The sequence below is a fragment of the Schistocerca piceifrons genome, chromosome 3 (assembly GCF_021461385.2).
Source record: "Schistocerca piceifrons isolate TAMUIC-IGC-003096 chromosome 3, iqSchPice1.1, whole genome shotgun sequence".
NCBI lineage: Eukaryota > Metazoa > Arthropoda > Insecta > Orthoptera > Acrididae > Schistocerca > Schistocerca piceifrons.
Genome location: NC_060140.1, coordinates 21,718,194 through 21,790,282, shown reverse-complemented (window position 1 = coordinate 21,790,282; position 72,089 = coordinate 21,718,194).

Sequence of the window (72,089 nt, the reverse complement as noted above, 5' to 3'; positions counted from 1 at the left end):
TACAGTTTAAACCGGCATACTGGACCACCTCGCCTCCCTATGTTATGTTATGTTATGGTAAGTTAACCGAAGACCTAGAAACGACGGAGAGGCTCCGTCCCCGCCGCAGCCGCAGTGGTCTGCAACCCCACGACGACTGCCGCAGTCCACTTCAGCCCTCCGCCACCCCACACCGAACCAAGGGTTATTGTGCGGTTCGGCCCCCGGTGGACTCCCGAGGGAACGTCTCACACCAGACGAGTGTAACCCCTATGTTTGCGTGGTAGAGTAATGGTGGTGTACGCGTATGTGGAGAACTTGTTTGCGCAGCAACCGCCGACATATTGAAGCTGAGGCGGAATAAGGGGAACCAGCCCGCATTTGCCGAGGCAGATGGAAAACCGCCTAAAAACCATCCGCCGGGCGGATTCGTGCCGGGGACCGGCGCTCCTTCCCGCCTGGAGAGCAGTGCGATAGACCGCACGGCCAACCTGGCGGGCGCCTCCCCATACGGGGCGAATACTCTACACGGAAATTACTTTTAACAGTAGTGCACGAACTGGTAACTTCCGGGGGTCAAACGCGGCCCGCAGACGCGTGCGTTCAGGGACCGACGGCATCACGTTAACCGGGAATCGCCGCATCAAGGACGCACGCGGCAGCCGGCAGTCGGTAGCCTCCCTGTTCCCGCAGGGTTCGGCTCGGGGAGGGAAGGGGAGGGACGGACGCCGGGCGCCGCTGCCGCCCCCGCCGCCCCGGCAGCCAATGGGGAGCTCCGGTGGGCGGCGGCGCGGCCAATGGGCGCGGCCGGACACGCCCCGCGGTGCTGCGGGCGCCGCCGCCGTCGCCGCCGCCCCCGCCGGCAGCCCTCGGCCCGCTTCATAGCAGTTGCCCGCCCGCCACGCCTGCCATGGACCCTGCACGGTGCTCTGCTGCCTACACCCACGAGAGGCGCGGACACACTCCAGGCGGACTCTGACGCGGCGTCACATGTAAGTCGTACTTTCGCAACCCACCAAAGTGTGTTCTGTTTAGCGCTACTTCCGACACCTTTGATGCCATCCTTCATCCCTTCCCGCTGCTGTGGCCTTCGGTCGGAGGCTCATTTGATGCAGCTGCCACGCTTGTCCGTCCTGTGCAAGCCTCTTCATCTGCGCATAAGGACCTCGACCTGCACCCACTCGACTTGTTTACTGTATTCGAGGCGTCCTTCCCCTCCACAATTTTTACTTCACACACTTGTATAATTCCTTGAAATCCTATCAACCGATCGTGCCACAAATTCTTCATTGCGCAATCTGATCTGGCAACATCCCATTAGTTCGATCTATATCTACATCTACATGGACACTCTGCAAATCAGATTTAAGTGCCTGGCAGAGGTTTCATCGAACCACCTTCACAATTCTCTGCTATTCCAATCTCGCATAGCGCGCGGAAAGAACAAACACCTATATCTTTCCGTACGAGCTCTGATTTCTCTTATTTTATCATGGTAATCGTTTCGCCCTGTGTAGGTCGGCGCCAACAAAATGTTTTCGCATTCGGAGGAGAAAATTGGTTACTGAAATTTCGTGAGATGGTTCCGCGGCAACGAGAAACGCCTTTGTTTCTTCTATAGCAAGAATTTCAAAAGTTTCTCTTCTCTTTTCGTTCCACCTACTTCTCGTCCACTTTTCTGTTTCATACAAGGATGTACTCGAGACAAAACCTCCAGAAGATAATTACTAAATTGGTATTAGAAGTTAAAAAATTTCGCCTTCGCAGAAATGCTTTTCTTGCTGTCGCTACTCTGCATTTTACATCTCCTCTACTTTGACGAACATCAGTTATCTTACCACCCACATAGCAAAACTCATCCACTTCTTTCGCTGTCTCATTTCCTGAGCTAATTCGCTTAGCACAGCCTGATTTAATCTGACCACTTTGCACTACCCGCGTTTTACTTTCGTTAACGTCCGTCCCAGGCATCATCGATTCCGTCCAGCTATTCCTCAACATTTCCTAGTGTTGTGTGACAGAATTACAATGTCATCAGCAAACCACAAAATTTTTGTTTATTTCCCCTGAACTTCAATTGTCCTTCCAAATTTCTCGTTCACACTTTGCTCAATGTACAGACTGAAAAATACTGGCGATGACCTACAGCCCATTTCTCACTCTCTTCTCAACTACACCATCCCTTTCACGTCCTTCATCTCTTACAGATGGGGTCTGGTTGCAAACAACCTATCACTCTTTGTATTTCATCCCTGATGAAATTTCAAAGAGTGTATGCAGTGCAGTGAACATTGTCAAAAGCTTTCTCTGAATCTACAGATGCTATAAAGCGTCCCTCTCTCTCTTGTGATAATTGGTTCATTACTACATAGCTACCACATTTGCATACACACTCCGCGAGCCTCCTGACAGCATGTGAATGAGGGTACTTCCATTATAGCCTTCCTTTCCTGTTCCATCAGTTAATAGCGCGTGAGATATGATTTATCTGCGTTTCCCGTCGCGGCCATTTCATGAAACCTTTCTGGACGGAAGTAATATTTTAGTATCTGTGCCTAGGCTTCCATTTCAGCAAAATCCTTTTACATATGTGACCGTCTCGTGACGTGATGAAACTTCCATCGTTTCGGCTACAATGCCACGCCGCCTTCATCAGACTGCCAGTTCATGAAGGCTGCCTACGGAAATAGTGTAAAATTTTATCGTACTCCCAGAACAATCTTACCAAAAAAAGTAGTGCGTTGACTGACTTCTTCGGAAACGAATGCTTTCATAATTTTAAGAACATGCATTTCGTACCGTCTGCTAATACTCTGTGGTGAGCGTCTCCGCGAAGTTCCTGCACGCATTAAACAAACCCTGTGATGAAATACGCCACTCGTCTCTAGATCTTAGATATCTCCTCTAATAGAAATACCTGATAAGGGATCCAGAATTATTACCAGTACCCAAGAATCAGCCGACCAAGTGTATTCTAACCAACCAACTTCATAGATGAAGTATTAGATTTCCTTACGATTTCCCCAATAAATCCCCATCTACCGTTTTATTATCGAAAGCTAGTTTTTTCTTGTCGTTCTAAGTATGACACTCTCGGCTATTTTTCTAGATTGACTGGTTCCCCAAATATTTTTTTTCCAGTCCTCCCTGAATTTCTCTCTTGAGCCAATCTTTTCACCACTTACAACACACTTCTTTGATTGCTCATCTACACCTACATGAACATGGCTACTCTGCAAATCACACTTAAGTGCCTGGCAGAGGGATCATCGAACTACCTCCACACCTATTATCTATTATTCCAATCTCTAACAGAGCGCGGAAATAATGAACGCGTACATCCTTCCGTGCGAGCTCTGATTTCCCTTACTTTGTTATGATGATCATTTCTCCGTACGTAGGTCAGCGTCAACAAAATATTTTCGCGTTCGGAGGAGAAAGTTGGTGACTGGAATTTCCTGAAAGATCCCGTCGCACCGAAAAACGCCTGTTTTAACGTTGTCCATTCCAAATCCGGTATCATGTCCGAAGCACTCTTCCCGATAGAACAAAACGTGCTGCCCTTCTTTGAATTTTATCGATATACTCCGTCAGTACTATCTGGTAAGGGTCCCACACCGCGCAGCAGTACTCCAAAAGAGGAAGCAAAAGCATAATGTAGGCAGTCTCTTTAGTAGATCTGTCACATCTCCTAAGTGTTTCGCCAATAAAACGCATTCTCTGGTTCGCCTTCCCTGAGCATTTTCTGTGTTCATTCGAATTTAACTTGTTCGTAATTTTAATTCCTAGGTATTTAGTTGAATTTACGGGCTTTGGATTTGACTGATTTATTGTATAACTGAAGTTCGATGAATTCCTTTTAGCACTCATGTGGATGACACGACACTTTTCATTATTTAGGGTTAATTGCCAATTTGCGCACCATACAGATATCTTATCTAAATCATTTTGCACTACTTTTGGTCTTCTGACGACTTTACTAGACGGTAAATGACAACACGATGTGCAATACATGAGCGCTGCTGAGATTGTCCTTAAATCGTCCGTGTATATCAGCAACAGCAGAGGGCCTATAACACTGACTTGGGGAGCGCCAGAAATCACTTCTGTTTTACTCGATGACTTTCCGTCAATTCCTGTGAACAACAACCTCTGTGACAGGAAATCAGAAGAGCCAGTTGCGTAACTGAGATGATATTCCATAAGCACCGAATCTGATTACAAGGCACTTGTGAGGTAAGGTGCGAAAAACCTTTTGGAAATCTAGAAATACAGAATCAATTTGAAATCCCTTGTCGATAGCACTGAACCCTTCGTGTGAGTGGAGTTAGTCAAAGGTCCCGAGTTCGAGTAGCGGTCCGGCACACAGTTTTGATCTGCCAGGAAGTTTCATATCAGCTCACACACCGCTGCAGAGTGAAAATCTCATTCTGGAGTTAGTTTTGTTTCGCAAGAACGATGTTTTCTAAATCCGTGTTGACTATGTATCAATAGACAGTTCTCTTCGAGGTAACTGTTTATGTACAAACACAATATGTGTTCCAAAATCCTGCTGCATATCGACATTAATGACATGGGCCTATAATTTAGTGGAATACTCCTATTGCCTCTTTTGAATACCGGTGTGACCTGTGCAACTTGCCAATCTTTGGGTATGGATCGGTTGTATACGACTGTTAAGTATGGGGCTATTGCTTCAGCGTACTCTGAAAGGAAGCGAATTGGTATATAATCTGGACAGAAAGACTTGCTTCTATTGAGTGATTTAAACTGCTTCACTGCTCCGAGAACACCGACTTCTAAGTTACTCAAGTTGGCAGCTGTTCTTGATTCCAATTCTGGAATATTTACTTCGTCTTCGTTTGTGAAGGAGTTTGAGAAGACTGTACTTACTAACTCTGCATCGATAGTATTTCCATTGCTATCGCGCAGAGAAGGCATTGATTGTGTCCTGCCACTAGCATACTTAACATACGACCAGACTCTCTTTGGATTTTCTGCCAGGGTTCGAGACAAAGTTTCGTTGTGGAAAGTATTATAAGCATCTCGCATTGAAGTCCAAGCTAAATTTCGAGCTTCAGTAGAAGATCGCCTATCTTGCGGATTTTGCGTTCGTTTAAATGTGGCATGCTTTTTTCGTTGTTTCTGGAACAGTGCTATTTTTGTATGTATTGCAATCTCTGCCGCCCCTTACAGTTTTTACACACTACAGCTGCCTCTAGTAGCATGCAAGTCATTGCATGATAACACATCTGCTGTCACGCTGTTCCTTCTTCATGCCAGTGTTTTACGTATCTACGCTGAGTCTGTCGAGAACGTCCTCATTCCTTATCTTCCCACCTAATTTTAAACATCCTTGCATAGTAGCACATCTCAAACGGTTCGATTCTCTTCTTTCCCGGCTTCCCCACTATGCTGTGCTCCAAACGTACATTTTCAGAAATTTCTTAGCCAGATTAAGGACGACGGTAACGCTAGTGGACTTCTCTTCGCCAGGAATACCCCGCTCGCCTGTGCCAGCTTACTTCTTATGTCCCTCCTTTATTTGTACGTCTTGGGTGAATTTGCTTGTACGGCAACTAAATACCTTAATTTTGCGTACTTTATGATCTCCAAATTTGATGTCAAGTTTGTGACTAACCTCATTTCTTGTTATTCTTCATTACATCTTACAGTCGAACAGTTACGCACAATACGTCACACTTATTAACGTTGAGAGTCAACTGCAAGTCTTCCTCTTGCAATGAATCTGAGCCTGGTGCCTGATTTTCCTCCAACTAGTTCCATGTAACCATTCAACCAGTTACATCTACATCTACATGGATACTCTGCAAATCACATTTAAGTGCCTGGCAGAGGGTTCATCGAACCACCTTCAGAATTCTCTATTATTCCAATCTCGTATAGCGCGCGGAGAGAACGAACAACTATTTCATTTCGTACGAGATCTGATTTCTCTTATTTTATCATGGTGATCGTTTCGTCGTATGTACGTCGGTATCAACAAAATATTTTCGCATTCGGAGGAGAAAGTTGGTGAATGGAATTTTGTGAGAAGATTCCGCCGCAACGGAAAACGCCTTTGTTTTAATGATGTTCACCCCAAATGCTGTATCACATCAGTGACACTCTCTCCCTTATTTCGCGATAATACAAAACGTGCTGCCCTTCTTTGAATTTTTTCGATGTACTCCGTCAATACTTCTTGGTAAGGATCCCATACCGCGCAGCAGTATTCTAAGAGACAACGGACAAGCGTAGTGTAGGCAGTCTCCTTAGTAGATCTGTCACATTTTCTAAGTGTCTTGCCAATAAATCGCAGTCTTTGGTTGGCTTTCCCCACAGCATTTCCTATGTGTTCTTTCCAATTTAAGTTGTTCGTAATTGTAATTCCTAGGTATTTCGTTGAATTTACGGCCTTTAGATTTGACTGATTTGTCGTGTTGCCGAAGTTTAGCGGATACCTTTAAGCACTCATGTTGATGACGTCACACTTTTCGTTATTTAGGATCAATTGCCAAACCATATGCCACTACGAACGGTTACTGGTTCTGATTCCACGGATGTTACTGTTTCGAGTCATTTATCGCCAGTAATGAGATCGGCAATGAGTCTTTCCACCTAATCGTTCGCAATACGTTAGTTAAATTTATTTACACTAAGGACCATCCGCAGGTTGCTCCATGATTCGTGGCTCCTCTGCCGGTCTTGCTGCATTCTGCTGTACTCTTGTGGCGTTGCTGTCTGTGCACAGGTAACAGCATCGCCAGAGTACAGCCTCGCAGGCACTACGCCCTACCTCATTACGTGTTCTGTCAACAGCATACTCCTGTGTTCCTTTGTAATACTGCTGTAGTTTCAGCATTATAGTTTTCCCCACTACTCTTTTACGTTAACTGTTTGCAGACACGCTCTCAGCGACCTCCTTCGCGCTCTCCAGCGCTGGTGTTCCGCTCAGTTTCGACGCCGGACGTTGCAGCCTGAACAGATGAACACGAGCGTATAGTGTGAACTCTAGCCGACAGCGCCTCGTCGTAACTGGCGATACGTTCAGAAACACAGTGCTGGACACCTTAGCAGTAACGTGTCGCCTCTGTCAGTAAAATATCTGCATAGTGTCCTTCACGCACTTGCTACTGCCTTCTTGCTTAGTCGTTGAACAGTAGGACCCCAGCCCCGATTCTTTAAAGGACTGAACTCCGTTTTAAGAAACTCAAATTTTTCACGCTTTTCAGTGTTTATGGCGCGATATTACGTAAACTATATGTCGTTCAGTGATATTATTTTAGAGGAGAATTCAGTGGTATGTGTTTGAAACGTCCCCTTTGAAAAAATTATGACTTACTGTGCTGGTAAACCCCTTACGGTATTTGATTTTCAAACAGCTGAGCAAAACTGAACGTATTCAGACATTTCTTTCTTTACGTATTCTGATCATCACTAAACTGACGCAAAATAGTTTTCGCGCAACGCAATCTGACTTTCAATTATCCCTACAAAAGAATGGCTGTGACTTACAATAACCTCTACCTTTCATGAATCACTTACCTCACAAAAATCTTCGTTACTCGAACTACTGAAATACAGCGTGCGCCAATACTGCCAGCTAAATAAAAGATTCTAACTACTGAAGGCACTAACTACTGATAGGCATAGTCAGCAAATGAAAGATTTTGATAGAGAACAAACAATGTATTTCCCTTAATAGTGTTCACAAGTCATAATATATATATCAGTTCATGACATCCAGTCTTATAAATTTCGTTTTTCTAACGGACACACGTCCAGGTCGTCCGCTCTCAAACTCTGCCATCTCTCCCCACATCCACCACTGCTGGCGGCTCACCTCCAACTGCGCAACCCTACGCGCTGTTCACATCCAACTGCTCAACACTACAATAGCTAATATTCCAACAGTGCCAATCAGCCACAGACTGCACACAGCGCAGCTAGTAATTTTCATACAGAGCGGTACGTGACGTTACCAGCATAAAAACCTAAACAGCTCTCTTACATGTTGTCACCGTCTGAAAAAAGTATTGCAAAACAGAGCTGCTCGTAGTATCGAAGTAATAAATTAAAAGTCATACCTGCTGATCAAGTTTTACTGCACGAATATCTAAAAATGTACTAAGCGAAAAACTTTTTCCTTTTATTATTTTGGGTTTGGGGGAGGGGGAGGGGGTAACAGTGTGAATAATTTTCGGAAAGCTATAACCTATGACACTGTGCAAGGTTTGTTGCTAGTAACTAAGCGCTCTCATTCCCAAATACTGGAGGAAAAGAATCTGCACAGGCTGCGCACCGTGAGTTTCGCTGCAGCAGGACTAGTGCACAGTTTGAAGCTTCAATATTTGACTTATTCTGTTAAACCTTTAACTCAAGACCACACCTCTTAACGAGTATGACAGGATTTTAAAATCGGTCAGTAATTATACGAAATATTGAAAATCAAATGTTTGTTTCTCCTGGAAGCTATTAGATAGCCAACCTACAACTACGACTGTGCACCATGTATTGTTTCAGCCGTTTTGTGATGTGCAGGCGATAGGCAAAATAATATGAACAGTGGTAGTAATGGGATGATTCTGTTTGATGGTCAACAACGAACGTGAGGCACGTGTAACGCTGGACTGTGCGTATTCAGTACGGACTTAGCACGGGTGCAGGTTGTTTACGAGTAGTGCACACTTCGTATAAGCATTCAGAGGCCGAGGTCGACGTGAAATAAAAGACCTAACAGAGTTCCAGAGAGGGCAGATTGTGGGGGCCCGATTTGCTGGAACATCAGTAACCGAGACAGCCAACTTATGAATGTTCCAAGAGCAACTGTTTCGACAGTCATGACAGCCTACACAAAACATGGAAAGACATCATCGTGTAAACGTAATAATGGGCGCAAATCGAAACTAAATGACAGAGATCGTCGCACGCTAACGTGAATTGTGTCAAAACAACACAAAACTATGGCAGCTAAAATTACTGCAGAGCTCAACAGCCATCTTCGAGACCCCGTATCTATCGACATTGTCCACCGAGAACTCCATAAAGCGAATATTCATGGATGAACTGCTGTACTGAAACTATTAGTGACGACAACCAACGCAAAGAAGCGTAAAATGCGGTGTCAGGAGCATAAATCCTGGACAGCTGATCAGTGGAAACACGTCATATGGCCCACCGAGTCAATGTTTTCGTTATTTCCAACATCGGGCCGGGTTTACGTCTAGAGAACGCTAAAAGAAGCTTGCAATCCTGATTTCTTGATTCCTACAGTTAAGCATGGAGGTGGAAGTTTGATGGTGTGGGCAGCCATATCATGGTATTCTGCTGGTCCCATCATTACTCTCAAAGCCCGTGTTACAGCCAATGATTATGTGAACGTTTTAGGTGATCGGGTGCACCTCATGATTCAAATGTTGTTCCCGAACAATGATGCCATATTTCGGGACGATAGTGCACGCATTCATACAGCCAGGACAGAACAATCAGGAATGGGGAGCATGCAGCTGAACTGCAGCGTCTTCCCTGCCCAGCACAGTCCCCGGATTTGAACACTGTCGAACCCTTGTGGGGGCGGTATTGGAGGACAGACTCCGGAGCACATTTCCGCCTCCATCGTCACTACAGTAGTTAGAGGTTCTGATCGAAGAGTTGCGTAACATCCCACTGGAGACTATCAGTCATTATATGCCAGTATTCCACCAGAATCGCAACTATATTACGAGCAAATGGGGCTCCAACCCCCTATTAATAAACCATTCCCAAGTAAGTACAGGTTTTCACATTATTTTGCCTGTTCCATGTGGTCTATCAGACAGATTCCGGGTCCACACTTTCAGGAACGAATTTCTTAATTATAAGGAAATATGTAATATCAATGGCTATATCTGTACACGATTTATAATCTTTTCATAATTTGGAACACTTTATCTCACTTAAGATTACCGATGAGTTTCTATACGTTCACGGTTATTTTGTTTGAGGGAGGTATTTGCATCTATGCCTCTCATCTATTCTATAAAAGGAGTTTATCAGTTTTAGCAGCAGCTGCCGTCATGTGGGTATAAGAGTAGAACCCAGATGAACAGAGACTAAAGGCGCTGAAGCAAAAATTTTGTAAAGGCAGAAACGAGTTCATTGGTCCTCGAAGATGCCGTTATTAAAGACGGGTCGAAACTCGGCATCACTAGTTGTTCCTCTCTTTTCTTTTTTTCTTTTAATATCTATGTTATTCAGAGCGACAAGCTGCAAAACCGTCTTTTCCCCTCTTAACACGATATTATTTTCCTCTCTCTATCACGTTTGTCTTTTTCCAAGTTGTTACTTTGCGCTCTGAGGATCATTTGCGGGTCTCTCTTCTTCATGTTTATCCACTTCGGTATTTCGAACTTTATATGTCACTTTTCACTGTCGATAGATCCACAACTGTTTTGTGTTATCTTGAGGTCTCTTTACTGTCCTTCGCATTACTAAAGACATAATCGGAAACCCTTCTCTGACATCCCCTAGCTTCTTTGAAGCTTGCTTTTACGTTCCACGTCAAATATTGGAAACTGTAGTCCAGCTGTGGTAAAATGGAAATGAGCGTATGGCGTTGTTGGCCGTGAGGCCCCATGCAGGGGAGTTCGGCAGCCGTATTGCAAGTCCTTTTCAGTTGACGCCACTTCGGTGATGAAGGACACACACAACACCCAGTACCCTGCAGGGAATCGAACCCGTGCCCCCTGCATGATAGGCGGAAACGCAACCGCTACGCTACAGAGGCGGACGCCAAGCTGGGGTCTCTTTCATTGACACGGTATTATGTTGTTGTTGTTGTGGTCTTCAGTCCTGAGACTGGTTTGATGCAGCTCTCCATGCTACTCTATCCTGTGCAAGCTTTTTCATCTCCCAGTACCTACTGCAACCTACATCCTTCTGAATCTGCTTAGTGTATTCATCTCTTGGTCTCCCCCTACGATTTTTACCCTCCACGCTGCCCTCCAATACTAAATTGGTGATCCCTTGATGCCTCAGAACATGTCCTACCAACCGATCCCTTCTTCTGGTCAAGTTGTGCCACAAACTTCTCTTCTCCCCAATCCTATTCAATACTTCCTCATTAGTTATGTAATCTACCCATCTAATCTTCAGCATTCTTCTGTAGCACCACATTTCGAAAGCTTCTATTCTCTTCTTGTCCAAACTATTTATCGTCCATGTTTCACTTCCATACATGGCTACACTCCATACGAATACTTTCAGAACTGACTTCCTGACACTTAAATCAATACTGGATGTTAACAAATTTCTCTTCTTCAGAAACGCTTTCCTCGCCATTGCCAGCCTACATTTTATATCCTCTCTACTTCGACCATCATCAGTTATTTTGCTCCCCAAATAGCAAAACTCCTTTACTACTTTAAGTGCCTCATTTCCTAATCTAATTCCCTCAGCATTACCCGACTTAATTAGACTACATTCCATTATCCTTGTTTTGCTTTTGTTGATGTTCATCTTATATCTTCCTTTCAAGACACTGTCCATTCCATTCAACTGCTCTTCCAAGTCCTTTGCCGTCTCTGACAGAATTACAATGTCATCGGCGAACCTCAAAGTTTTTATTTCTTCTCCATGAATTTTAATACCTACTCCGAATTTTTCTTTTGTTTCCTTTACTGCTTGCTCAATATACAGATTGAACAACATCGGGGACAGGCTACAACCCTGTCTTACTCCCTTCCCAACCACTGCTTCCCTTTCATGTCCCTCGACTCTTATAACTGCCATCTGGTTTCTGTACAAATTGTAAATAGCCTTTCGCTTCCTGTATTTTACCCCTGCCACCTTTAGAATTTGAAAGAGAGTATTCCAGTCAACATTGTCAAAAGCTTTCCCTAAGTCTACAAATGCTAGAAACGTAGGTTTGCCTCTCCTTAATCTTTCTTCTAAGATAAGTCGTAAGGTCAGTATTGCCTCACGTGTTCCAGTGTTTCTACGGAATCCAAACTGATCTTCCCCGAGGTTGGCTTCTACTAGTTTTTCCATTCGTCTGTAAAGAATTCGTGTTAGTATTTTGCAGCTGTGACTTATTAAGCTGATAGTTCGGTAATTGTCACATCTGTCAACACCTGCTTTCTTTGGGATTGGAATTATTATATTCTTCTTGAAGTCTGAGGGTATTTCGCCTGTTTCATACATCTTGCTCACCAGATGGTAGAGTTTTGTCAGGACTGGCTCTCCCACGGCCGTCAGTAGTTCCAATGGAATATTGTCTACTCCGGGGGCCTTGTTTCGACTCAGGTCTTTCAGTGCTCTGTCAAACTCTTCTCCCATTTCATTTTCATCTACATCCTCTTCCATTTCCATAATATTGTCCTCAAGTACATTGCCCTTGTATAGACCCTCTATATACTCCTTCCACCTTTCTGCTTTCCCTTCTTTGCTTAGAACTGGGTTTCCATCTGAGCTCTTGATATTCATACAAGTCGTTCTCTTATCTCCAAAGGTCTCTCTAATTTTCCTGTAGGCGGTATCTATCTTACCCCTAGTGAGATAGGCCTCTACATCCTTACATTTGTCCTCTAGCCATCCCTGCTTAGCCATTTTGCACTTCCTGTCGATATCATTTTTGAGACGTTTGTATTCCTTTTTGCCTGTTTCACTTACCGCATTTTTATATTTTCTCCTTTCATCAATTAAATTCAAATCTAATTAAATGGCTGCTTTTGTTACTGTTCATCAACGTTTCTTGTTGCCATTTCAAATTAAAATAAAAATTCACGTCAGTTCGAGATTTTGAGTTTATTAGTGAAGCACATAAACAATTATTTCAGTTGTCGCTTAATATCTTGTCACCAGGTTGTTATTTCCATTAGAAAACTTTATTTAACCTCCTGGGTCGTTCTGAACAATATTTTTTTTCTTCAACAGAACTGAACGATATCTTCAACAAATCCTACTTGCCAGATCTAGGTAGACGGCTGTTCCTCTGTATAATTTTACGGGTCCTTTATTTCCATTCGTGAAAAGCTTTCGATACAGTCTTGCCTTATCGGCTGCTAATTAAAATACGTGCTACCGAAACACTACCCTATCACTTACTCCGCAGAACATCGTTCTTAATAGTGAGGCATCAACAGAACCGAGATTAGCTTTGAGCGCCTCGCTGTTCCCCCGGGACTGTTAATCTTAGAGTTATAAATCAGTGACCTGGTAGCTGATGTCAGTATTTCTCCGAACTTGTTTATTCGCCTCGAAGCTGCCCACAGAAAGTCAGAACGTCATAAAAGTGTTATAACTTGCAAGATTCTGACGTTATTTGCTTACAATAATGTCGATCTGTCACGACGATCAGTTGTACAACCTATCCGGAACGATGTATTTTGACACATCCACATAGGATTGATTCAGAGGATGGAAAATGACAGTCTTTGGAAGAATCTGAAGAAAGCACGATTCATTTATGAATGACGTCGGAAGTTTCTTACGTCTGGCTGACGAGTAGTGTCTGTCAGCCTGACACATTTATCAAGTTGGCTTAATGGAAGTGATGCAGAAATTTCAGGGAAAAGCTGTAAATTTCTTCAGGTATTTATTGTATCAGCACGAGAGCAACATAACTTCTCAGCAAACGCCAGCTGAAGATACAAACATCCGCTGTTTGCTGGGAAAAAGATTGCTTCTGAAACTACGACTTCCTCAGACGTCACAAGGAACATAGCACTGTCTCCCACATGCATGACCAGAGCGGTAATATTAGTGGGATATTGGCGTATACGAAGGTGTGGTAATTACCGTTCCTCATGAATATGGTAGGAGAGGGACAACATTATGTTGTTATATCTCTGCCACATATCGTAAGGTACCCAACAGTTCACTTTTTGATTTAATACTTTTCTGTTTATTAGTTCCACTGCATCTGTCTGGGCTCTCTTGCGGTCGTTTTGACTTGTTGGATCCATGGTACATTTTTTAATTTGAATATGAGATTTCAATCCGTATCCATCCTCAGTTTTTTCATGGCAGGAATTCTTCGCATAATGCTTCGTTCTTCCTACAGTATGTTTTTAAAAACCGCCTTTTCTGTTCAGAATTAAAGTTTCGCTTGATTACTGAGCTTCAGGTTTTGTCACCGTGTTGTTCTGTCTAATCTTTGAATGTACTGGCGTACACATCTTGTTGTCAATCTCATGCGTTCTTCCGTAGCATTCTGTAATCGATCTGTCTTTGTTTCGTCGTCGAATCCCGTTGGTTCTATGATCTCACCGACCTACATGGAGTACTTAACCCTCTTTCTTTGCCCGTACTTCGTGTTTAATTTCTGCAAGTTAAATATAGTGCAAATAAATTTGGTTTCTTCAGAGGAGATTTGTAGGTCAACTTTTCCAGTGCATTGTTTGAGGACTTCTATCTATTTGATTGTTATGATCACTGTTCGATAGTATCGCTAAATCGTCTGCGAGAAGCTAAGTCGTCTTTAGTCCGTCCAAGATGAACAGGCTTCCATAGAATTTGGATTCTAAATTCTTTTCTCCTTTCCCTAACGATTTTATCTCGAATGAGAGTGAGGAAGAGAGGTGACAGTCCATTCACTTGGCGAGCACTGGTTTTAAATGCAAAGTAGTGTGACATTTCCCCAATAAATTTTATTTTCGACTACATGTCCGTGTGTGTTTGCCTGATGCGGCATAGTCTCTGCCATCTAGGATGTCGAAACGAGACTGGCGATCAGTCGAAGTCGGCGAGAGTGGAGATGATTTGGGCTGTTTGGGATTGCCTTGTAGGTTGAAGGTTTGTTCTGCGCACGAGCGCCTGGTCGAAAGCCCGCTTGGTATCTCCGGTCTTATTTTCACATTATGCTAGTGTTCTTTGAAATAAACATGCAGAGAATATCTTGCATCTGAGTCTGTCCTGCCAACTCTCTTGTGGAGTGGGTGGGTGGTTGCATGCTTCCAATTTTCTGGCAGTTTTTCTGCTTTCTGAATATCCCTGGTGATATGTGTACGTTCTTCGAGTGTGTTCGCTCCTAAGTGCTTCAATAACTCCCCAGTGATGCCGTCTTCCCCAGACGTCCTGCTATTTTTCAGCCTAATTATATATGTGTAGATTTCATTTCTGGTGAAGGGTTGAGATTCTGGGTGTGTGCTAGCTCCGTACGGTTGTGACGATTCACTTTGCCTTTAATTAATAAGTGATTATATAATAGGACAGCTGTATTTTCCATGTCTTTGTAGTTACGCGCTACAGTCTGCCATGCACTGTAGTTTTGAACATCCGTCACCTCAAAAAAGGGGAAACCCATACCGAAGTTTCTTTTCGAAACAGCGGTACATCTAGTTTCTCTAAAATGATAAGTCCTTTGCAATACATTTTTTTCAAAATTTGACTGTTCGCGTAAGGCTACAAAAACATGAAAGTGATCTAAGGTAGCAGCCTATCTGCATTGAACATTATGATGGAGAAGAGGAGAAAAATTTTGGTTGAATGTCGCATCGACGTCTAGGTCATTAAAGACGGAGCACAGGTTCGGATTGAGCACGGGTGCCCCGCCGTGTCCGTTCGTAGGAACGGCGGAGCTCTCAATGCGACTCAAGTGCACAGTGGAAGTGACGAAGATAGAGTGTTCTTGTAAAGCGTAGTACTGTCCATATAAAACCTGAGTGACGCAGATTAATCGTTTATTATTCTCTTAAAGGTTCAACTAGAAGCGTCTTCAGTCTTATCTGCCGCAAAGACGGAGACTGAAAAGAGCGCTTTATTTCTGTGAGGTGCACGTCACGGTGTCCTTGGTGTAACGTAAGCTTGAGGTAAGCTGTTTCACACGATCTAACGAAAACGGCAGTATGGGATGTTTTAAGATGGGAGCATCCAATCCTCCTCTTACTGACGTGACGTGCGTTCTGGTGAAGATTTCGGTGATAGGACGGTGACTTCGGCACGTCTGATAATCTAGTTCGGCATCGAACAGTGTCACAGATTTTCTGGTAGGCTTCATGAAGCTGTTGTAGACATGTCAGCAGAATTATCACAATGTTTTCTGGAAGTTTTCGGGAACTGACAACTACGTGGCCTCTTTAGTCACTTGCCAATTGCGAAAAGTCACGTAAGTACTGTACTACACACCGCGCTTGAAAGCAGATTGCTCGTCGGTTATAATGTCGATCTTCATCGATATTAATAGACAAATGTTTCATTGTTTGCCCGCATCTCGTGGTCGTGCGGTAGCGTTCTCGCTTCCCACGCCCGGGTTCCCGGGTTCGATTCCCGGCCGGGTCAGGGATTTTCTCTGCCTCGTGATGGCTGGGTGTTGTGTGATGTCCTTAGGTTAGTTAGGTTTAAGTAGTTCTAAGTTCTAGAGGACTGATGACCATAGAAGTTAAGTCCCATAGTGCTCAAAGCCATTTGAACCATTTTTTTTTCATTGTTTGTCGCAGACATAATATTAGGTCTTCGAAACTAATCTAATTCTGCTGTTTTGGATATACTGCTATTGCCCCTCTGAAATTCCAAAAAGTCTTGAACAGAGAAAAAAATACTGCCAGAATCTCTGCGCTTGCTCTGATCTCTCTTTCGTTGTCCTTGCATTTGTCGAGAAATATAGAGGAAATAGTCCAGACACTAACTGCGATTTAGCTGTTGCCTAAGGGCATACTGGTGCGGCAGACTAGTGGCGGAAAGTGTTAAAATATGAGAGAGGGAGCCAGCAAGCGAAAGGCGGGCAGTAGGTCGCTAACAGCCAAAGTGTTTGCACCCAGTGGTACAGAACGCGTCATTTTAGCGTTTCCAGTGCCTTGTAGGTATGTTTATTTTATTTTATTTACCATTAGTTGTTGCAGTAAGGTACTTTCTGTTAACAACTTGATGTTACTTATATTCCACAGTTCCTTTGTATATGTTATTTATAGTATAACGTATTTTGGCAATGAGATACTACCACTCTAAGACGTCTTATCCAATTGGTCTAACTATGGGCTACACAAAAGGGTGTAATTATGGGCTAGCCCAAATTTACATTTTATTCTGCTACACACAACGCAAACGGTTGATTTATGATAGCTCTTGTTTCAGAATGCCTAAAAAACGCGACACTATAATCCAAAGAATAAAAGAAAGTGCTGGAATGAAGAGGAAATGGAAAAAGCTATTATAGCTGTCCGAGAAAAGTGAGTTGGTACGAGAGCAGCAAACATGTGTAATGTATCTCGCACGAAAGTCTAAACATTAAGTAAAAAGCCTGATATGACTCAAGTTGTAGCAGCTCGTAATAAACTACGGAGAAAATCCTATTTGGCTAAATGCCATCTTATCATGGGACAAAAATTCCAGCGATATACTGGAGCAGATCAGAGATGCATAACCAACTTTCAGTTGGAAATGGTCTATAAACACCTTTAAAGTCAAATGACGCTGACAGAGGCTAGCTAGATCCTTTTCCAATTCGACACAAAGACTGTTTGTCATTTCGCAACACTTGTGGAACATCGTTTGCAAGGGCACTGGGTTTCAACAAAGAAAATATCTAAGCCTCCTTTAATCTTGTGGGAGATACGACCAAAAACATCGCTGCAGAAAGAATATTCAACCTGGATGAAGCAGGTCCTTCAACTGTCCAGACCGAGATCCCATATGTCATTGGGAAAAGAGAAAGTAGCAAATAGCAGCTCTGACTTCGGCTGAGATAGGCTCTGCAGTGACAATTATTGTCTGCATGAGTGCAGCTGGGCGGTTTCTTTCTCCTACAGTCATTCTTCCACAAACATGACTCGCGTTCTAATGAAAGCATCTCCCCCGGGTTTGATAGGCAGGGCTTACCCATCTGTATGGGTGAAAAGTAATCTGTTCACAGAATTGCTCGCTCATTTGATTGTTAAAGTCGGCCCGAAAGAAGAGTCACCAGTTCTACTGATTTTAGGTGGTTATTCCACTAAGGAACAGAACATCGTTATCACTGATGTGACTAGAGGAAACCACGTGGCGATCGTCTCTCATCCTCGTCATTCCACCCGTAAGCCTCTGGATAAGACATTCATGGGCCCACTGAAAGCTTATTACAGTGACAAAGTTAGGCAGTGGACTCGATTCTCCTATCGTCCTGCCACACCATATCACATAACGGAGCTGTCTGAAAATGCACGACCCAAAGTCCAGACTGGGGAGATGATTCAAAGCTACTGGACTATTTCCTGTGAGTAAAGGCGTCTTTCTGATTCTAGTTCTCTAACTTACGAAATTGAAGCAGAGAAGAGAAGCAGTTCTACCTCATCAAAACCACCGAGATCACTCCTAACGTTGTTGCCTTACCATCATGTCTGACTTCCACCCCCACTGCTCCGCAGGTTCTTCCTGGAACGTCAAAGCAAGTGAGTCCTTTAGAGATTCCTCCAGTTTCTGGCACCAGGGTATTAGCGACAAATAGAGGCCGAAAGCCACGGCAGTGTCCTGGAAATATCTCTAGGCGAATATAGATATGATGGGGATGGATGCGAACTGTATTTTTTTGCGAGGGTCTCCCTTCTGAGGACTCGAGGGGAAAACTTTTGGTCAACTATTTTGAATGCAGTATGTGGGTACAAGTGGATGTGTAGGTGCTGAAGCCGACGTGTACATCTGCGACTATTACAATTAGGCACTTTAATTTCATAAAATATTCCATGCGTTTCACTGTATTTTGAACCATAAATGCTTATATTGTTCTAAATTCGTGCCATCTTTCGTGTGTATGTTTAGCTTTCCCACTGCTGGTAAGACTTTCGTAAAAGTAACGTCGATGCCTGAGATATTGGTGTTCTTTTCATAGTCATTTCATAGCATTTTCGAAGTAGCCCATCTTTGGGCCCTACCCAACTAAAAGAGAAATTTTCAGTCCTCACTAACTTCGTAAAATTTCGTTCGGTCTCAAGTTACGTCGCTGGCAGTGTTTTCTTCTTTTAAGATTCGAAAGACAGCCACAGAAATTAAAAGCAGCTTTGTTTGCGATCTCCTAACACAGCTGTGCCGTCGTTACTGTGGCCTCCAGTCCTAAGACCGGAATGAAACTTTCACTGTGCAGCGGAGTGTGCGCTGATATGAAACTCATCGGCAGATAAAAACTATGTGCCAGACTGAGACTCGAATTCGGGACCTTTTCTTTTCGCGGACAAGCGCTCTACCATCTGAGCTACCCAAGCGCGACTCACGACCCGTCCTTCCGCCAGTACCTCGTCTCCTACCTTCCAAACCTCACAGAATCTCCCCTGCTCCCCTGCGAAACTTGCAGAACTAGCACTCCTGGGAGAAAGGATATTGCGGAGACATGGCTTAGCCACAGCCTGGGGAATGTTTCCAGAATGAAATTTTCACTCTGCAGTTGGAAGGCAGAGCACTTGCCTGAGAAAGGTAAAGGTCTCGAGTTCGAGTCTCGATCTGGCACACAGTTTTAATCCGCCAGGAAGATTCAGTCCAAAGACTGGTCTGAGCTTCCACGCTAGTCTACCATGTGCAAGTAATTTAATCTCCAAGTAACTACTGTAACACACATCCACTTGAACACGCTTACTGTAGTCATTCCATGGACTCCCTTTGCAAATTTTTCTCACATCACTTCCTTCAACTACCAAACTGACAATTCGTTGATCAATCAGGATGTGTCCTATCAACCTATCCCTTTTTCGGTGAGGTCGTGCCATAAATTTCATTACTCCTCAATTATGCTCAGTACCTCTTCGTTATCTACCCGATCTACCCACTTGATCTTCTTCATTCTTCTGTACCAGCACATTTCAGAAGATTCTACTCTATTCTTGTCGGAACTCTTTATCGTCCACGTTTCACATCCATGCATGGCTAAAATCCATACAAATACTTTCTCCAATTTATATTATATGTTATGAAAGTTCTCTTTTTTTTAGAAATGACTTTCTCGCTACTGCTACTCTGCGGTTTATATCCTCTCTGCTTCCGCTATCAACAAAAATACAAAACACCTACAAAATAGCAATGCTACACACTTTCATTTCCTAATGTAAGCCATCGATCATCACCTAATCTGTTTCAACTACCTGCCATTTTACTTTCGTTGGTGTTCATCTCATAGGACCATTTCAGTCGTAGGCTCAGTATTGCCTCGTGTGATCCTGTATTTGCCCGGAACCCAAAATCGTCTTTCTTGGAGTCGTCTTCTACCAGCCTTTCCATTCATTTGTAAATAATATGTATCTGTGTTTTACACCCATGACTTATTAACTGTCGCGAGGAGTGGCCGCGTGGTTTCAGGTGCCATGTCACGGATTGCGCAGCCCCTCCCGCCGGAAGTCCGAGTCCTCCCTCGGCCATGGGTGCGTGTGTTGTTCTTAGCATAAGTTAGTTTACGTAGTGTGTCTAGGGACCGATGACCTCAGCAGTTTGGTCGCTTAGGAATTCACAGACATTTAAAATTAAACTGATGGTTCTGTAATATTCAGCGTCTGCCATTGTTGGAATTGGAGTTATTACACTTAAAGTAGTGAAGGGGTTTTGCTATTTGGGGAGCAAAATAACTGATGATGAAGATATAAAATGTAGACTGGCAATGGCAAGGAAAGCGTTTCTGAAGAAGAGAAATTTGTTAACATCGAGTATAGATTTAGTCTCAAGAAATCGTTTCTGAAAGTATTTGTATAGTGTGTAGCCATGTATGGAAGTGAAACATGGACGATAAGTAGTTTGGACCAGAAGAGAATAGAAGCTTTCGAAATGTGGTGCTACAGAAGAATGCTGAACATTATAGGGGTAGATCACATAACTAATGAGGAGGTATTGAATAGAATTGGAGAGAAGAGGAATTTGTGGCACAACTTTACCAGAAGAAGGTATCGTTCGGTAGGACATGTTCTGAGGCATCAAGAGATCACCAATTTAGTATTGGAGGGCCGTGTGGAGGGTAAAAATCGTAGAGGGGGACCAAGAGATGAATACACTAATCAGATTCAGAAGGATGTAGGCTGCAGTAGGTACTGGGAGATGAAGCAGCTTGCACAGGATAGAGTAGCTTGGAGAGCTGCATCAAACCAGTCTCAGGACTGAAGACCACAACAACAACAACAACAACATTCCTCTTGAAATTTGAGGGTATTTCACTTGTCTGATATATCTTGCATACCAGTTGGAACGGCTTTATCACTGACTGTCCTTCCAAGCATCTTAATAATCCTAAGAGGATGTCATCTACTTACGCCTTTCTTCTGCCACTTTCTTCTTTCTCATCTCTCATATCATATTTGTCTGCTTCCTATTTCCTTTCCATAACATTGTGTCTAAGTTCGTTTACTTCGTATTGCCCTTCTACGTATTCCTTCCACCTTTGAACCTTTCCTCCTTTGCTTAATAGTGACTTGTCATTCATGCAGTTATCGATATTTTTTTTGGAAAGATCTTTTTAATTTTCCTATAACTGCCATATCTCTTTTCCATGGTCATCCGTTTATCTACAGATTCACGTTTCTCTTCCAACGACTTCTGCTCAGCCATTTTGTATTTCGTGCCAATCTCATTTTTTAGACGGCTGTATTAGGTTTTGCGTGTTTCCCACATCAACTGCAGACCTGTTAGGCACTAAAACATGTACACCATACACCATACAGCGGCTTGTGAAGCATGTATGTAGATGCAGATTTAGATGGACTCTTGCACTTTCACAGAATGTCCGAAGAAATCATATAGCGTATTATAAAATGGTTCAAATGGCTCTGAGCACTATGCGGCTTAACATCTGAGGTCAGCAGTCCCCTCGAACTTAGAACTACTTAACCTAACTAACCTAAGGACATCACACACATCTATGCCCGAGGGAGGATTCGAACCTGCGACCGTAGCGGTCGCGCGGTTCCAGACTGAAGAGCCTAGAACCGCTCGTCCACAACGGTCGGCCTATCGAATTATAACGCTGCCGTTAGTTATCTCGTCCGGCTGACAAAGCCAGAGGTTTGCCATTAAACCTGTAAGAGAAACTGTGAGGCATGTGGCCAACGCAGAGTGTCGTTTAATAATTCTCGTTTAACGTGGTTGAAGTAGAGATGCAGCGATGAAGAGACTTGCACGTGATGCATTATGTTGCAAAGCTGCTTCAAACCTGTCTGCAGGCTGAAAAAATTCAGAGAGCTACTTTTTACTGCGTTTAGTTAATTTTGTTTGTAATGCTCCAAGTTTCGTAACAACTCTGTAGATAAGAGCATCAGCAAACTATGCGACAGTGGCGCTCACCCCACGCATTAACAATTTCTGTATTGAAAGTGTTGTCCGTAAGTCTAGAAGGGCGATGCGAGAAGGGAACCCTACGAAGAAAAATGTTAGACGACAAATCCAAACTTCTTGAAATACGGCTCCACAGTATCAATAAAGTCTTGAAATGACATAAGTTTACACTTTTGGCTGTAACAGTTTTTATTGCGGTTGTAAACAACACAAGTTCAGCCATCGTGTTACTCGTGTCGTTCACACGAGGGAGACACGGCCCTACAAGGACGTCGTTATCTTTAGCTGCCTCTGTCCTGTAATTAACATCGAACCCTATGTTTGAGAATGACACATAAGCCGGAACTGCAGCAACACAACAAAACCAGTTAGAGCCAAAAGAGTATAATGACGTGATTTAAAGAATTTACAGATTCATAGGTCTGACAATCAACCCTCAAATGGTGCTACTTTTTTTTTCTTTCTTTTACCTCTGAGAACGATTAGTTGCTGTAAAAACTGCCAAACTGCGCCACGGTTCGCAGCCACGTTAAACAGTAGGTCCTCCTGTCGCTAGCTGGGTAAGTCTTTCAAAGGCTGTGGAAAGCAAAACTCATACCACCTCCAACAGCGTGCGGTGTCCAAACCGACCGTCAGCTTTATCTGTACATTCACCGTCTGAGAAACAAAATGAAGTACCCAGATGACATGGTAGACGCATACACGGACACTCTATCGGCGGAGCCGCAGTTCTCGGTGACAAGTACAGCGGTCAGTGTAATTCGTTACCTTTTTGTTCGCCTTTAGCGTTGTTACCAGACGTGGTACGGTTTACGCGAAGTTCAAAAAAACTGTCGATCACCTCGAGAGGTGGCGGTATTCATCGAAACAAAAACGTAAGTCCGGGAAACATGGCTCCGGAAACGCATACCTCCCGAGATAAACTCGTGTTTATAGGAATGGCAGCGCGACGCTTGGTTGCCGATATTGGCACAGTCGTCGCATTGAAGCTGCGTCAGATGCGTCGGCAGGGCATTACGATGTCTTACTCACAGTACTCTGCCTAGCGTTAGGTGGTCTGCAGTCCGTTGTGTGGTCTGAATCCTGTTTTAGGGTACGTTAGTTTTCATCGTGTTTGGGTGTGGCTTATTGTACAGTACTGTAAACATGGGGTACGTATCGTGGTTTTCCACCTTCATCCAAACGCGGATTCATTTATGTGATTACTGTTATTGCGCTATTTGTGCGTACAAATGGTGTAGTACATTTATATTTTCTCTCTTCCCACTTGTTAGCAATGGAAGCCTAGTACTCGACAAGTGAAGTGGAGGATATGATATTCTGCTACGGTTTAGAAAATGTACGTAGCCTGCGAGCCTGTGCCATCTACGCTGAAAAATATCCACAGCACTGAGTGGCCTCTGATAAGATGTTCGGCAGACTCTACAGCGTCTGAGGGACACGGGTACCCTAGCGCCTCGGAAGATGACCGTGGGAGACCCCGCACACTCCGCACGCCTGACATGCGGAATCGTGGAAGAAACCCCTGGGACGAGTCTGCGACGATGATCAGCAGCAGAAGAGAGCGTGTCTCGCTCTCTCATGTGGGGGCGGTACTTGATGAACAGCCGCTGTACCCACATCAGCTGCAGCGCGTTCAGGCCCTAAGGGCACAGCGTCATCCCGGCGGACGGCGGCTCTGCAGAAGTGTGCGCAGATCCACTGTTCACATCCAACATTTTATTTATCGGTGAGGCAGGAGTCACATGAAACGGTATTATAAATTTCCACAGCCAGCGTGTATGGGCAGATGTAAATCCCCAAGCAGTGCGGGAAAGAGGGAATCAACACCAATTCTCAGTCGGCAGGCTGCCACAAAGCTTAATTGTGATGCATTATCTGGACTTTCTCACTACCTTGCTGCAGGCTGTGCCACTGCAGCAACGAATACAAATGTCGTTCATACGCGATGGCGCACCGGCACACTTTCGTCACAATGTGCGAGGGCATCTGACGCAGACATTTCAAGACCGCCGGATTGATCGGGGAGATGGGGGGAGGCCTGCTCGTTCTCCAGACCTCAATCCCCTAGACGTTTGGCGACGCTTGAACGAACTGGACTACGGCACGCCAACCAACAATGTGTGGACACAACAGGTTCGTGTCCTCAACGAGTGCCAGCAGGTACAACAACAACCGGATATACGAGGTTTGTTCAAAAATTTCCGGAACTTTCTCGTCACAATTTATCTACCCTTGCCTTTTACTTATTGTACATAGTCTCCTTCGAAATACTCTCCTCCACAATTGACACACCGGAAGCAGTCTTGTTACGCCTGTTGCTGGATCGAGCGAAGCGCCGTCTGCGAATTTCTTTTATCTCGTCTGTCGTTGAAAATCTTTGTCCTTTCAACGGGGTTCAACTCTGGAAATAAAAAAAAATGTCCGCAGGGACCAGGTCTGGAGATTTGTTCTCCAAAAGCTCTTTGCAGATTGTCAACGGAAGGTCTTTTTGGTATTGACCCACGAGCCACGGGAGGAACTTGGCGGCAACAGGACGCATTCCAAGATGCTGTGTCAGGATTTCATGACATGATCCAACTTAAATATTTCATTCTTCTGCAATCACTCGGACAGTAGGTCAATAGATTGGCACGCACAATTTCGCTGACGTCGATGGGCCTTCTGAACGAGGGTCATCTTCAACTTCCGCCCAGCCGTGTGAGGCATTCGTAACACGGAGTACGACTTAAGCACTCTTCGCCGTAGGCTTCCTGCGTTATGTGGTGTCTCTGTAAAAGTGTTCTCGAGTTTCGCACAAAATTTAATGCTGACGCGTTGCTCCTCTAACTCTGCCACCTCGAACTTCGCAAACTGTACGACGACACAATGTTCTACTGAATACAGCACTGCACAATGATTAACAGACAGACAACAATGAAACTTCCGGCAGTTACGCATTAAACACAGGCGTGTGCAGGGATGCCAACCCCATTTCGCTCCAACACATCATTGACGCTAAATTACGAATGTTCCGGAATTTTTATAACAGACCTCGTGCTTCAAAGGCTGCGTCATTCCTCACCCTAGAGGCCTGCATGGTCACCAATTGACATCGCGTTCAACACCTTCTGTAAACACGTGTTCGTCGGGGAAAGTATGCATTCCGGACCCATTTTTACTGGACTTATTTTTCTTGTTTCGATGAGTATTACCAACTCTCAAAGTACGAGTATTCGACCTTTTTTTTCTTTTTTTTGTTAGCACCTTGTGTAAAGTGCGTGAAGACATCAGATATTGAGCGATCACTGTCAATAATACGCAGATGCCTAGCACTTGGGTGAGGCAGCGTTATCTGCCCCTGACAAAGTTTTACGTCGGCCTCATACCGGGCCTCATTCGCCGGCTGATCGAGTACTACGTTGTCCAGAATCGTGGGGCATTCGGATATGACAGTGACCAAGACGTTAGGCTGCACGGGAAAGTGGACAGCAGGTACACTTGTAGACCGCACCAGGCGCACGGCATGCACTCCGCATCTGCGTCTGCCACTCGAGAAGCCGCGGTTCGCGCGGCTCCCCCCCCCCCCCCCCCCCCCCTCTCCCGTCAGAGGTTCGAGTCCTCCCTTGGGCATGGGTGTGTGTGTTGTCTTTAGCGTTAGTTAGATTAAATAGTGTGTGAGCCTTGGGACCGATGACTTCAGCATTTTGGTCCCACAGAACTTACCACAAATTTCCAATTTTTTTCCACTCGAGCACAAGCAGTGCACTCCACGCAACGGTCTGTGTAATCCGGAACCCGTGGTCGCAGACTAGCAGCAGCCGGGAGTTACCGTCCCGCGTGTAGCCTGCCATCAGCAGCAGGACATTAACGAGCCTTGGGAGTGGTGACCGGGAAGGACGGACTGGCGACGAATGGCGTCGTGTTGTGGCGTGCGATGAATAGCGGTTCTGCGCTGCTGTGGATGACCATCTTATGCGAGTATGACGTCTACCTGGGAAACGTCTCATTATTTGAATGTTTTGGAGAGACACAGCGGTATTACTTCCGAGATCACTGTTACGAACCATCAGGTACCGTATTTTACGGGCTGTAAGACGCTACGGACAAGAAGGTGTTACGGCGTAAACTCAAGTGCCGGCACGCCAGTCGACAACAATAGAGAAGAGATGGCTGTCAGAAGAGGCCAGCCAATAGCACGCTCACCGACCCCTTTCCAGGACGACAACGCGACAGCAGCGGCCACTATCTGAGGAGGACATAAGTGCCGCGGCCAACTGGTCGCGGCCCAGTTGTACAGTAGCTTCAAGACTAGTGACTTGTACAGAACACTGAAGTGTCAACTCTAATCACTTGCTTGTACTGTTTATCTAACACGGACTTAGTATTGTTTATACTGAAGAACATTGCTTATTTTGCACGTCGCCCTTTTCTTGCGACTAAGCTGGATTCAACAGAAGATGCACCGTAATTTTTAAGCAATTTTTATAAAATATGAAGATTTTAGTATTTTTATAATTACATGGCAAAGCCTGAGTAAAAAAAAAACAAGTTTATAAAAGCGAACTGGCCTTTAAAAATCCTTGAAAATCCTCATCTGAACTTTCTTCTTTTTCTTCTTCTTCTTCTTCTTCTTCCTCCTCCTCCTCCTCCTCCTCCTCCTCTTGGTCGTCATCGTTGTTCTCTTCATATATAATATGGTCTTCCCTACCATCGACAGCGTTACTGATGCCGCACTGCTTGAAAGAGTTAACAACAACGTCTTCACCCACTGCAGACCACGATTGTTTTATCCAATGACACACTTGTTCGATTGTAGATCGCCTTAAAGCTCCCTTCGGCGTGAATTCGTGTTGGGTTTCAGCTATCATCCATTTGTTCCTTTCCACTCTCATATACACTTCAAATGGTTTGTTTATCGAGACATCAAGAAGTCGCAATTGTCAATTAAGTCATTGCAGAATAACAGCAACTCTGTATTTCTCCGTCTCAGTTTCCCTTTAACTTAATTCTTCAAATGGGTACTAAACTGGTCTAGCAGCAGAAGAGGTTTTTCAATAAACCATCTTTCCTTCCCTCCCACACTCTGTTCATCCATAATTTCATACTAGCCTCATTAATCCAACCATTGTCGTGTACGTGAACACCACCACCTGACGGTGTTTCAGGTTTTGGCATTGTTTTGCGTTTGAAAATAATCATTAGATTAAGTTTAGTACAGTGGGCACAGTATCAAGGGACAACAGTGTAGTGTATTTTCTCATGTCCGCTTGGTTTTATAGTTACAATTTTAGCACCTTTCACGGCAACAGTTCTGTTACTCGGCACACGAAATCTCAGAAAAGTTTCGTCAATATCCGCTGTTTGGCTTACTTCCTCACTGGTTTCCCCTAGATGTGGAATAATAAAGCACTGGAAAGATAATAGTTTCTCTTCACACTATTCTGGAATTTTCTGAGATATTTTGGTTTTGATTCACATGTGAAGTCCATGACACTTCGTAAACCTGTAGCACCAACCAACTCCGCCCTTGGAGTCTGTTAATTTCCACTGTTGCGCTAACTTACGAGCGTGTGTTTGAAACATTTTTGTATTAATTGCAGTGCCATTCTGGCGGTGTCCTTGAATTCAGTTCAATACGTCATCTTCTAGCTTTGGTCATTTTGCATTTAGTCCTCTATATGCACGTTTAGTGTTACCCATATTTTTCAGTTCTTCGTTAGTAGTCCACCAGTCGCGAATGATTTTTTCTATTGGTGGAGCTGCTCTGTTTCCATGCTCTTCCCCACACCCTATTACTATCAATTTATAGCCTGCATCATAAAAATGGTTCAAATGGGTCTGAGCACTATGGGACTTAAACATCTGTGGTCATCAGTCCCTTAGAACTTAGAACTACCTAAACCTAACAAGGACATCACACACATCCATGCCCGAGGCAGGATTCGAACCTGCGACCGCAGCGGTCAGACGGTTCCAGACTGAAGCGCTGAAGCGCCTAGAGCCGCATGGCCACACCGGCCGGCCCTGCATTATATATATATATATATATATATATATATATATATATATATATATATATATATTACGATGTTGGGTACTAACAAGAATATTGTACTGTTACTAATAACACAGATCGCTTTGAGTTCAAGTTCTCTGGGACCGTAGACTGTAATAAGGCAACACAGGCTATACGTTGTTCTGGGCTTGATGGCGGAGCGGGGGGCAGACGGTAAGCCGGCCACTGTTGCCGAGCGGTTCTAGGCGCTTCAGTCTGGAACCGCGCAACCACTACGGTCGCAGGTTCGAATCCTGCCTCGGGCATGGATGTGTGTGATGTCCTTAGGTTAGTTAGGTTTAAGTAGTTCTAAGTCTAGGGGACTGATGACCTCAGATGTTAAGTCCCATAGTGCTCAGAGCCATTTGAACCATTTTTTTGGAGACGGTAAATGGAAATGCCGTGTGGCTAGGGACTCCCACCGGGTATACCGTTCACCTGGTGCAAGTCTTTCCAGTTGACGCCACATCGGCGACTTGCGTATCGGTGGGGATGAAACGCTGATGATAAGGACAACACAACACCCAGTCCCTGAGCGGAGAAGATCTCTGACCCAGCCGGGTATCGAACCCGGGCCGTTAGGTACGACATTCCGTCGCGCTGACCACTCAGCTACCAGGGGCGGACAGGGAGACGGTGTTAGCCAGCTCGTGAACCCCTGCAACTCGTGTTCGTCGCAGCGGTGCACTGCTGCTATCAGTTGAATCCACTGTAGCCAGACAGACATAGGTTTCCCGCTACATCGAATATATACCGATAGAGTTGGCGCAGTTGTTAGACACTGGACTCGCATTCGGGAGGACAACGGTTCAATCCCGCGTCCGGCCATCCTGATTTAGGTTTTCCGTGATTTCCCTAAATCGGTCCAGGCAAATGCCGGGATGGTTCCTTTGAAAGGGCACGGCCGGCTTCCTACCCCGTCCTTCCCTAATCCGATGAGACCGATGACCTCGCTGTCTGGTCTCCTTCCCCAAAAACAACAACAACATGGAATATATGGCCATTTTTAAGACTTGCGGGAATTTTAAATCAAACAATGGAGATTTTTGTAGTAATTTCGAGTATAAGACTCACCCGAATTTTGGGGATAATATTTCGAAGAAATAAGTGCGTCTTGTAGTCCGTAAACTACTGTTCGGCTTCAGGTCACGACTGGCTGTGGTTAAGGGAATCTGACAGCAGAAAGGGTGCGTCGCAGGCATCGGACGCCCTCACGAGTTACCTCTAATGCTACACTATCGTGGGGTCATTCTACAGGAGGACACACGTCACATGTGTGTATGGACAGTGTGCGTGATGCTGAGGTGCTCCAGTGCTCAGCCAGGTGCCCACCCCTGTCCCCAGTACAGTTCGTGGTGGGACCGGCCGAGGTGCCAGAGAGCAGTTGCAACATTGCGGGCCAGTCTGCCTGAGGAGAGGACGGCCTTCCCAAATGAATCAATGCGTACAGCCGGGCGTCGAGTGGTGCGACGTCGTACTGGTAGCCAGTCACACATGGCACAGCTCTTTCTAAATTTGACTCCACATTGTAGTTGCTGAAATAGCATCACTTACCTTCCCCGTCGCTTGATCTGTTACGCAGTAATACAGAAGACGCTACCGCCCTCGATTTGTAATTACTCGAACAAGCCTCATACTTGAAGAGACCTTCCTTATAACTAAATTTTTTTGGGCGCAGTATCCTACTCCTTTTAGAAATGTGCTGCTGTAACAAACATATCGTGCATGAAGAGAATCAGCACCTCAGTTTAGCACAAGTGATGCTCCCTAACACGTCTTCATTTCTCTCTCCATTCTTCTTCTTTTTCTTCTTCTTCTTGATTGGCTCTACAGTCCCTGAAGAACCTTGGCCTCCTATATCATCTGCCTCCATACTTCTCTGTCCATCGCCTTCCTTCTCCAGTTTCTTATTCCCATCGCCTTTAGATCTTCTTCGATATCGTCCAGCCACCTTTCCCTGGGTCTACCTCGTCTCCTTCTCCCGTCAGGTTTTCCCATGAAAACTTTCTTGACACTCCGAGTTTCTGGCTTTCTCTGTACATGTCGTCCCCACCTTATTCTTCCCTGCTTAATTTCAACAACAATATCCATCTGTCAAAAAAGTGTGTCTAGTTCTACATTTGTCCTTACTCTCCAGCCATCTTCCTCTCTCATAGCTCCAGAAATCCTTCTCAGTATTTTTCTTTCCCATCTCAATAACAAGTTCCCCTTCTTGAATGTCAATACCCAGCCTTCTGACCCATATATTACTATAGGTCTTAATACGGTCGTGTATATTTTGATATTTGTATTCCTGCTAACATTCCTGAAATTAAATGCATTCTGCAAGGCAAAATAGCAACGATTTCCACTTGCTATTCTTTCTTGAATTTCTACTGTTACTTTATTGCCCTCCATTATTACAGAACCTAAATATTTAAATGTTTTCACTTTCATATTCTTTCCCATTCATTACTATTGAATTCTTTTGTCCGTTTACATTGGGTTCCCCGATCAGCATATACTTTGTTCTGTTTATGTTTACTTCTAAACTTACTTCTCTTGCTGCTTCCTCTAACATATCGCAGTTCCCCTTTAGTGCTCTTACGTTCCTTGCCGTTAATGCTACGTCATCCGCATGTGCTACCACTAGAACTTGCCGATTAAGTATTGTTCCTCCTGGGTTTATTGGCATTTGCCGCGTCACCTGTTCTAAGACTAAACTACGTAGCATTGTAGAGATCACATCTCCCTGTACTAGCCCCCTCTGTACTTGGAATTCACCAGACAGTTCTTGCTCTATTCTTTGTTTACACACTGTTGATTTCATTGTTATTTCCGTGAAACTGACCAGTTTTAGTGGGATTCTAAATTCTTTCGTGGTCTGTATAATTTTCTTCCTGTGTAGGCTGTCGTACGCTTGCTTAAAGTCAATGTACAACTGATGTAGTTGCTTGTCATACTAATAAAACTTCTCTAGCACTTGTCTTAATAAAAATATCTGATCCATCGTGGATCTGTTCCTCCTAAATCCAGCCTGATAGTCCCCCAATATCTCTTCTATCATCCCTTCAAGTCTGGAGGCTAAAAGTTTACTAAATATCTTATATGTTATGTCCAAGAGAGAGATTCTATGATAATTACTACATTCTGACTTGTCGCTTTTTTTATATAACGGGCAGATAATTCCCATGTTACAATCCTTAGGCATTACCTCCTTTATCCATATTTCCTTTATCAATTCATGGACTGCGTCCCCCATTTTCTTTCCCCCATAATTTAATAATTCGGTCTCTATGACGTCTTCTCCTGCTGCTTTATTATTTTTAGGCTCTTGATAGCATTCTTCACTTCCTCTAGCTCTGGTACTACTTACTCTTCCCGATCCTCCACATCTGATTCCAATTCTGAGTTCTGTCCCTCTCATTCTCAGTCATGGTTCCTTCTTCTGTATCCTCCTCTTTCCCGTCAAGTAGTTCGGTAAAATACTTTTGCCACCTTTCTAGGACTTTGCTTTTATCTCCAATTAGATTCCCGTCCTTATAAAAAAACTGCTCGAAGTTGGAAACCTTTCTTCAGATCTCTTGTTCTTTCACGGAACCTTCTGATCTCTTTATTATTTCGTTCAGTTGCTCTATCTTTCTCCTTCCATGCTGCCTTTTCTTTACCCTAAAAAGCTTATCCGCTCTTTTCCTATTTTCTCTGTCTTCTACCTATATCTAATTCGTACTAAATAGTGGTCTGTGTCTCCATCTTCCCCTCTGCAGCTTCTAACTTCCGTAATATCTGATGCATGCCTTTTGTCTATGAGTAAGTGATCTAGTTGGTTTCTAGTGTTTCCATCTGGTGATACTCATGTACATTTCTTAATATCTTTCCTTAGATGATAGGTGCTTTTTATTATCATGTTCTTCCTACTGGCGAAGACTATCAGTCCGAGCCCATTATCATTACTGTCACTGTGTAGGCTTTTCTTTCCTATTATACTTCTATATACCTCTTCTTTCCATATTTTTGCATTTAGGTCTCCAAGTATTATTTCTACATGGTACCTTTCAATTTTACCAATTTCTTGTTCCAATTTCGCATAGAATATATCCTTTGCATCTTCATCTGCCTCCTCCGCAGGGGCGTAGACATTCACTATTATAACGTCAAAAAATTTTGCCCTTATCCTTAGAGAACACATTCTGTCACGTATTGCCGTAAAACCAATTACATTAGCCTTCATAGACCCATTTAGAAGGAAACCAGTGCCACAAAGGCCTGTATCTCGACCGCTATGCATCATTAAATGTTCCCCCGACGCTATCATTCCTTGCCCTTTCCATATCCATTAAACAGTGTTAACCTTCCGTCGGAGGTTTGAGTCCTCCCTCAGGCATGGGTGTGTGTGTTGTCCTTAGCGTATGTTAGTTCAGGTTAGATTAAGTAATGCGTAAGCTATGGACCGATGACCTCAGCAGTTTGGTCCCATAAGACCTTACCACAAATATCCAAATTTTTCCAAACAATGTTAAATCCGAATTCAGAAAATGGATAACGATGCTGCAGCCGATACATAATAGGAATATGGTGGTTCTTCGTTAAAATAAAGATGCTCAACCGTTTTTAGATGTACTAAGCAGCTTAATTTCATTAATAAACCTTTTTCTGGAATCTAATGGATTCCGTTTTGAGCCGATATTAATTTGAGTTGCGATCCATGAACTTGGTATTGCTGCGACATCATTCACACATACCACCGCGGGATGTTCACCTTATCTTGAACTGTGTGTACATGCGGACAGAAAGCGAGGAATCGCAATTTAATCAACGCTAAGCTATTCAGATATACATTGAAGAACCACAGAAACTGGGCCGGCCGCGGTGGTCTAGCGGTTCAGGCGCTCAGTCCGGAACCGCGGGACTGCTACGGTCGCAGGTTCGAATCCTGCCTCGGGCATGGGTGTGTGTGATGTCCTTAGGTTAGTTAGGTTTAAGTAGTTCTAAGTTCTAGGGGACTGAAGACCTCAGATGTTAAGTCCCATAGTGCTCAGAGCCATTTGAACAGAAACTGGTACACCTACCTAATATCGTGTAGGGCCCTAGCGAGCACGCAGAAGTGCCGCAACAGGACGTGCATGGACACGACTTATGCCTGAAGTAGTGCTCAAAGGAATCGACACCATGAATCCTACAGGGCTGTCCATAAATCCGTAAGAGTACCAGGTGGTGGACATACCGTCTAAACAGCCCGTTTCAAGGCATCACAGATACGCTCAATAGTGTTCATGTCTGGGCAGTTTCGTGGCCAGTGGAAGTGTTTAGAAGAGTGTGCCCGGAGCCACACTGTACCATTTCTGGAGGTATGGGGTGTCGCATTGTTCTGTTGGAATTGCCCAAGCCCGTCGGAATGCACAATGGACATGAATGCATGCAGGTGACCAGACAAGGCGCTTAGGTCTGTCAGAGTCATATCTAGACGTACCGGGGTCCGATATAACTCCAACTGCACACGCTCCACACCATTACAGAGCCTCCACCAGGTTGAACAGTCTCCTGCTGACATGAAGTGTCCATCGATTCATGAGGTTGTATCCATACCCGTACACATCCATTCATTCGGTACAATTTGAAACGATACTCTTTCGACCAGGTAACATGTTTCCAGTCGTGAAAAGTCCAATGTTGGAGTTCACGAGCCCAGGCGAAATGTAAAGGTTTGTGTCGTGCAGTCATCAAGAGTGGAGGAGTGGGCCTTCGGCTCCAAAAGGCCATATCGATGATGTTTCGTTGAATGGTACGCACGCTGACATTTGTTAATGGCCTAGCATTGAAATCTACAGCAATTTGCGGAGAGGTTGCACTTCTATTATCTGAAAGATTCTCTTCAGTCGATGTTGGTCCGATTCTTGCACGATCTTTTTCCGTGCGCAAAATTTGATGTTTTACCGGATTCCTGATATTCACGGTACACTCGTGAAATGGTCGTAGGGGAAAATCCCCACTCCATCGCTATCTCGGAGATGCTGTGACGCATCGCTCGTCGTATAACACTATGTTCAGACCCACTTAAACCTTGCATACATGCGACTGTAGCAGCAGGGACCGATCTAAGAATTGCGCCAGACACTTGTTGTCTTACAAAGGCGTTGGTGACCGCGGGAACGTATTCTGTCTGTTTACATATCTCTGTATTTGAATGCGCATGCCTATACCAGTTTCTTTGGCGCTTTAGTGTATATTGCAGTAGAAGTGTTGCATTGCCATATCTCTGAATTTGAATGAGCTTGGCTATACCAGTTTCTTTGGCGCTTTAGTGTATACTGCATGCCTTCCTGCAACACAGGCTGCCTGAATTCGCTTAACAAGGTTTCAAGTAAACAAGTCGTCTTTTTTCCGAAGGTCCCCATTAAGCTCGTCTTTAAAGTTTAGTATAGGCTATACCGATCTGCTACTATCCTAGAACTGGTCTCTCTATTCGGTCTAGATCTGACACCATGCGTATTTGGTAAAGATTGCAAACAGTATATCACTACTCTAGAATTGAGTTTATTAGCGCCTTGTATGCGCTTTTCTTTACTAATGCACTGCACTCTCTCAGAAATTCCAACAGTCTTCAGTTCCTCTTCCTTACGAAGGAATTTACGTGCCTGCAACATCATAACTTAGTGCAGGATCCTGTCTTAGTACAGGGTGCGCAAAATAAAACTTACCTGCAAAATAATGCATGCAGCCCGATGTGCGAAAGATGTATGGTGGGTCGCCTACCATAAGGAGTGTGGTGTCACCGCCAGACACCACACTTGCTATGTGGTAGCCTTTAAATCGACCGCGGTCCGTTAGTGTACGTCGGACCCGCGTGTCGCCAGTATCAGTGATTGCAGACCGAGCGCCGCCACACGGCAGGTCTAGTCTAGAGAGACTCCCTAGCACTCGCCCCAGTTGTACAGCCGACTTTGCTAGCGATGGTTCACTGTCTACATACGCTCTCATTTGCAGAGACGACAGTTTAGCATAGCCTTCACCTACGTCATTTGCTACGACCTAGCAAGGCGCCGTATTCAGTTACTATAATTACTATCTTCAAGAATGTGTTCTGAACAGATAATATTGTGAATCATGTACCGGCAAGAGCGACGTTCCTCATTAATGGATTAAAGTTAAGTACCAAACTAGTTACGTCCGCTTTCTGAATTCTCATTCCTTGTCATGTTCCTGACCTCACGTCAGTATAGTTCTTCCCTCCTCACGCCAGCCTGCGTGAGCTAAAACGCGTGCATTTCGGCCTCCAATCGTAACACGATGTTGGCTCTTCTGCTAACACACAAAAGAGCATGAATTTTTTTTCCAGGATAGTTTCATTTTGAGCATTGTGTCAATGTGTCCCCGTACTGACGGAATGAGCGTAGGTGAGCAGATGCAGGAATCCCGCATCACCGCTCTTGCAAAGTGCCTAGCAACTGGCTCGTCACAATACGCCAGTCACTACTCTTGATGAGCAGTGGTATAGTGTTGAAGCTGCATGGGCAGTTTACCTGTACACGCCATCCAAGCTCTGTTTGACTCTATGCCCAGGCGTATTAAGGCAGTTACTACGGCCAGAGGTGGTTGTTCTGGGTACTGATTTCTCAGGATCTATGCGCCCAAATTGCGTGAAAATGTATTCACATGTCAGTTCTACTATAATATATTTGTCCAATGAATACCCGTTTATCATCTGCATTTCTTCTTGGTGTAGCAATTTTAATGGCCAGTAGTGTACTAGCAGTGAAAATTTTTCGCCACTATGATTCGAAACGGCTTAGGTCCACCTACACAGATGTGCTACAGAGACTTCGGCTACGGAGGCGGGTGCGAACCTTTCGTAGTATCTAAATACTTAAACGATGTAACGGACTAAAAAAGTTTGCTACTTATCTCATAATCGGATACTACTGGATTCTTTTTCGCCTGGAGACGTTGACTACCCGTAATTGAAATACTGCTCAGCCTTTCAACTTCGAACGTAAAAGTTTTGATTAAACATCAGAAAAACGGCGTAAGAAGTAACTAAGATATACAGGGTGGTCAGACGTGATTTCTGGCGTTTCTGAAGGTAGTGTTATACGCTCTTGGCTGTTCCTTATCTATCTGAGCAGCCGTCTTAGGTTGTTTGGAGATGACGCCGTCCTTAATCGACTTATAAAGTCATCAGAAGATCAAAACAAGTTGCAAAACGATTTTGAAGGTGTTATAGTTTTACACCTCAGACATGATTTTATATGTATAAAAAATTTGCATGTGCTTCATTATTACAACTACGTGCGGCTCCCAGAATGCCTCTGATGATAACGGAGATACTTTACAGCATATTTCTCTGTGCTACGGCACTTTATAAACTACGGTTTCGCCTCACACCGGATTTTATGTCCGTATTTTACGTTTACAAATAGGGCAAACTTGTTCCTCTGTATCCCGGAAACGGATGAAGATATCAAGAAAATTGCCAAGGGTGTTCGATATGGCAAAAATTACAGCCATGTGCTGTGCTTAGCCGTCTTAGAATCCGCGGCCTGGTTTCGCTACCCAGAAACCACGTTTTTGGGGCAGTGTCTCCATAATGACTAAAGATTTTGAAAACGGGAAGACGGCAGTTATAGAGAAATGCTAGAGAATATACCCTTAAAATCTGAGCAATGTGATGCGGTTATTTATTGTGTACATTTCGCCCCTCCCCGAATTTTACATGCACGTTTTACGTGTTCAAATTGGGTAAGTTTGTATCTCTGAAACTGGTAAAGATATCAAGAAAATGTTCGAGGTTTTTCGAAATCTGAATCTTAGGAATGTATGGTGAAATTTTGAGCCATTTGCTGTTCGTTGTCGTCTTGGAATCCGCGACTCGGTTTTCATAGCCAAAAATCATGTTTTTCGGTTTTTCTTACGAACCGCCTACGAACTAAATGGTGCCTGCTGAAGCTCCGTGAGGTGCACCGTAGACGACATTAAATGGAAAAAGAACCAATCGATTTGGTCCATTTGCCTGAGCTGGGGAGGTGTGTAACATTCACACTTTGACACGTTTCTGTACGATAGTTACTGTACGAGGATCTTTCTGTTGGGTATATAAATGTTCGCTAGCCAAAGGGCTATCCAATACACTCGACCCTACCAACGCAACGTGTATGAGCATCGGAAAAATATCGTTTTTATGAGAGGCGTTTTGGAACTACTAAATAGCGCATGCGTAGTGATTGACAAGTACACTGATTGAAGATACGCATAACTAGTTTTATTATACAAGTATAGATCAACAGAATGATAATGAAGTTGGTCTGTGGCTGTTATTTTTTCTACTAGATGTACGGAAGTTACTTGGGTTAGGGGGTTACAGGATATTGTTCAGAAGCCATGCAAAATTTGTTTGTTTTCTAACTTAGTTGTGATAATTAGATTACAAATTAACAGACATTAACACAGAGCACAATAAGAAATAACATAAAAATAAATTAGAGTAGATCCACGTGGACTGTACAAATAGAGTTTTTCCGAGGCCTGATACTCGTGCGAATAATACTAACACACACCACGTGCGTTCGCCAGACTTGAGGTTCATATCCGTGTCCCATTCCTTTGATGCTGTTGATGAAGGGACATTTATTTCTGTTCTTGTTTTTGTTCTCTTTCTGAAATATAACGTCAACTTACAATTTATAGCTTCCAAATTCATGTATTTTTCCTTAAACTGCTGCAAGTAAATGAAAGATAACATTAAAGGGCAAACAAGAGAGCTGCACACAGCGCCACCTCCACGTGGAGCTGCTGCACAGGCAACGGTGCCCGCGTGGGGGCCGTCTCTACTGGCTAAGAGGTATGCTGGACCACTGCAGCCTGCCTCGAGTAATAAGATAGCGCGCCCTTGTAGTCGTAATGTCGTAGTGCAACATGGAAAAACTGCATCCGACACTACTGGCCACTAAAGTTGCTACACCAAGAAGAAATGCAGATGATAAACGGGTATTCATTGGACAAATATATTATAGTAGAACTGACATGTGATTGCATTTTCACGCAATTTGGGTGCATAGATCATGAGAAATCAGTACCCAGAACAACCACCTCTGGCCGTAATAACGGCCTTGATACGCCTCGGCATTGAGTCAAACAGAGCTTGATTGGCGTGTACAGGTACAGCTGCTCATGCAGCTTCAACACGATACCACAGTTCATCAAGAGTAGCGACTGGCGTATTCTGACGAGCCAGTTGCTCGGTCACCATTGACCAGACGTTTTCAGTTGGTGTGAGATCTGGAGAACGTGCTGTCCAGGGCAGCAGTCGAACATTTTTTGTATCCAGAAAGGCCCGTACAGGACTTGCAACATGCGGTCGTGCATTATCTTGCTGAAATGTAGGGTTTCACAGGGACCGAATCAAGGGTAGAGCCATGCGTCATAACACATCTGAAATGTAACGTCCACTGTTCAAAGTGCCATCAGTGCGAACCAGAGGTGACCGAGACGTGTATCCAATGACACCCCATACCACCAGGCCGGGTGATAAGCCAGTATGGCGATGACGAATACACGCTTCCAATGTGCGTTCAAATGGTTCAAATGGCTCTGAGCAATATGGGACTTAACTTCTTTGATCATCAGTCCCCTAGAACTTAGAACTAATTAAACCTAACTTATCAAAGGACATCACACACATCCATGCTCGAGGCAGGATTCGAACCTGCGACCGTAGCGGTCGCGCGGTTCCAGACTGTAGCGCCTAGAACTGCTTGGCCACTCCGGCCGGCAATGTGCGTTCACCGCGATGTCGCCAAACACGGATGCGACTATCATGATGCTGTAAACAGAACCTGGATTCATCCGAAAAAATGACGTTTTGCCATTAGTGCACCCAGGTTCGTCGTTGAGTACACCATCGCAGGCGCTCCTGTCTGTGATGCAGCGTCAAGGGTAACCGTAGCCATGGCCTCCGAGCTGATAGTCCATGCTACTGGAAACGTCGTCGAACTGTTCGTGCAGACGGTTGTTGTTTTGCAAACGTCCCCATCTGTTGACTCAGGGATCGAGACGTGGCTGCACGATCCGTTACAACCATGCGGATAAGATGCCTGTCATCTCGACTGCTAGTGATACGAGGCCGTTGGGATTTAGCTCTGCGTTCCGTATTACCCTCCTGAACCCACCGATTCCATATTCTTCTAACAGTCATTGGATCTCGACAAATGCGAGCAGCAATGTCGCGATACGATAAACCACAATCGCGATAGGCTACAATCCGACCTTTATCAAAGTCGGAAAAGCGATGTACGCATTTCTCCTCCTTACACGAGGCATCACAACAACGTTTCCCCAGGCAGCGCTGGTCAACTGCTGTTTGTGTACGACAAATCGGTTGGAAACTTCCCTCATGTCAGCACGTTGTAGGTGTCGCCACCGGCGCCAACCTTGTGTGAATGCTCTGAGAAGCTAATCATTTGCATATGACAACATCTTCTTCCCGTCGGTTAAATTTCACGTCTGTAGCACGTCATCTTCGTGGTGTAGCAATTTTAATGGCCAGCACTGTATTTGTTTTTCCCCACTGCATTGGATTTAAATTTCGAGCGCCTATACAGTTCCCGATGCTGGTAATAAGTGCGGCAGCAACATGAGACCGTACAGGGAGCGTCAGCAACGAATGAAGTATAGTCTTAGCTTCATTTAGAGTCACAAAAAGGAAGGATCATCTGTACACACTAATAGTGGAATCAATAACGCGTTGTTATAAGAGCATCTACATGTTGTAGAATCGTATCAAATATGGTGTGACTGTACTCCTCGGGAATAAAATTACACGTAGATTCAGCTTCAGTCCAGTACTCAGCTGTACTGGATGCAGGAGTCTAATCACCGCGCCACGAGCTTCGATCGTACGGTGTGGCGCCCGCTATCTGATCAGAAGTGTCCACAGAGCCCTCTGTGATACGGGACTGACCACTAGATGTCGCAATACGTGGACCCGCGGAGTACTGCGGAGTACTGAGCGGGCGTAGCCGGGAGCGCGATGGCAACGCGAGCAGCAGGGGGCCGGTCGCCGGTCGGAGGGGTCTGTCCATCGGTTACTCCACTTACGACGACTTCGGCACCGGCAGATGGACACTGGAGGGATGCGACAAAGACTGGCGCCGCGCAAAAATTGAAACCTTCACGGACGAAGAAAACTCGAACCCTCCACAGGGTAGCGTCCTCCACGACTAACCTGACGTGGAACAGGATAGGACAATACCTCTGGAATTCGACGAGAACATCGAATTGATGGACCGAGAACCACTGGAAAGAGACAACAGCGTCGCAGAAACGGATCATTTAATCCTAGTGCGACACAAACGGCACTATCGGAGGAACTCGGAAGAAGACGTGAAGCCTCAGAAATCACGAGCTGAGACCACTGAGACTACCAGTCGGTTCACACCTGTAACTCCCGAAGATGACAACGAGGGCGACTCCACCCAGGCACGAACCCCGAACTAGGAACGTCGGAACAACAAGTCGATGCTGCGTCTGACGAAGCAAAACAAAAACGTGTTCCACCAGTGACGATTTATTATAATGGCCAGTATGTGGCATTGAATAATGCTCTACAACAACAACTCTCCGGAACCCTGAAGGCCATCATCCAGAAGGACTGGATTAAATATCATTTCGAGTCCTCTGAGGATCAAACAAAGAAAGGCTCGCAAATTTTTTGAGACCTGCGACTTGCCACATTTCGCACACCAACCACCGGAGGGAATGGAACTTGAGTTGGTGATCAATTGAGTGCCCGCAAATGTCACAGAACTCCAGGAATCATTAAGTGAAAAAGGATTCTCCCACGCCATGGTACATCAGTACAAAAGGAGAGAGGGAGATCAAGTCACTGGTGACTTAGTTAGGCTGCCCACGTACTGTATCAGCCTTTCTAAGGCAAAAGACACCCGTAAAATATACGACATCCATTACCTTCTCTACACGAGGGTGCGCATTAAAGATTATCGGTCCAAGGATGGGCCGACACAGTGCAAAAACTGTCAACACTTTGGGCGTACGGCAAATTATTGCCGGATGCCACGCTGCTGCGTGAAGTTCACTGGAGACCATCGAACCAAGGCCGGCAGTCCACCTTCAAAGCAAAATGTGGTAACTGTCACAAAGACCAATGAGCCTCATGGCGCGGCTACGAAAAATACCAGGCACATCTGCGGACAGCAAGAGCGGACCAAGAAACCGACGGCGAAGATCGTTCAACAATCAACAATGGCAGCGACGACCAGGGAGATGGGCTGTCAGGCACCAGAACAACAGCCATCCGGACAGCCCCAAATATCAGCTGTCCTACAGAGACGACGGATTTCACGATCCTATGCAGACACACTGCCGCCTAGGAGAGACCAAGCTGCAATATCTGCTTCCACTACAGGCACCCCAGGCACCTTCATGCCAGCCGTATAACTTCAACAAAAACTGGCAGGAATCCTCACACTGGTGGAAGGAATGGATAACGGCCGCAGAACGAGACACTTCCGGCTCTGAATTTGGAATGTCATTGTAGCAAGACGTAAACAAACTGAACGAATTTGTTAGCCGGCACAGGTTGGACATAGTTCTGATCTCGGAAACGCACCTGACGGAGATTGCTAGTTTCAAATTACGCAACATGCACGGTTATAGAACGGACCGGTTGGACAATGAGGTGGCGGAACTGCACTCTTCGTCAAAAACACCATACGACATCAGGAGGAACTACCGCCCCTGGACTCACTGGAAGCCACAGCTGTTACAGTCTTCACGGCAATAGGAAACATTACTCTGGTGGCAGGGCATCTTAGTCCCAAGAAACAGTTTGTGGCCAGAGATATTCATGTTGTCCTCGACAGATTCAGTAAGGTCTTGCTGGGAGGAGACCTTAACTCCAAACGTGGGGCTTGGCATTCAAGGAGGACCAACCGAAAGGGACAGCCACTCTATGACATAGAGAACGACTTTCAAGTCACCATCTATGGGCCACGGGAGCCGACGTGCATCCCAGAGTTCGCCGTCCAGGGGCTAACATTCTCGATATAGCGATTTTAAAAAATATCGCAGCAAATCTACAGCTCAAGACCACTCAGCACCTGTCATCTCATATCTATCACTTCTCGGACTTCTCGAGGGTGGTGCCCTCCCAATACTTCTTCCAAGCTCCACCACTGTTAACTGGGATGTCTTTGCGACATATTTTAACAATAACGTCCGACCGACCCAAACAGTCTCTACAAATCCGGCAACTGACATCGCTGTGGCTGCTTTGACAGCTAAAATCCAACGGGCAACAAGGCGTACAGCAACTGATATCTTTCGTCACGAGGATCAATTTGAAACATTCCCTCCTCGTCTCGACGAAATCAAGCATCAAGCATCGCCGGAATAATCACAGAAAACAATGGCAGCGACACAGATATCCAGAAGATAGACGTCGGATGCATCTTTTGTGCCGGGAGCTACGCCGCCGTGCTGAAGAATGGCGGCAAGACCTATGGGAAAGAAAGGTGGACGAAATGTTCCTCCAGACTGAGGAAGAGTGGCAACTTGTCAGGGCACTACACCACCGAGACCACCAAAGACAGCAATACGCGGCCCCGTTGGCCTTATATACGACTCGATTGACAAAGCTGAATTGTATTCCCACGTATACAAACACCACCGACGGCTCCGCCCCCACCGGATGCAGAGGATTCAAGGGAAGAGGACCGTATCCGCAGCGAATCGACGACTTCCGCCAACTCCCCACACAACAGAGGCCTGTTCTTAGCAATCCCCCGAAGTTAGAAAACTGATTAGGAAGATTAGGAAGACGAACAACTCGGCGCCTCTGTGACAAACGCCGATCTTAAGCATTTTCCTGTAAAGGCTGTCGTTCTCTTAATTCGAATTATCAACGGCTGCTTACTCAACGGCTACTTCCCTGCAGACTGGAAGACGGTGAAGACGGTCCCTATTCACAAAAGAGGAAAAAATCAAACGTTGCCAGACAGCTACCGCCCGATTAGTCTGATGCTCACATTGGAACGGGTGCTGCTACACCGCCTCAAAGACTACCTGGATGAAAGTAACATCACCTCCCACGAACAGTTGGCTTCCAGCCACAGTTATCGGCGGAGCTTCAGCTGCTTATGATCACAGAATCCATACAACTCAACCTCAAAAGATGAAAGTCCACGGCTAGAGTTTTCCTAAATATCGAAAAGGAATACGACCCGGTGTGGCATGACAAGCTTACATGCAAACTAGTCGATCAAACCCGTCTGCCCGACTGTTACATCAAGCTGATTCATAGCTTCCTGCAGGGCAGGCGTCTGTTTGTACAAATAGATGGGAAGAAGTCATCACAGAAAACTGTCTCAGCCCGTATCCCGCAGGGAGCGGTGATATCGCGATGCCTGTTTAATTTGTATCTTAACGACATTACCACCGCTCAACACGCCACCGCCATTCTGTATGACGATGACACGGCCTTCCTAACGTCTGGAAGGAAAATCGAACAACCTGTCAACAGATTCAGCGACAACTTACCGTCAACGAACAGTGGGCAAAGAGCATTAAATCACCCTAAGCCCTACGAAAACTGCAGCATTACTGTTTACGAAGAAACGGCCGGAACTGAGAGTGCGATTTGCCATCAGTGGACAACCAATACCCTGGACTACGACGACGAAATACCTGGGAGTGATACTGGATAAAGGAATGACTTTTACCCCACACATATAAGACAGAAAACTGAATACTATGAAGGTGATCCGGGCACTCACGCCGTTTTTCACGAGTAGGAATCTTAACACATCAAAGAAATTAAAACTTTATAGAGCAACGATACAACCCTCCCTGCTGTACGGCTCGACGTCTTGGGGAACAATACGTGATTCTAATATACGCAGTTTGCAACCACTACAAAACACGCAGTTTGCAACTGCTACGAAACAGGTGATTGAAGTGGAGCCTAGGCATCCCAAGGTGGGCCAGGACGAGAAAAATACACGAGCTGACTGGAGAAAAACACGTGCTGAGAAGATAAAAGAGCAGGCTACTCGTCTTTTTCACAAATTAGACGAGTATCTGGGAAATGTCCCCCTACTTGCCAATGTAGGCCAGGCCCTATCACGATGCACAAATACAAGGTGCCTCGAGCCATTATTGCACACCCACAGCACTATCGAAGATGAAGCAATGTTCAGTTATTCGGTATCTTACATTTTATCTTACATATTATCACGAGAAAGAAAATTGGCGTTCTACGGATCGGAGAGTTGAATGTCAATCCCTTAATCGGGCAGGTAGGTTAGAAAATTTAAAAAGGGAAATGGATAGGTTAAAGTTAGATATAGTGGGAATTTGTGAAGTTCGGTAACAGGAGGAAGAAGACTTCTGGACAGGTAAATACAGGGTTATAAATACAAAATCAAATAGAGGTAATGCTGGAGTAGGTTTAATAATGAATAAAAAACTAGGAGTGCGGGTAAGCTACTACAAACAGCATAGTGAAATCACTATTGTGACCAATAGACACGAAGCCCACGCCCACTACAGTAGTACAAGTTTATATGACAACTAGCTCTGCAGATGATGAAGAAATTGATGAAATGTATGATGAGATAAAAGAAATTATTCAGGTAGTGAAGGGAGACGAAAATTTAATAGTCATGGGTGACTGGAATTCGATAGTAGGAAAAGGAAGAGAAGGAAACATAGTAGGTGAATATGGAATGGGGGTAAGATATGAAAGAGGAAGTCGCCTGGTAAAATTTTGCACAGAGCATAACTGAATCATAGCTAACACTTGGTTCAAGAATCATGAAAGAAGGTTGTATACATGGAAGAAGCCTGGATATACCAAAAGGTATCAGATAGATTATATAATGGTATGACAGAGATTTAGGAACCACGTTTTAAATTGTAAGACATTTCCAGGGGCAGATGTGGACTCTGACCACAGTCTATTGGTTATGAACTGTAGATTGAAACTGAAGAAAATTCAAAAAGGTGGTAATCTAAGTAGATGGGGCCTGGATAAACTGACAGAACCAGAGGTTGTACAGAGTTTCAGGGAGAGCATAAGGGAACAATTGACGGTAATGGGGGAAATAAATACAGTAGAAGAAGAATGGGTAGCTTTGAGGGATGAAATAGTGAAGGCAGCAGAGGATCAAGAAGGTAAAAAGACGAGGGCTAATAGAAATCCTTGGGTAACAAAAGAAATATTGAATGTAATTGCTGAAAGGAGGAAATATAAAAATGCAGTAAATGAAGCAGGCAAAAAGGAATACAAACGTCTCAAAAATGAGATTGACAGGAAGTGCAAAATGGCTAACAGGGATGGCTAGAGGACAAAAGTAAGGATATAGAGGCATAATTCACTATGGGTAAGATAGATACTGGCTACAGGAAAATCAGACATTTGGAGAAAAGAGTACCGCTTGTATGAATATCAAGAGCTCAAATGGAAACCCATTTCTAAGCAAAGAAGGGGAAGTAGATAGGTGGAAGGAGTATATAGAGGGTCTATACAATGGCGATGTACTAGAGGACAACATTATGGAAATGGATGATACTACGTGAAGATTTTGACAGAGCACTGAAAGACCTAAGACGATACAAGGCCCCCGGAGTAGACAACATTCCATTAGAACTACTGACAGCCTTGGGAGAGCTACTCCTGACAAAACTCTACCATCTGGTGTGCAAGATGTATGAGACAGGCGAAATACCCGCAGACTTGAAGAAGAATATAATAATTCCAATCCGAAAGAAACCAGGCGTTGACAGATGAGAAAATTACCGAACTATCAGTTTAATAAGTCACGGCTATAGATTACATGAAGTCTTTACAGACGAATGGAAAAACTGGTAGAAGCCGACCTCGGGGAAGATCAGTTTGGATTCCGTAGAAATATTGGAACACATGAGGCAATAATGACCCTACGACTTATCTCAGAAGAGAGATTAAGGGAAGGCAAACCTACGTATCTCGCATTTGTAGACTCAGAGAAAGCTTTTGACAATGTTGACTGGAATACCCTCTTTCAAATTCTGAAGGTGGCAGGGCTAATTGTAATTCTGTCAGAGACAGCACAGGACTTGAAGAGCAGTTGAATGGAATGGGCAGTGTCTTGAAAGGAGGGTATAAGATGAACGTCAACAAAAGAAAAACGAGGATAATAGAATGTAGTCGAATTAAGTCGGCTGATGATTAGGAAATGAGGCACTTAAAGTAATAAATGAGTTTTGCTATTTGGGGAGCAAAATAACTGATGATGGTCGAAGTAGAGAGGATATAAAATGTAGACTGGCTATGGCAAGGAAAGCGTTTCTGAAGAAGGGAAATTTGTTAACATCGAGTATAGACTTAAGTGTCAGGAAGTCGTTTCTGAAAGTATTTGTATGGAGTGTAGCCATGTATGGAAGTGAAACATGGACGATAAATAGTTTGGACAAGAAGAGAATAGAAGCTTTCGAAACGTGTTGCTACAGAAGAATGCTGATGATTAGATGGGTAGATCACATAACTAATAAGGAGGAATTGAAGAGAATTGGAGAGAAAAGAAATTTGTGGCTCAACTTGACTAGAAGAAGTTATCGGTTAGTAGGACATGTTCTGAGGCATCAAAGGATCAACAATTTAGTATTGGAGGGCAGCTTTGGTGGTAAAAATCGTAGAGGGAGACCAAGAGATGAATACACTAAGCAGATTCAGAAGGATGAAGGTTACAGTACTTACTGGAAGATGAAGAAGCTTGCACAGGATAGGGTAGCATGGAGAGCTGCATCAAACCAGTCTTTGGACTGAAGACCACAACAACAAACAACATGTAAATAGCTGTCAATCACTCGTACGACTACCTAACCAACACCCTCAAAGGACTCAGGACCCACAGATTACCCAAGTCCCTTTGCAAACGAATATAGAATAAAGCAAACTATTACTCGCAACTTGCCACCGCAGAAGAAAAAATAGCCAAAGTCATTCGCTCTTTGGACACAACATGCCACAAAAAAAGAAAAAAAAGGGGTTTGACAGGAGACATCAGTGAGTTCGAGCGTGGACCAGTCATCGGATACCACCTGAGTCTGATATCCATCACGGATTTTGCAGTCGTTGTAAAGCTGCCCACGTCGACTGTTCGCGATTGATTGTGATATGGAAACGAGAAGGAACAACCGTAGCTAAACGAAGACAAGGGAGACCTCTTGTACCGATGGACAAGGACTGTCGTTCATTTCCGAAGGTTGTCGTAAAAAATCGCATGAAATCAGCGGATGGAATCATCCGTGAGCTCCAAATTACTACCGGCAGTCCAACTACACAGTGACAGTGCGTAGGGAGTAATAAAGAAAGGGATACCACGGGCGATCAGTTCCTCACACGCCTACCTTTCTGCAACAGTGATAAGAGACGCTTTACTTTGATGTAAAGAGCAACGCAACTGGACAGTGGGTGACTGCAGACGATTGATTTGGAGTCATGAATCACGCTGTACCCTGTGACAACCCAATGGGGGGGGGGGGCTTGGGTTTAACGAATGCCATCACGTGTAGTGCCAACAGAGGAGTGTGGAGGATGTATTCCTATGGTGACGAGGAGTCTTCAGCGGTCCCCTTACGCTCCCGGGAAGACGCTGAATACGGAAGGATGCGAGCTTATTACACAGCACAGTGTACTGCCTACAGTAGAGGAACATTTCGAAGACGATGATCGATTGAATTGAAACGTCCCCTTAGAAAAATTTATGAATTACTGTGCTGATAAACCCCTTACATTATTTGATTTTCAAACAGCTGAGCAGAACTGAACGTACTCAGACATTTCGCTCTTTACCTATTCTGATCAACACTAAACTGACACACAATATTTTTAACGCAACGCAATCTGACTTTCAATAATCCCTACAAAAGAATGGCCCTGACTAACATTAACCTATACCTTTCATGAATCACTTACCTCACAAAAATCTTCGTTACTCAAACTACTGCAATACAGCGAGCGCCAATACTGCCAGCTAAATAAAAGATTCTAACTACTGAAGGCACTAACTACTGATAGGCATAGTTAGCAAATGAAAGATTTTGATAGAGAACAAACAATGTATTTACCTTAATAGTGTTCAAAAGTGATAATATATATAGCAGTTTATGGCATCCAGTCTTAGAAATTTACTGTCTCTGATGGACACACGTCCAGATCATCCGCTCTCAAAACTCCTCCATTTCGCAACGCTATGCGCCTTTAACATCCAACTGCCCAACACTACAATGGCAAATTCCAACAATGCAAACCTTCCAAAGACTGCATACAGCACAGTCAGTGATTTTCATGTAGAGCGCTACATGGCGTATAGAGCGCTACATGGCGTTACCAACATAAAAACCTAAACAGCCTACTTACAGTATCAGCGTGACAATGCAGCCTGCCATAAAGCAGCAGGTGTGAGGCAGCGGTCTGTGGACCACAACACTGGCCAACTCACAGTCCCGACCTGATCCAAATGTGACATCTGTAGGACGAGTCAGAACGTCGATCTTGGTCCAGACGTCAGCGTCCAACATCACTGCCTTTTCTGGTTTCGGAGCCTGAGGTGGAATGATCTCTCATCCCTCCAAGAACAGACAGACACCTCACAGGTCGTGGACACACCCAATATTACCGTGCACTAATAGCTGACCGAATACTTCTGATTGGACTGCGCACAGCTATAGTGTAACACGAAGACGAACGCACGACTGTAGCAGAAAACGGAAACGAGACTCGTAGAAGAAGACAGTTTATCTGATCGCCTCTGTCATGAGTATGACGAAGTAAGAGTGGCTGGCATGGTGTCGTGGGTATCCCGAAAAATAAGTAACACATCATATAATATATGGAATACCGTTTCGCTATGCGAAAAACTGTATTGATCAAAGTGACGATTTACGTCCGTGTCATGCATCCACGAGAAACAGTAAGAATCTCAGCCAGTGGTCAAGCGTCATAAGGAATGATGTCCGACTTATTAGTTTCTCCATGTGCTGATCCTGCAACAGATTGTTGAGTTAATGAAGAACAATACCAAAAACAACCTTGTAATCCTTTGTACAATGGAGATAGGATTATTTACGGACATATATCAAGGATTTGAAATTTGGCCCTCCTGAAAAAAAACGCAAATAAAAGACAATCTATGAGCAATGCACAATATTTGTTGGACAACTGCCATTCCGTAACCGATAAATTCGTTTAAAGTTAATTCTAAAATTCGTAGTTGCATTTAGAAGTTTTTAAACACGTTCTGTAAGCAGTCCACGATGCGTCCAAGCTACACTAACGATCTCTGCAGTTCTTTGTCGTTCCACATTTGCGCACTACAGGACATAATTGTACACTTCGCTTGGATATCCCATCGACTGCATACATTTCACTCTTTGTTTAAACCACGAAAGTCGTATTTAGTCTTTTCTTTATAAAAGATGCAATTTAGAATTTTCGAATATGTGGAGACATAATCCTCATAAACACATAGTGAACCGTGTCGTTCGCCAGGGTTCCTGTTTTCCCTTGGTTTACTCCTGTTTGAAGTTTCCGCGCTTTCCTAGAGGGCGTCCCGGAGCCCCAGCGAGTGCCCTGCTAGCGCGCCCGCTCGCAGGAGGCGCTGTGTGCCGTGACGAGGGCGGACGAGGCAGCAGACACGAGTGTTTGGCCCTGGACGACCGTTCTGGAGCAGGGCGCTCGGTCCCTCTGTCCCAAGTCTGGACGGGCCCAAAACCAGGGGCGTGAGGACACAAGAGGCCGTGGGCTACGTTTGGTTTCCATTCATGGGCTGGGGAAGCTATGAAGTCCGTCTGTGGCTGCCAGTGACCTCCAGCTGGTGGTGTCGCCACTGAAAGTAAGATTTTTCGTCTAGTTAGTGCAACGGTCGTCGTCTGGCGGGCCAATCTCCCGGTGTTGTAGGAGCCATTAATAACTGTCTGGCAACGTTTCTCTGCTTTGAGTTGCTGATCGGAAATTGTCTTGCGTGTGTGTTACTGCCCCCTTGCATCATCGTCCATTTGAACGGCATGATGACTTACGGCTCGCATCGTAAAGAAACAAAAAAAAAAGGATTTTTTTTTTGCTGTGGAACTTCTGCAAGCCGTTGTTTTCCCATGGACGGCGTAGGTCACTGTTTGGATAAGCACGCTGTAAAATGTTAAATAACCGTGTACTGTCTGGTGGAGAGATAGAGTGGACTGTAGCCAATTAATTTTACATCTACATCCATACTCCGCAAGCCACCTGACGATGTGTGGCGGAGGGTACCTTCAGTACCTCTATCGGTTCTCCCTTCTATTCCAGTCTCGTATTGTTCGTGGAAAGGAGGATTGTCGGTATGCCTCTGTGTGGGCTCTAATCTCTCTGATTTTATCCTCATGGTCTCTTCGCGAGATATACGTAGCAGGGAGCAATATACTGCTTGACTCTTCGGTGAAGGTATGTTCACGAAACTTTGACAAAAGCCCGTATCGAGCTACTAAGCGTCTCCCCTACAGAGTCTTCCACTGGAGTTTATCTATCATCTCCGTAACGCTTTCGCGATTACTAAATGATCCTGTAACGAAGCGCGCTGCTCTCCGTTGGATCTTCTCTATGACTTGTATCAACCCTATCTGGTACGGATCCCACACTGCTGAGCAGTATACAAGCAGTGGGCGAACAAGCGTACTGTATCCTACTTCCTTTGTTTTCGGATTGCATTTCCTTAGGATTCTTCCAATGAATCTCAGTCTGGCATCTGCTTTACCGACGATCTACATTATATGATCATTCCATTTTAAATCACTCCTAATGCGTACTCCCAGATAATTTATGGTATTAACTGCTTCCAGTTGCTGACCTGCTATTTTGTAGCTAAATGATAAAGGATCTATCTTTCTGTGTATTCGCAGCACATTACACTTTTCTACATTGAGATTCAATTGCCATTCCCTGCACCATGCGTCAATTCGCTGCAGATCCTCCTGTATTTCAGTACAATTTTCCATTGTTATAACCTCTCGATACACCACAGCATCATCTGCAAAAAGCCTCAGTGAACTGCCGATGTCATCCACCAGGTCATTTATGTATATAGTGAATAGCAACGGTCTTATGACACTCCACTGTGGCACACCTGAAATCACTCTTGAGACAAAACTTTTGTGTTGAGCCAACAGGTACTCTGAAATCTGCTTTTTGTCACTTTTTCTAAACAGAAAAATCTTCCTACCCTTTTTAATATTCCTATTTACGGCTGAAATCATCGATGCCGTAACCGCTTTATGATCGCTGATTCCCTGTTCTGCGTTAACTTTTTCAAATTGTTCGGGTCTGTTTGTCACCAGAAGGTCTAATATGTTATCGCCACGAGTCGGTTCTCTGTTTAACTGCTCAAGGTAGTTTTCAGTTTTTTATGGATGTCTGAAACGCGAGATTATGTTAATGTTCGCTAATATCTGTTGTGTTTTACTACGTAGGCATTTATAACTTAGTCGTTGTTGTGCAAATATTCTCGTGTTAAAGAGTTTAGTCCCCGTGGCATTTAAGTGCTGTATTTAACTATATGTAAGGTAGTGCTAGAGTTTCTATTTGGTGATCCGCCTAGCTATGACTGATGTCGGTTGCTCGGTCTGTCTGAAATGTTGGGCCTATTGGGAGAGACCGTTGTTGACCTGCTCTCCTCAGCTCCGGAGTCCCGTATTGATACTACGGCGGTACTTCTGCTGGAATCTCATTTGCAGAAGTTATCAATTCTGGTGAGCACGAATAAAGCTACCTTTGCGTCTGTAATTTTTGTCCGCTGGCCAGCAAGCATTGGTTGATGAAAAATCGCGAACTGGTCTTCGTTCAACCTAGTGGCTCGTTTAGACGAGTTCCCTTTCCAGTTCGGGTAAATGTTTCCTCCTCCTGGTGGAGCCATTCTCTTTCCCGAGCCACGCTGGGGTAAGAGTTGCCCAAGTGTCTATTGTCGCTCAATGTTCCGGGAGAATGATATAAGAGGTTAATTATGTACTCCACCGTTATGCCCAAGAAAGGCGAATTAGAGTAGTTCTGGATAACTTAAGTATTGTACACTATTAAGATAGTTCTAGTTTTGGAGAAATTGCTGTTTGGTAAGATTTAGCCTTCTGTCTCGGTAATCCGGCGTATTCCACGATCCAATATTGTTACAGAAGTGAAAGATTTGGTTTTGATACATTTGCTGGGACGTGACTTATTTATTTGCTATTGATGTTAATTCCTTTAAATGAATCTTCTTTAATCTGTGGTTATAATTCTTAATGAGTGATCGTCCTTAATGGTGTAACATTTAATGTACGTCTGATTGTCCCTGATGTTACCTACTGACTTCATTCAGAGACTGAAAACGTGATCCTTGCTCAAGTTTATGGGACTTAGTTAACCGTTGATATTTATCGTTTATAGTCTTAAAATATGTTTGTTAAAATGGAATAATCTTAGATTCGTATTGTTTATTAAGTAATTCTTAAATTATATAGCAAAATTACGAGTGCAAATATTCAATGATTGTTACGGTCGCTTGTTCTGTGGTTTGCACCGAAGGGTGTGACAATAAATGCAAAATCTAAAGTGAAGCGTTTGGGAGGAATTAATCCTTTCCCTTATCATTATCTTTAAAGAAAACTGATTGATTGTCAAATGGTGCAAATGACTCTGAGCACTATGGGAGTTCACTTCTGAGGTCATCAGTCCCCTAGAACTTAGAACTACTTAAACCTAACTAACCCAAGGATGTCACACACGTCCATGCCCGAGGCAGGATTCGAACCTGCGTCCGTAGCGGTCGCGCGGTTCCAGACTGCAGCGCTTAGAACCACTCTGCCGGCGATTGTTTGTCGCTCGTTATTGAAATTGGTTGGGAGAATAGTTTATTGATTGACGCCGTAGAAAGAGTATATCACACTGTATACTTATTTTTTTGTCCGTAGCTGAGGTGAGCGACAGGCGAGAACTGAACTGCACAGGCAGCAATAATAACTGTGCGTTTGTTAACTAAGAACAGGACTCAATACTGTTACTGGGGACGAGTGTCCGCAGTACTCGATTACAAACTGAAATGTCAATCTCTGAGGGTGCCTAGAAGATGCTCACAATGACGAATTCCACGGAAACAGCAGTGGCGATAAGCAGGAAGGTGGCAGTGGTGGTCCTGTGAGGCTCCAGCGAGGCGCTACTGCGTCTGTGTGTCGGGCAGCAGACGCGGCAGGCGTTCCGCCCGCAGGCGAGGAGCTGCGAGGACACGCGAACTGCTGCGTGCGACGGCAGCGCTCTTTACTACGACACGCGTGTCGCAGGTCAGTGCGGCTCGTGCCCCAGCTGCGTGAGGCACGGAGGAGAACAACCCGGCCAGCTGTGTCGACGTCCGGTGTTTTCGTGGGATCTCCAGGAATATCAGTCGATCACAATATTATTTCACCTGGGAGCAAGGACGCTTCGGTCGGCTTGTGGTGACCGTGTTATTTCACGAGGACACGCTGAATCACTTGGCAGTATACGCACAACATTTGCAAACACATTCACAGTCCTACGAGTTTTCCTTAATCACCACTGTAGTTGCTTACTGCAACATCACCGGACGTTTCCAACAACAGCAACGAGGAGGCCAAGTGCTACAATATCGTCCTCGGGTTACAGAATTACTCGGAGCAGGAGACGGGCCGTACTAAGTGTAGCGGCCGTGTTGAAGGAGCGCGCCTGGCATATACCGTAACCCTTCCTCATTAGGGGCAGGATGGAGCTACAGTTTGGTAGAAGGCACAAGTCAGCCATCAGAACAAGTCTCCACGACTTGAATGGAACAACAGTACATTCAGCCAATTTACAAATATTTGTTTGAGAAAATACCACTAAGAAACTGGTGGTAACTGCAACACAATATTCCATTCCACAAGTACCGAACATAACCGACACACTAGACGCACATTAAAATAAAAAAAAAAGAATTATAGTAACCCACGAAAACGCTGAAATTTCTGAAGAAAATTCGTTTAACAGCTGTACAGGGTGTATGAACTAACGGCCAATTGGAATCCTTTAACTGGGCTATCTGAAGGCAAGGAAACGAAGGAAATAGAAGGATGCAGTGTCGCGCAGGGGAAAATCAAACTGACCACTGGAGGTGGCGATGCGGTGGGGCTGGTTTTGTGACGGAACTTCCACGAGGGCACAGCCCGAGGCGCGGAAGAACAGCGACTAGCACCACCAGCGCTACTGGAAGGCTGCAAGGTGCCGCTGTGGGCGCGCTGGCTGCCCACGGAAAGAAAAGGGCCGGGCAGAGCGGTAGGCGCACCAGAGGTGTGCGGAGGCGCAGCAAAGGAAGGGAAGGAACGGGCCACCTGGCACGAGACGATCGCAGACCTCACCTGCTGGAGTGACAGAACACAGAGGAAAGACCGGTGGTCGCCGCAGGCAGCGCCCTCACCACCGAACGGAGGGGAGGGATGCCCAGAGTGCGAGTACACGGCGAGCCGTGGAGCCAAGTGCCAAGCCAATAGAGGGCGACTCGCCGGGGGCGGCCGCGGAGCAGGCGGTGCCGAGAGCGCAGGCCTTCACAGGCCGGCGTCCGGTGGCGTCCCGCGCAAGTACGGGGCTGAGGCCGAGTAGCACAACTGGAAAAATTCCAAGGCGGAACTCTGGACTCCTACTGCTCAGATGGCTCAAATGGCTCTGAGCACTATGGGACTTAACATCTGAGGTCATCACTCCCAACTTAGAACTACTTAAACCTAACTAAAATAGGGACATCACACACATCCATGCCCGAGGCAGGATTCGAACCTGCGACCGTAGCAGAACGCGGTTCCGGACTGAAGCGCCTAGAACCGCTCGGCCACCGCGGCCGGCACTCCTACTGCCGCAAGGCACAACATCGTTGTAAACAAACTGAATTTGGCCCAGCCTGCACCACGTAAAACGCTGGGGTTCCCAATCCGGACACCGTTGGCGAGGACGCTCACTACGACTTGTGTGGAACACTGTCTTTAAACCGGTAACTGGCTCGAGTTACGGCATAGACGAGCATCTAATCGTTCCACCAATAAGTCACAGGCTACGTCACGTCTGTCATGTGTGGTTATAAAATTTAACATCTTTTCTTTATTTTTCTTTAACTCTGCCATTGTCTCTATCTTTTACTCCTGAGAAACGTTTCCTGCACAGTCGCCTTTTCCATCTGTTGTTGTTTTTGTTGTCGTCGTCATGGTTTTCAGTCCAGAGACTGGTTTCATTCAGTTCTCTCTGCTATTCTGCCCTGTGCAAGCTTCTTCCTCTCTCAGTACCTACTGGAACCTACATCCTTCTGAATCTGCTTAGTGTATTATCCCTTCATCTCCATCTACAATTTTTACCCTCCACGCTTCCCTCCAATACTAAATTGGTGATCCCTTGAGGCCTCAGAACGTGTCCGCCAACCGATCCCTTCTTCTACTCAAGTTGTGCCACAAATTCCCCTTCTCCCCAATTCTGTTCAATACCTCCTCATTAGTTATGTGATCTACCCATCTAATATTCAGCATTCTTCTGTAGCACCACGTTTTCGAAAGCTTATATTCTCTTCTTGTCCAAACTATTTATAATCCATGTTTCACTTCCATACACGGCTACACTCCATACTAATACTATCAGAAACGACTTCCTGACACTTAAATCTATACTCGATCTTAACAAATTTCTCTTCTTCAGAAACGATTTCCTTGCCGTTGCCAGTCTACATTTTATATCCTCTCTACTTCGACCATCCTCAGTTATTTTGCTCCCTAAATAGCAAAACTCCTTTACTATTTTGTCTCATTTCCTAATCTAATCCCCTCAGCATCACCCGATTGAATTTGACTACATTCCATTATCCTCGTTTAGCTTTTGTTGATGTTCATCTTATATCCTCCTTTCAAGACACTGTCCATTCCGTTCAACTGCTCTTCCAAGTCCTTTGCTGTCTCTGAGAGAATTACAATGTCATTGGCGAACCTCAAAGTTTTTACTTCTTCTCCATGAATTTTATACCTACTCCGAATTTTTCTTTTGTTTCTTTTACTGCTTGCTCAATACAAAGATTGCATAACACTAGGGATAGGCTACAACCCTGTCTCACTCCCTTCCGAACCACTGCTTCCCTTTCACGTTTCTCGACCCTTATAACTGCCGTCTGGTTTCTGGACAAATTGTAAATAGTTTTCGCTCCCTGTATTTGATCCCTGCCACCTTCAGAATTTGAAAGAGAGTATTCGAGTCAGCATTGTCAAAACCTTTCTACAAGTCTACAAATGCTAGAAAAGTAGGTTTGTCTTTCCTTAATCTATCCTCTAAGATAAGTCGTAGGGTGAGTATTGCCTCACGTGTTCCAACATTTTTACGAAATACAAGATTATCTTCCCCAAGGTCGCCTTTTTCTACCAGTTTTTCCAGTCATCTGTAAGAAATTCTTGTTAGTATTTTCCAGCCGTGTCTTTTCTAGCTATAGCTTCTAATTTCTTTTGGACTGTTACAACGATAGTTTCGCGTTTATCTGTCATCTTGCTAGCACATGTAAGCTGTTCGTAGCTTCAATAGCAACAAGAAATGTCATGTAGGTTAATTCTAATTATCAATGATCCGTTACGTTGCAACGGCAGAGTCCCCACATTCTGCTGAAGATGATATGAGAAATAGCGGACAAATATTTCAGAGGCGCCTGAAGGTGAGATTATGGCTTTCCTTCTGGTGGTGAAACATGTGAGACACGCATAGTTGTGCATTCCAGTCTAAAATATTCGCCCTAATACTAATAGAATACGTTAGGCTTTGTTTTTCATTTTTTCATATCGCCGTATTACGCGCAGATAATCGACAAACTACATAATCAAGAGCTAGCTGTAATTTTGAACACGATAGAGGTACCACACTGTGCCACTAATACGGAACGCCGTCCTGGATCCCAACGGCCTCATATCACTAGCGGTCGAGATGACAGGCATCTTATCCGCATGGCTCTAACGGATCGTGCAGCCACGTCTCGATCCCTGAGTCAACAAATGGGGACGTTTGCAAGACAACCATCTGCACCAACAGTTCGACGACGTTAGCAGCAGCATGGACTATCAGCTCGGAGTCCATGGCTGTGGTTACCCTTGACGCTGCATCACAGACAGGAGCGCCTGCGATGGTGTACTCAACGATGAACCTGGGTGCACGAATGGCAAAACGCCATTCTTCGGATGAATCCAGGTTCTGTTTACACCATCATGATGGTCGCATCCGTGTTGGCTACATCGCGGTGAACGCACATTGGAGGCGTGTATTCGTCATCGCCATACTGGCATATCAGCCGGAGTGATGGTATGTGGTGCCATTGGTTACACTACTCGGGCACCTCTTGCTCGCATTGACGGCACTTTGAACAGTGGACGTTACATTTCAGATGTGTTACGACCCGTTGCTCTACCCTTCATTCGATCCCTTCGAAACCCTACATTTCAGCAGGATAATGCACGACCGCATGTTGTGGATCCTGTACGGGCCTTTCTGTATACAGAAAATGTTCGACTGCTGCCCTGGCCAGCACATTTTCCAGATCTCTCACCAATTGTAAACGTCTGGTCTATGGTGGCCGAGCAACTGGTTCGTCACAATACGCCAGTCAATACTCTTGATGAACTGTGGTATCGTGTTGAAGCTGCATGGGCAGCTGTACCTGTACACGCCATCCAAGCTCTGTTTGACTCAATGCTGAGGCGTATCAAGGCCGTTATTACGGCCAGAAGTGGTTGTTCTGGGTAGTGATTTCTTAGGATCTAAGCACCCAAATTGCGTTAAAATGTAATCACATGTCAGTTCTAGTATATTTGTCCAATGAATACCCGTTTATCATCAACATTTCTTCTTGGTGTAGCAAATTTAATGGCCAGTAGTGTATTAGTCGTGTGGAGCAATTTGGCAGGTTACTACTTACCTTTGGTAACAGTCGGCAGGTGCATATCTACTTCTCTTATTAGGAGATCTTTTATTAATATCTTACCTCGTTTTACAAGAGACACATTTACACAGTCAAGGCAACCCTCCAGGATAAAGTATCAGGGTTGTTCAATAAATAGTGCCCCATTTAAAAAAAAAAAAACCATTAATACACGTAGACAAACGTCCTTGATTGTGCTTCACATTTGACGTTTGTTCTGTGCGGCGGTGAAGTTTTGAACCGTTCTGGCAGACGGCAGAGGCGAAGTATAGCGTCAAAATGACGTCTACATACGACTCACATTACAAGCAGCGTGCTGTTATTGAATTCTTGTACGCAGAGAAAGAAACCGTGGTGAATATCCATACACGTTTGTGTGCAGTGTATGGCGTTACTGCAGTGGATAGGGGTAGAGTTGGCTGATGGATAGAGAAAGTTACAGCCTCAGGAAATGCAGAAACAGAGCTCCATGATCAGCCACGCTCTGGACGTCCTATCACAGCCACTGCTCCAGACATGGTGAATGATCCGGATGCCATTATTCGGGCCGACAATTGGCTCTTCAGTTGTCGTCTACACTGTTCGAGACTCCCGGATATCCAAAGAGCCGCTCACGATGGGTTCCACGAATGCTCACAGCGGACCACAAGATTCAAAGAAAGGCCATTTGATCTGAATTCTTGGAGCGTTTTGAGCCCGACGGAGAGGCCTTTCTGTCACGGATCGTTCCGGGAGACGAAAGCAGGGTGAACCACTTTGCGCCGAAAACATGCAGTCCATGGACTGGCATCATCCTCATTCACCACAAAAGAAGAAATTCAAGACTCCTCCCTCTGCCGCAAAAGTCATGGTGACAGTCTTCTGGGATTGTGATGGCGTCATTCTCGTGGATGTGACGCCATTGGGTCAATCATCAATTCAGAGGCATATGTGAAGACTCTGAATAAACTCAAGAACCATTTCCGACGTGTTCGGACAAGAATCCAGCATAAATCTTGCTCCGACATGATAAAGCAAGCCAACAGACAAGTCTGAGAACCCGGGAACACATCGCCAAATTAGGTTGGACATCATTGCCTCATCCACCTTACAGTTCAGATCTGGCACCCTCGGACTTCCAGTTCTTTGGCCCCCTTAAAGAATCTCTACGAGGAACACACTCTGAAGACGACGAGAGTGTCAGTCATGCAGTGAAAACATGGCTACGCCTACAGGACAAGAGCTTTTACCGGCAGGGAATACAGGCTCTTCCACAACGTTGGCGTACGGCCATAGAACGTGATGGAGACTAAGTAGTAAAATAGGACATGGTCAAGACATGTTGATGTATATTGCCACCAAATTCTGACTCTTAACGATAAATGTGTTCCGAGAAAGAAAATGTGGGCATTACTTATTGAACGACCCTCGTAGTGACGACAGCTGTCATTTAAGACCCACGGACAAAAAATTACTCACTGCAGTGCGCACAATGTACACAAACGAATCGTCGAGCCTTCGCAGAAGGCACAGCGGTCGAGTCGCGCGCGCGCTGCCTCTACGTTAGCACAAGGCAGAGGCGACCAGTGAGACATTCGTGTTTCAAGAGGATATTGTACGCGAACGTGGATAGAGTGGCAAAAAGGGACAATCGTGTTTGGCTGTGCCAGTAGCAATACGGTGTGTGAAGTGGCTGGACATGTTGGCGTTTCGCAGCAGGCTGGTCACCATCGATAGGTTCACGAATTTGAAAACGTGACGTATTTAAACAGATTCGAAGTGTCTGTCAAGAGAAGAAACTCCAGCTTCGATGGTATCTGTCTCGCGAAGGTTTGAACAAAGAGGGAAATGTAATTCAAACAACACCCACGAGAACTTACCAAAAATATCCCCACGATTCGAAACGGAAAATACTCCCGAACGGTTAGTGAAATAAATGGAGCAGTTATCTAACCAAAACGAGTACGTATTCTCACTAATCGAAACGTAAAGAAGTACTAAAACGTGTTCCGAAGAACACGATGCTTACCACACCCGCGTCCGGACCAAGAGCGACTATCTTGAGGCCCCGGACTGTGACCGCTGTAGTGGGGACCGGCTTTCTGGGTTAGGAGGGTGGGTGGAGAGGCAGTGGCTTATGGAGAAGGGGGAAGTGGGAAACGGTCTGATTCGCACCAGCCAACGGCGTGAATGGGAGTGGGTCTCATTGCCAGTGATTCAGAGACAATCTAATGGGAACATTATGACCGGAAAGTAAACGCTCTGGTAGACATCGCTAGGGAAGACTAGCAAGGCTGACACGACGCCATCAGACGCCACAAGATGGTCACAGTTTCCCTCAGTGATGGATTCAGACACATGCACACACACATTCATACCTGCAGAAATTACTGTGTGGCATGGAGTGGATGAGAAAAGGATGCTAGCGATTACATAAAATAGATATCATCAACCCATCCTTTTTTTCCCAACGGCCTACATTACACAGAACCCCATCTTTGCACCACAGCCAACCGGAGTGGCCGGGCGGTTCTAGGCACTACAGTGTGGAACCGCGCGACCGCTGCGGTCGCAGGTTCGAATTCTGCCTCAGGCATGGATGTGTGTGATGTCCTTAGGTTAGTTAGGTTTAAGTAGTTCTAAGTTCTATGGGACTGATGACCTCAGAAGTTAAGTCCCATAGTTCTCAGAGCCATTTGAACCATTTGTGCAGCACAAACACAAGTGTGCCAGGTACATGTCTACCAACATAACGAAAGAAGAAGAACTGGGCCGTATTTTCTTCACTGACAAGGCATGAGTAGGCGGACAAGGTCGCCATGAGCGCAATTTGTTAATGCGGGTTGCCTACATCAGAAGCAAATATGCACTCAGGGAGGAACCTATTGTTCTCTTTTGAATGACAGGTTATAACCTATCAATCCTTTTGATTGATAGGTCCTTAACCTACTGTTCCACTCACCCTCTCCCTCCCCTTCCCCCACCCAACCCCTCAGGAAACTTCTAACTCTCCCCACCCCCCTCGGTGACACAGGTACGCATTCGAATAGCCCTCTCTCACTCTTGTCAATTTGATTGACTTCTTAATTAAAATGATCAATTATTTAACCCCTCCCCCTCTGGTAAAACACACAGCCCTCTCCTCCCCTTCCCCTTCTGGACATTGGCAGGAAAAAGACTGTGTTGATAGGGCATTTGGAGGGATATCGATAGCAGTGTATGGAATATTACTTAAAAAATTTAGACAATGTGTGAAATACTGTTTATTTAACCAATTTACGTGATAGACAGTGATATGTGCAATATTTAAACAATTTCGATGCTTTTTCATTCCAAATGCAGAAGGAATATCTCATGAAACACACATCACATGTAATTATACTGATAAAAATCTTTCAATAGGAAGCAGACATCGTCCACCGTCCCCTGTCCACTGGACCATACCCAATACCAAGTCACACCACCGCACACGCAACTCGGTCGGGGCTCTCAGAAGCACGACCGCGCCACCCGCCTATTGCAGAGTGTCCTCTCAAGCTCGTGACTGACAGACCAGTTGGCACGCTAGTCCGTGAACAAAAGCATCTGAGAAATTCCTGTTTCCCATTGCCAGACCTGCATGCACCATTGGTCACAGTCAAACTGAACCAGAAACAAAGCAGTGTTTACTTCGTAAATCTCTGCAGAATACTGACACACACGAGAACTCCTTCCATGGCAAGTTCCTGTCTAAGAATCGATTCCGCCATGGGCTCTAAACTGCCATCTGTGATGGAGAGAAAGGATCTCACGACAAGAAATTCAATTACATAGCACGGAATATTCTGTTTATTTATAAAATTCAGTTTGCAGGGGCTCGAACCCACTTTTGTTTGCGGGAAAAAGGTTACATCCAGCGACTACATATCCTAATTATATAATTATGCTGTGGAAGAAAAAAGGTGTCATCTTATTGTAAAATTTTCCTGAGTGTGCTCATCTTGACATGCAGGGATCGACTGAACTAGTGCACAGTGCCACCACCAGAGGATGTCCCACCGCCCTATCTCTCGCCCCTGCCCCTGCCAGCAAAAAATTAGTAGAGAAAAGACCTGCCCTATGCTGGTGAAGAAGGATCACATGACACAAAATTCAAATCAAAGTCAGTAATATATAAATACGTAAACACGCCCGCTAAACCCACTGGGCAGAACAGGTAATGAGGATTGTGGAAAAGGGCAACTAACATTGGGGTCAGTTTCACCTTCTAATTGTAATTTACTGTAATTTAATAACACATTTACAGCCAGAGTGGCAAATAGCCAAACCTTTACCCAATGCAACTCATTCACGGCTGAACAAACCAGAAATCATAAGAAAATGAACAAGATAAAAATCAAATTAAAATAGCAATAAAATAATTAAAAAGCATCTATGATACCTAGGTGGAAAGCCTCAAAGCAAAGTAGATAGAACAAACATATGCAAAGTGCAATACAAATGGCTGAAGGCCACAATTAAGTTTCAAATTTTAGAATATATTACCATAGACCTTTAAAGGCAGAAGGCCACAATGTTTAAAGACAAGAAATCTTAAAAATCAACAAGATAAAAAATGCATTTAAAAAAGCAAATAAAATAAATTAAAAAAGCATATATCACTTCTAAGTGGAAAGCCTTAAGGCAAAGCAAATAGAACAAACATATGCAATGTGCAATACCAATGGCTGAAGTTTCAAAATTTTACAATAGCCGGCTGGAGTGGTCGAGCTGTTCTAGGCGCTTCAGTCTGGAACCGCGAGACTGCTACGGTCGCAGGTTCGAATCCTGCCTCGGGCATGGATGTGTGTGATGTGCTTAGGTTAGTCAGGTTTAAGAAGGTTTAAGTTCTAGGGGACTGATGACCTCAGATGTTAAGTCCCATAGTGCTCAGAGCCAATAGATAACGTAGGTCTCCACATTGCACATGCCGTGACGCAGTTGTGCCAACTCCTACACTATATTACCATTATATTTTAAAGGCAGAAGGCCGCAATGTTTAAGCTTGAAAGATAATTTTAAGAATACGGTTGCAAAGCTGAAAGCCAACAGTTAATGTGGTAAAATTTTTAAGAAAAAAGAAAAAATAACCATAAGCCTTATATTTTAAGTAGCTGAAAACATAATTAAACACCGGTGGGAAAGACAATAAAGACAACAGCACTCAGAAGCCTCCAGGGAGGCCGGTCTGCCCTCGTTCACTTAGGTGAGACAGGTGGTGAGCCCAACTACACTTGATCCGTCGGAACCCAACCAGGGGACAGCCACGGACCGACCGACGCAACGACTTGGACAGACGATCCACGAAGACCGTGACCCGGCTCAAGTGTTGGATGCGTGGCGGCAATGGTCGGGCGAGCCATGTCGACGCAGAGCTCACAGCTCCAACCGGACTGCACTAGTGCCGCATTGCAACTCCCCGACTGGCAGGTCCGGACTGCGCTCCAGACGCGTTCCAACTGACTGGCAGACCGAACTCGCGACCCGAACTGGCTTACGACAGACAACGACCGGGAGGTAATAGCAGTCGAACAAGCATACTACGAGAGGGGATATATCGATACGCGCTGCTAACGCCGCTCACGACGAGGCAAAGCAGCAGCTCAGTGACAGAAGTAATTTAAATTAACGTAGTGAGGTGGAGGTACGTTAAAAACAGGATGTAAAATACATGATGGCGGGAACACGAGCCACGCATGGCTCAACATACTCTTTGTTTAATCAGTTTTTGAGAGGCAGGATTTCCCTACTTGGGTAGAGACCATGACTGCGTGTCCTATCCTTGCCCCCTCAATGCTTGACACAATAACTATAATGACAAGGGAGGTCTCCTGCGTCTGTGTCTATTGTCAAGATGCTGCCACAAAGGTAAGAACAGCCCAGTATCCTGACACAGATTGTATTACTAAATATATCAAAAAACTAAAAACCCGCCTCAATTGCCAAAAAAGCACCTAGTGTTAAGTGTTAACCCAGGTTTCGGCGTAGATAACTACACCTTCTTCAGAACAACAATAAAACCCACAAGTGCCTAAGAAGCCCTTTGTCAATGATTAAAAGAACACCATAGCAATACATTTATAAACGAAAAAGAGCAATGGTGTTCTTTTAATCATTGACAAAGGGCTTCTTAGGCACTTGTGGGTTTTATTGTTGTTCTGAAGAAGGTGTAGTTATCTACGCCGAAACCTGGGCTAACACTTAAAACTAGGTGCTTTTTTCGCAATCGAGGCGGGTTTTTAGTTTTTTAATACATTAACCAACGATTGCTGACGCGCTGCGATGTTGAAGGTTCTTTATTACTAAATACCACCAACCACGGTCCGGATATCAGCCTCCTTTGATATCGAGGCCCCCAAACAGTGTATCAAGTTGCAGCATTCTGTTGATCGGCAAATTCCAGACTTCTTGTCTCTGTAGTTCTCAAGAAGCGACTCCCTGCTTTTCTGTGTGAACCACTTCTCGTCAGAATATTACATTCCTATTGGATAACGCTGGAGTCAAAGGGAAAGCTGACGGAATTTCGATGTCAAAAATAGAGCGAAATAAGCCATTTGCACTACCCTCTAAATTAATTGCTTAACAATTTACGCGAGTCAAATAGATCGCTTGAAACGCTCGCTTCCACCTTACGATGGTCCCGCTTCAAAGTAAAACATATTTTCGATGCTTGCGTATCACACACGAACATTATGCAAATCAAGTAATGAGATTTCCTTCACAAATAGGTTGTAATGCTAAATATATCTGGGGTCTCGTACGCGTTCTCCTGTACCAGAACGTTTCCACTGAACATGTCTGATGAAAACAAAACAAAAATCCTGGCGATCACACAAACTTGCGATCACGAAGCACGAACCACCGACTGCAGGGTAGCCCAATCCTTACCGACTTACCCACACCAATACAACAGTACGCAGTACAACTTTCGGAAACATTAAATTGACCAATCGCGATTTTGACGTCGCGATTGGGTTTCTAAAAGTACTGTAGACTTCCTAAACTGAATCTCTCCGCTACACTCGGGAGCAAGGTTCTACTGTGTGATAGAACAGAAACAGCAAATACCACTGCAAGACACACTGCGATGTACTGACAGGCGCTAAACACGACTCAGTTAGATCACGATCCAGTTCGCAGCAATAGGCTGCCGTGGCCAGAAGTCGAAGACAGCTGAATACACTCGTACTCACTTCCCAGACGTCCACACAGTGCGCGCCGGACCAGTGAAACGCCGCACTCACCTAAGTTCAGCGACCCGAGGAACTACACCCACGGCCGCAGCCGAAGGCGTGGAGGCGTGTGTGCGATTGGGTGCACCATTCCCGGCCATGGAGGGCATCCGGGGTGACTGGAGTGGTAGGAATTCGGATGCTATCAACACGCCCAGCGCAAAGGTCCATCGTTTTGAGTCTTCTCTCGCGCAATACACACAGGTCCGCTTCTGTCGCGCACACCCAGCACACTAATCACTTCTCCAGCTCTCGCTGTTGTGGGCAAGATCACTGTTTGTACACGTCAAAGGCTGAGCTGATCCGTTACTTCCGGTTGACGACTCTTTGTGACCCTCTTTGCAGGCAGCCACGATGCATTGCGAAACAAGCACCAGCAGACTGGACGTCTACAGCACTTCTAAACAATTTCACCCCCACATAGACCAACCAGATTAGAAAACCAACTTTACCCAATCCGAGGCAACGATGTTGTTGACAATACACCTCGAATTTCTCACGCGAAATGTAGATTCCTCCCGTTAACAGGAGTTGTTTTCGAAGATGGAAGAAATCGGACAGTCCACAGCTTTTCAAGTCGCTAAAGTATCGTTACTGTTGTGAAAATCCTGTGCAGGGCTATGTTGCCTTCAGATGGTTCAAATGGCTCTGAGCGCTATTGGACTTAACATTTGAAGTCATCAGTCTCCTAGAACTTAGAACTACTTAAACCTAACCAACCTAAGGACATCACACACATGCATGCCCGAGGCAGGATTCGAACCTGTGACCGTAGCGGTCGCGCGGTTCCAAACTGAAGGGCCTACAACCGCTCGGCCACACTGGTCGGCTGCTATGTTCCCTCTAAGTATTCTTTCATCAGATAGAAAAATATCTTATCTGTTACATCCTCCATCACACGGCTAGAGTATTAACCTCATATTTGGCTCATGATGGAGCGCGAAGATCTACCACTGTCACAGATAGGTTCCTCACTTTCGAACTCTGTCTTAAGAGAACCACATATCTCACCACATAGGAAGTCTCTTAAGGTAACGACACGGAGAAGTTGAAAATATATAAGTTTTATATTAAGTGTCACTATATAAATTCGGTAACACATCTGACTGTATTACGATGGTTATCTCTCCCTGTATAGTTGGACGATTGAAATATCGTTACAAGATATCGCCACAAAGAAAAAACACCAAGCGAAGAATCACATCCGTGGTGCCCTAGCCATCACCTACACACGCCAGGCGGCATGTCATCGATATCAAATCGATAGGCTAATTAATTAAATTCCTCATGAGAGTCACTTTGCATGGCGAGTAATTTTTATTTTTCGGTAATCGGAATACACTCACCAGATAGTTCAAATGAGAATCCCTGGTGGGAAGATGATGTTATTTTCGAAGAACACTACCGAGAACACAATTGAAGCTGACCACAGAAGAATTCCGCTGGCAACGTACATTACGCTTTAGGGCCGCATTGTTAAAAACACGATCACAATGACTATGATACCGTCACCGTGCATAAAAAGCGGTCTTTGTTCTACAGGCACACACAAGAGTCACTATACTGTAACGCTTTCTGGTGGAAATGCAGTCAGCGATTGGAATCAAGTCTATCCATTCAACCACATACTTGCGTTTGATCCTATGGAGACGTCTTTTAATTATTACAGCTGCTAGCGAATTATTTTCGTGGCACTCTCATATCTCGAAACGAGTCACCTTTTTTCGAACCTATCTTCTACAGTAAAACTCCAACGCGGTTTCAGACAATTCCTCTGCATATTGTGACTGTTCCTCAGTGTCTCCCGCCACCCCTGCGGCTTTGCGCGTGTGATCTTTCCAGTTTAGGTCGGAACTGAGCACACCACTGTATCTACGGTCTTCTGCAACCTGTGTAGAAACGAGTAAGCTGAGGTAATGCGATAAGACCGTGTTTTGACCACTCGATGGAAATGGGAACATGTTGTCGTAGCTCCGCCAATGGTGTACGATGTGTAAATTAATTTCCAAAACGAAGCTTTCTCCTGCCATACGAGGTAGTATAAAAGACAGTAAGAACAGTTACCACGGTGCTTCTTAGCGGGAAAATTAGGAAGACTCCACGTACAGGAATTGGAAAAGGGGCGAGGGTTTTGCTACTGCATTACGATGCGTTTCCGAACTACATACAGGCACTTGAGTCTGACGGAGATCTGCTTCCCTCAGGGTGCATTCACGTCTGTCATCCAAACATTCTATCATCTTTATTTTGCACCATCCGACAGACAACTCGAAAAGACTTTTACCGCATCTCTCTCTCCCGATATATCGAAAACAAATACCGTCTGTATACGGGCATCGAGGATAAGTGTTGATGCTATTAAATATACAAATATATACGTACTGAACCATTGGAGCAGGTGGCCATTGATCGAATTCGCTTGCACAGACCAGCGTAGAGTCTCATCGCCTGTACTGTAAGAGGATCGAATCTAGCAGACATCAGTTGCAAGAGAGGCTGTCTGTTTTGGCATCTGATACATTGCTCTTTTTCTGCTGTAACACGCCTTGTACACCGCCATACATTTTGTTTTTACCCCACGACTTTGAGGTCTGTGTCAGGTTCTAAACTCACATTAACACGTTTCTGTCCATTGGCTCGCGCACAAAACTGGACATAGCATGATGTAAATCATGTTGCTGCTGCTCCCACAACACAACACTGCATGAAAGACAGTCACAACATAAGGAAGCTGTGAGAGTGGAGAGTTTCCAAACCGATATCTGAAGGTGATTGACGACCACTGCATTTAAATACATCTTTCAGTGACGGGATAGCAGATGGCTCGGCTGATTCCTCAAATTGCAGTCATGTACGCTATCACTGTTTTGGTGCTTGCCATCCCGAGAAGGTGTTGCCTCTCCACCAAAACTCTTTCTCAGTCTCAAAGAAGCTATGTCAGTCGATCCTTATGTGGTAAACAACAGCATACCAGTGGACGGATGGGATGCAAAAGCCACCACCGATGTACTGTAATAAGCGTCACAGTTGATACTACGATCAATTTTAGCAATTTTAGTGGTTTTCTTACTGCCCCTCCTCTATTTCGAGAGTACCATTGCGAATGTAGATAGATGGCTGTGCAGTACGTCCATTCATTGTTAATTCTCGAATATATGCATGAAAGTATACCTGGCAGCGATCTTTATATTTCTAGCACTTCGACGATAAACTATGATGACATACTGTGAAATGAAAAAAACTACTTGGTTGAAACATCGATTCTGAGAGATACATGCACAATAGAGCTTTCCAGAAATCATAGCTATTCCTATTTTTCATTGCAAACTTCTTCGAACTTCGCGCACTGTCTTAATTCCACGTAGATATCACAATAACGATGACCATTAAAGAAATGATGGAAACATCATAATCAACCTGACGTATAAAGTTACATGTAAAGCAAAAAAAAAATTTTTATTTTGCCGTCTATAGTGCGCGTCATTTACGACGCCGGCCGAGTTTAGGTTAGTTCAGCGCATCTGACGTCACAAAACACAGTCAGCCAATGAACAGAGAACGACATTGCCAAACATCAAATAAAGTAATTGAACAAAAGCAAAGTCTTGATAGCAGACTTTCTTTTATAGAAAATTTGGAAAAAGCATTCTTTATACCAGTTGCTTCATATTCTATTAATTAATTAAACCAAACAAGCAATAAGCCTCCTAATTCAGGCGATAGCAAGGAAAGGTGTTTGTATGATTCTCACGAACCGCTTTTTCGCAATAAAGAACAGCAGTAATTGTTTGTTTCCTACTGTACTTCGACGAAACGTCAGTTATTCATTGTCCTACCAACAGTGTTTGTCGGTATTTTGCGTGATGTTTTATAGTCCTCCAGGAGTTCGGTTGAATGACAAGCTGCGTTAGCGTAATGGTTAAGGTGTTTTAGGCTGCTAACTGCAAAGTTCAGAGTTCAAACCTTGTTTGATGCTTAATATTTTCTTTATTTAAAAACAATATCGAAGTGTCTTACGTCATGAATTTTATTCGTTTGAATGTAATTTTTTGAAATTTCTAGTGCTTTGTCTCTTCATTATAATCATAATAAGTTTTCGGTTTTTCTAATTTTGTCCTCCAATATTTCTTTTCACAGTAATTAAAAACACTGAAAAGGCACACATACAATATTCATGTTATCTGTTTTGTTTGTATATCTTCTCTTCCGCAGTCGCTGTTTTACTATTCATATTGAGATACATTCTTTTGCGACAGTATTAAAAAGAATTATTTAGAGCAGAATTTTGGGCTCATACGATGCCGAGCTACTTGATTGTCTGACGCAATTCTTTGCTTCGCTGCTTTGGCAACATCATATTCAATGTTTTCGTCTACCTATGTTTCGGTAAGTATTTGCTGTCCGTTGTGACAAACACATATTGTTTGCGCAATGCGCCTCACTGGCAATATATTTTAGTTTCTATGTTTTATTACGTCCACAATTCAGTTTTGTGTACTTCGCCAACTTTGTTTTAATCAGAACGTTGTAGAAAAAAGCGAAATGACTCTGGTGTAAATAAAAGTTTTACTACACTCGCGAAAGACGGAATATTTCTCAGTATTACATACGACACCTATCTGCTACTTAAATTAAATGAGATATTGTTATACAGTAAATTTTATATGAAACTTGGGTATATTCTCCACGTTTCATTCTCAACATTGTGGCAACTAAAATCGACCATACAGAAAGTATACGGTATGGACTTTTACCTCTGCAAGCTCTTCAACATTTCGTGCAATGGTTTACTTCATTTAATGCTGCACGATATCTACGCTGAACATCGAAGCGAAATTGATTAATTTATGGGGGGAAGGTATCAGTCGAAGAAGTGTAAAAATCAAATTTTTGGGCCAAATAGTTTTTGTGGAATCGAATGATAAGTTTGTCAAAGCAGTCGGAAACGTCATGTGTCAGCACAGGCGAGCAGTGCAGTGACAAAATCGCGCACAGCGCGGAATGCGGGGAGCACGTCTCTGTAGCAGCGAAAGGGTTAATGCGGCCGTGGTGGCTTTACTTCATAAACTGCGCGCTGCCCCCTAAACGTAAGTTTGCAAACTATACTATACTATGGCGCTGCTTCTATTGGCGCGTGCGTCGTGTGCAACTGGCAACGCAGCAATCTTCCGCGTCTGGGCGGGCCTGCGCGAGCCGCCAAGATAAAAGAATTGAACTATAGTTCGTGTGAAATCGTTTCAGAAAGAGCGCAGGGCGTGCGTGTTGATTCTGTCATCGTCAACCGGTCGAAAGGTGGGATAGGCATGTCGGCCTCACCTCCTGAACAAACGAATGAACTCGCCAAGCTCTTTGGACGAAAACTGACCACCGCGCATCTGCCACCGCACCCTGCGCGCCCCACACACAGCTGACAGCCCGTGGCGACCGCGGCTGGCTGCTGGCGGCGACGCGGCCGTGGTGCGCCCCCGAACACTGCAGCTAGAGGGCTGGTGCCCAAGTGTCTGCCGCCAACAGCACCGTCCTGGCGGTCTCCACTGATCGGCGGCATTTTATTTTGCTCTCTAGCATTCAATAACTGAAGAAACTTTAGCTCTTCAAACCGAAATCCCATCTGCTGATTTATAACGACATAAATTTCATAACGTAGCCATCGATAACAGGTTCTGGGGTCAGATTCTCGATTACATCGGTAAAGTTATAACCCTATCTCTGCTACTGTGATTTAGTATGCTTTTAGCTAAATAATAGAAAACCCTGTCTCTATGTTGTCACGTATACTATACCCCAACAGACGGGAAAAACCACTTATAGTCCTCTTACTAAAATTTAGTTTCCAACTAAAGTACACTATGGGAGCATATTCCTGTTGCCGGCCGAAGTGGCCGAGCGGTTCTGGGCGCTACAGTCTGGAACCGCGCGACCGCTACGGTCGCAGGTTCGAATCCTGCCTCGAACATGGATGTGTGTGATGTCCTTAGGTTAGTTAGGTTTAAGTAGTTCTAAGTTCTAGGGGACTGATGACCTCAGCAGTTAAGTCCCATAGTGCTCAGAGCCATTTCATTTGAACCATATTCCTGTTAATTGGAAACGCTAATCGATACAGTTACCCTTTTTGCAGGATTTGACCGTGTGTTGTGTCTAATAGGTAAGTTAATCAGACTATTCAATTCTTTCCCTAGGATGTTACCCAGCGTTTAAACATAAACAAAGTATGAATAATATCATACTGAAGCTAGGACAACCCAGTTCCAAGTTCATTTAGTGGTTCAAAACATGTACTCACGTACTAATGGTCGCCAGACTATCCAGGCAATGGAACAGTGAAAAATTTGGAAAAGCAGAAGTATGAATTTTGGCTACTTTCTTCCTACTGTTTAACTTGGTTCTTCAAAGTAATATTACTCCACCTAAACAATATTAGTGCAGACACTGGAATTTAGTTTTGACTACTACACCCTTATACATCACGTTTTAAAAAGAGAAAAAGCCCAGCAGGTAACTTCAGGGAAGGTAAAAAAATTTGGCTAGGGGGGGACCTTAAGAAAAGCATTTCCTACAATAAACAAAACACTTAGATACTAAAGGACAGACTTTCTTATGCTGATCATTTCACTTCAAGAAAACCTCGCTCTTACTGGAGTTTACTTTCAAAAGCTATTATTCTTCGAACTAACTCAGTATAGTCAGTTACCACATTCTAGTAACTTG